Source organism: Dromiciops gliroides, chromosome 5 (assembly GCF_019393635.1).
Source record: "Dromiciops gliroides isolate mDroGli1 chromosome 5, mDroGli1.pri, whole genome shotgun sequence".
NCBI lineage: Eukaryota > Metazoa > Chordata > Mammalia > Microbiotheria > Microbiotheriidae > Dromiciops > Dromiciops gliroides.
The window spans coordinates 223514366-223586454 of record NC_057865.1 but is presented as its reverse complement, the minus strand read 5'-3'; the positions used below and the strand labels follow the sequence as shown (position 1 = coordinate 223586454).

The 72089-nt window shown below is 36.1% G+C and overlaps 2 protein-coding genes and 1 pseudogene across 2 annotated transcripts in view; 1 reads left to right on the top strand and 2 right to left on the bottom strand.

Moving 5' to 3' along the window:
• The window catches only part of LOC122729347 (olfactory receptor 6C1-like), a 948-nt gene extending 508 nt beyond the window's left edge, over nt 1-440 (bottom strand). The window contains exon 1 of the mRNA XM_043968188.1: nt 1-440. This exon is cut by the window's left edge and continues 508 nt beyond it. Within this exon, the coding sequence (XP_043824123.1) occupies nt 1-437 (437 nt within the window). The 5' untranslated portion in view covers nt 438-440.
• Nucleotides 441-34680: 34240 nt separating this feature from the next.
• On the bottom strand, nt 34681-36613 carry LOC122728576 (annotated as a pseudogene).
• Nucleotides 36614-63604: 26991 nt separating this feature from the next.
• Nucleotides 63605-64372, top strand: LOC122729583 (olfactory receptor 6C1-like). Its single transcript, XM_043968541.1, has one exon. It carries the CDS (start codon nt 63605-63607, stop codon nt 64370-64372), a length of 768 nt encoding a protein of 255 aa, XP_043824476.1.
• The last annotated feature ends 7717 nt before the right edge of the window (nt 64373-72089 follow it).

Here is a 72089-nt window from a genome sequence, read left to right as displayed (position 1 = left end):
GAGCAGAACACAAGCATTGTGCAGACTCTGGGGCTCATGATGGTCATGTAATGCAGGGGTTTGCAGATGGCCACATAGCGGTCATAGGACATGGCTGCTAGAAGGTAAAATTCAGTTGCTCCAAAGAGAATGATAAAAAACAACTGAACCATACAGCCATTATAGGAAATGGTCTTGTCCTCGGTGATAATGGTGCCCAAGAATTTGGGAACACTGGCAGTTGTGAATGAAATTTCTAAGATTGAGAAATTTCGGAGGAAGAAATACATTGGGGTCTGGAGGTGAGAATCCAGCAGGGTGAGGATAATGATAGTCACATTGCCAGCAATGCTGAGTATGTAGGCCAGTAACAGAAAGAAGAAAATGACCATTTGAAGCTCTGGATCATCTGACAATCCCAGGAGGATGAACTCTGTCACCTGTGTGTGATTTTTCATGTTTGTTTTCTCTCCTTTCTAGTAGATCTACAATGAAAACAAAAGGAAACAGAACAAAAAGAAAAGAAAAGAAAGTAATAGAAAATTTATGTATAGGCTATACTTGAAATGGAGCAGGAACAAAACATTAGAAATAATCCATTCAATTTCATACATGTATTAAATCCCTTTTATTTTAAGTAATAAGTAAATATGCTTTTAAGGAGTTTAACAAATTTGGGAAGATACGTACCCAAATAAAATACAGGTTAGAATGTGGCTAAGTACCATTTGCTTCCAAATGAAATAAGAACCTCTTTTGTTCCTTAACCTATCATTTAAGGTCATCTGTAATTTTCCACCAATCTACTTTTTGAGGCTCATAATATCATCTTTTATTTGTTACACTCTCTAGCCAACCTAGAGTACCTTACCATATGCTTCAGTATATGTTTCAAATTTTGCACTTTGTTCACATTCCTCCTTTTTTACATCTGACATATCTTATTCTCCCTTCCCTAATACATTCCAAGCTATTTCAAAGTGTCCAATTCATATCTGCTTCAGTTTCCCTATCTACAAAATGGGAATAATTACACTATTCTAGTTAGTAATAAATTTCTCTACCTATAACCTAAGAGCATTTTGTGTATCTTTGATGCTTATATCACGTATCATTGAATTTTACACTTGCACATGTAGCATACAACTCTATAAGACTGTAGCCATGAAGTTAAGCACATGCTTTTTTGTCATTTACACTTTTTTTTTTTTGGGTGAGGCATTTGTGGTTAAGTGACTTGCTCAGGGTCACACAGCTAGTAATTGTTAAGTGTCTGAGGCCGGATTTGAACTCAGGTACTCCTGAATCCAGGGGTGGTGCTCTATCCACTGCACCACCTTGCTGCCCCTTCATTTACACTCTTAATCTCTTGTTATTATAATCTATCCTATATTTCTACGAATGGTGTAAAAAAAGAGAGTTTAGAAAACCAAAAGAAAAAAATCTGGCTTAACTCTTGGAAGCCTAGTAAAGATATGTATAAAGCAAAGTTGAGACTATTTATTAGAACCTTGGTAGAATGTCCTGAAGCTTATATTGGGAACATATTTCTTGACTTACAGTAATTTTTATCACTTTCCCCTATGTCACTTACTTCTTTTAATGCAAAACAATTTGAGCATAGGAACCTTTTGCTAAAACAACAAGCACACCAGCTAAGTTTACTATAATCTGAATTTCTGTAAAGAGTTTATTTTTCCAACAATTTATAATGAAAAAAAATCACAATTTCATTTCTTTGTGAGGGAGGGGAGGAAAGAAGGAAAGACAAACTCTTAATAGTTTCCATTAGAATTCTATATAAAGGGTTTTAAAATATTAGCTAGTGTAGAGTATTAGGCAATTAAGCTTAAAATTGGAATGGACATTATAGAGCATCTGATGTTACTCTTCATTTTACAAATGAGAAAACTAAGCAGAGAAGTGAAGAGATCTGCCAAAACTCAAAATGATAATAAGGAGCAGAACTAGATGAAAACAGCTCTTTTGAAGCCAAATCCAAGGATTTTTCTACTATAATGCATGTCTTTTGTATAGATTGGCCAACAATAGGTCTGAACCCAGGCTTCATTGGCCATTTTTTGGCTTCTAAATGGATCAGAGTGAGTATAAATAGCAATTGTTTCCATTTTGTTTAGAAACCTTGAAGGTCTTCCTTCCTTCCTTCCTTCCTTCCTTCCTTCCTTCCTTCCTTCCTTCCTTCCTTCCTTCCTTCCTTCCTTCCTTCCTTCCTTCCTTCCTTCCTTCCTTCCTTCCTTCCTTCTTTGCTGGTACTGTATACAATATTCTCTTGGTTCTGTTAATTTCACTCTTCATTATTTCTTGCAAGTCTTTCCATGTTTTTCTAAGGTCATTGAGCTCATCATCTCTTATAGCATAGCAGTACTCCATCACAATAATATACTATAACTTGTTCAGCCATGCCTCAATTGGTGGTGTTATGCAAAATTTAATAATCTAGATACAAACAAGATGGTTGATGAGTATTTCAACCACCTGGAGTTGATGGAGCTGCCTTATTATCCAAAATAATTTTATTAAACCTTTGATTAATGAGAACAATTGTCCTACAACTGAACTCAAAATTGAATGCAGATAGCTAGCAGATAAACCCTATTTATTGACTTATTTCCCCAGGATAATAATTATATTTTGTGGCTCTCCAACTACCCTTGTAAAAACACCTAAGCAACCTTGTCCTTGACAAAACCCTTTTTGAATCATATAATCTTACCATAGTATTTGCTTTACTTTGAACTATCAAATTTATTGGTATTTACTACATTCTTGTTATAATTGAATTATCAAACTGATTTGCATTACATACATTCTTGTTATAGTTATCTGCTTTTAAGTTGGTTTGTATCATGCTAATGAAACTGATAACACCCTCTAAGCAGTGAACAAAGAAAGTTTATATACCTCCACAAAAAAAGGAGTCTTTGAACTATTTCTTTCCAGAGTCCCCACATGTTGTTTGCTTGTTTTTGAGACAAATAAATCAGTGTTTAGTTACTTACTTCATTTTTTTGTAGGAGACCAAGTATGAAAACTAATTTTGCCAATGGGCATCTCTGCCATTTCCAGTTCTTTGCCAACACAAAGAGCTGCTATAACCATTTTAGAACATATAGATGTTGTTGTTTTTTTCTTCTTTCATTTTTCTCTAATCATCTTTGGAAATAGACCTAGTTGTGATATTGCTGGATCAAAAGACATAGGAAGTTTAATTACTCATTGGGCATAACTTCATATTGTTCTACAAAATTCCACCAATTACGGTGTCCCAATTTTCTAGATCACTTCCAACCATGTCACTTTTCCCTTCAATCATTTTAGCCAATCAGGTAGGTGTAAAATGATATCTGAATGTTGTTTTCATCTCCATTTCTCTAATTTATACCATTTTTTCATATTACTAAAAATTATTTTGACTTCTTTATTAAAAATTGCTTGTTCATATCTTTTGACATTCTATTGATTAGAAAATGACTCATATTCTTATATATTTGACAAAGTTCTTTATATATTTTAGATATAAGACCTTTGATGTATTATATATAAAAATTTCCCCAAAATTTTCTGTTTTCCTTCTGACCTTGACTACATTTATTTAATTTATACAAATTTAATTTAATTTAATTATCCATTTCATGCCTAACTTTGCTCTCTATCTCTCATTCATTCATAAATTCAACTATCCATATGTCTGATCAATAATATACTCTATGTTCTTCTAATGTTTTGGTAATAACTCTCTTTACATCTAGGTCATGCATTCATTTTAATCTTATTTTGGTAAATGTTGTAAGATGTTGGTCTATGCCCAGTTTCTGCCATACTGCTTTCCAGTTTTCCCAATAATATTTTACCAAATAACTCTTTACTTATCTTAAGTCTTTATACTTGCCAAATACGAGGTTATTATATTTATTTATTGTATAAATTTTGTCTATTCTGTTGCATTTATCTACCTATTCCATTTCTTTCATTGATTATCTATCTGTCCATTTATCTATCTCTCCATCTGTCTGTCTGTCTGTCTCTCCTTATCTATCTACTTAACTATCATTTTTCAGTAAGTATTTATTAAGTATTTCCTCTGTTCTAGGCACTGTGATATGTGCTAAGGACACAAAGAAAGTAAAAAACAAAAGAAAAACAAAACCCCTCAGATCTTGTCTTCAAGAAGCTCACATTCTGGGGCAGCTAGGTGGTGTAGTGGATAGAGCAGCGGCCCTGGAGTCAGGAGTACCTGAGTTCAAATCTGGCCTCAGACACTTAACACTTACTAGCTGTGTGACCCTGGGCAAGTCACTTAACCCCAATTGCCTCACCAAAAAAAAAAAAAGAAGAAGAAGAAGCTCACATTCTAATGAGGATGATAACATGGAGGCAACACTGAAACATTTCTAATACCCTCCTTCCCTCTGCCAATTAGTCTCTGGGACATACACCTAAGCATTCCTTTACTCCACACTTTTAATTTCAGGAACTGATGGCTATACCTTTCCCTAGAGTAGGTCACTCTACTTTCTTTCTTGTCACTCTCTAAGTAGCAGTTGGTGGAGCAGTAGATAGAGCAATGGGTCAGGGATCAGTAAAACCTTCATTCAAATCCTACCTTTGACATTTACTATCTGTGTAATCCTAGGAAAGACACTTAATCTCAGTGTCCTCAGCTGTAAAATGGTGACAATAATAATATTTCCCTTGCAGGGTTGTTGTGAGTCTCAAAAGAGAAAATACTGCTAACAAGTGCTCAACACGGTGCCTAATATGTAGAAAATATTATATCAAAGCTTATTCTTTTCCTTTCTTTGTTTTGCGTGTATCTTTATTGAGGCTACTGGACCTGGCCTACAACATCATACAAACTCTATTTCAGCTTGGAAATCTTTTATGTTTAAGGACTTCAAGTTATATTAAATAATATTTTCTACTTTGTCACAGATAGTAGTACTTTGGTAATTATAAAGCACCAGATACATATATAAAGGTATTCCTCAAATGTCCTAACTAAATCATCTTAAATCCCATGGCCTACTCTTCTCTTTCATCTTGGTTGTACATGGCCCAGTTTTTAACACTTTTACTACCCCTGTTGAGGAGCAGGCAATTAGGAATGTAGGGCAAAGGCTCAAGGGATTTGAGAGTAAAGACAGAATGGAGTTGAATTAGTTATTTATAGGATTAAGATTGTAAAGAGAAGAAAATTAAGTTAGAGCAGAAACAAAGGTGTAAGAAAGTGTTGAGGGGTGGAGTATTGACAGCCACAGCCTTGGTGATGAGTTTTCTTTCTCCAACCCTCCAAAACTCCCAGAGAAAGAGTCTGAAGGAACATACACTCTCTGGAAGCCCATTTCTATGATAAAAAAATACTAGTATTTCTCCATCTGATCAGAACTTCCCTTTTTCTAACTGAGGACTTGAAATGGTGCAATGAGTAGAACTCTGGACCTAGAGTCCAATATTGTCTCAGAGACTTCCTAGCTCTGTGACCATGGTCAACATACTTACTTAATCACTGGACATGTCTGTCTCAGAATCCCCATCTATAAAATAGGAATAATAGGGGCAGCTAGATGGCGCAGTGGATAGAGCACTGGCCTTGGAGTCAGGAGTACCTGAGTTCAAATCCAGTCTCAGACACTTAACACTTACTAGCTGTGTGACCCTGGGCAAGTCACTTAACCCCAATTGCCTCACTAAAAAAAAAAACAACAAAAAAAAAACAACAAAAAAATAGGAATAATAAAAGCACCTGGCTCCCAGAATTGTGAAGAACATGAGTAAATACTCTCCAAAAAATAAAACTATATATAAATCCTTGTTGTTATTATTATTTCCATTTCAGTATATGCCTTATTCCTCCAAAACCTCTTATTTCTCATCATGATTCCAATCTTTCCACCCGTCAGCACTTTCTTAAGCCATTACCTATGAATTAAATTCATTTTCTCCTCTTTACAACCTAGATCCTAGAGTTAACTAATTCAACTCCATCCTGTCTTTTCCTCTCATGTCACTTGGGTCTTTGCCCTACATTTCTACTTGCCTATTGATGAACAGTTATTGGAAGTCCTGAAAATGAGCTGACTAGGTCTATGACAAATTTATATTATCTAATTTTTGGTAGTAGTTTCTAACTAACACTGGTCCCCTTTTTTACTTCTTCATTGATTCAACTTCAACTCCCTAGAAAGGCTATTCTAAACCTTCCCTTTTATTCCCTTTCTCCCAGTTTGAGGTGTTTGCTTCATTCTTTACTAAGAACATTGTGATAATCCACAAGGAGTTCCATCTTCCCACCTCTTTTTATTTCAAAATCATTTGAAATTATGTTGAATTATGTTTAATATGCTTTTTCTGAAGGTTTATCATGCTTCATAATTAGAAGCATTATGTTAGAGTTGAAAGAATGCTGTCTTGGGCACCAAGAGACTTTTGTCTAAATCTTGCCTTTGTCACTTACTACTTGTTTGACTTAGGAAAGTCATTCAACCTCTCTGGTTCTCAGTTTTCTCAACTAAACAATTAGGAGGATAACCTTGATCTCTGAGGGCCTTCCAGCATTAAGTTGATGATCTGATAGATTGCAGGACAAAAAATTAAAATTTCTAACACTATTCCTAGATAGAATAAAACTAATGAATAAGCTATTGAGAATAAAATTACAAATTAGAGAATATAATTGATTTTTATTTTATGATTTCCTTGAATAAAATTGCCCTTGTGAGAAAATACAATATGTGTTCATATTTAAGAAGGAACACCCACAGAGACACCACAAATATACACAACCAAAGACAGTTTTGTTATACCAATGGAATGAAAAAAAATACTTACTTTTTTTGCAATCCTTGATAACTTACTGTTGAAAATTTAATGAAAATGTCTTCTACAGTTTGACTAAAAACTGAGAAATAATGAATTAATGCTGACCATATGGTCAGGCTTGCCCACTACCTCTCACACAAGGACATGGTCCCTCTGACAGTCTCTGAAACTCCTGCTCCCTTTTCAATGGGGACAAATATGGGACCATTTTCTACCTATCCATTAAAATATGAGCTTGCCTTTCAGGTTCTGAGACATTCTACTAATTTTAACTCCTGGAAATATCCCACTCAACTCTATAGAGAATATAAGGCTTCTCAAAACTCTCAATGCTGATTATACCTTTCTAGAAATAGAGAATATTTCTTATCTACTATGAGTGTTACCTGCTCAGGTATATGAATTCACTGAACAAGGTCAAAGTGTCATGGAGAGGCAGGTTCAGAAAGCACTTAGTAATATACAACCTAATCAACTTTAGCCCTAGTTGGAAATAGTGGCTTAGGGGGCAGTACCCAAAGAGACAAAAAAAAAAAATCCTTGCAAGCTAAATACCTAAGGATAGAGAATGCAGATGGTCAAATGGGAATCTGTAGGTTTTTTTTTTTCCTTCCAAAACTCTACATGTAATTAATAGTCTAATCTTATGGGATAATATCCCTGTCTTGAATTCTCTGGAGCTTCTTAACTAATTGCTTATCACCTCCTTCTGGTTTCTCCTTATCACCAGAAATGTTGTAAATTCACATGAATCTCATTTCCTACTTCCCATATTGCTCAATACCCATAAAACTGCTTTCTTGTGGCAAATACAAAAGTCTTTGGAGTCTAGTTCCTAAGGAAAGCTCCACAAATCCTGTGTGTTTGTTTTATCCATTGTTTTATTTCTCTCTTGTTTTACTTTAGTGAGTACAGTCAAAAATCTCTTAGCAATGAGTAAGTTCTCAAAGTTCAAAAATTATTTGCCTTGCAATATGGAATTGTTCTAGAGGAGTGTTTAACTAGAGATAAATAAAACAAAATCAATGTGTTAATAATGTTGTTAGTCCTTCATTTTTCAAAGAGAACTAAAGACATCACAGGGTGATGTCTTGACTTCTATGTGAATTGTATTTAAGTTGTACAGAGCTACAGAATTTGATCACCCTCATTCTCTCTTTCAAGGTCATCAATGTCCCATGGAAAGACAAATATTAAGGGACTAGTGATTGGCCAGGATGCAGTGGGTGACCTTGGAATCTTTCATGTTTGATCAAGCTCTAGAGTGTTCCAAAGCAACTGCTTCAGCTACCTTGAGGACCATTGGACAAATTATTCTTATCTGCCTAATCTTCCATGGAAAATCTTCACATGTTTGGGGTAGACATCCCTCTAACTCATAGATGGGTTTGAGCCCTATCAGTTACTGTATTGAGTATAACCCATCATTTCTCTTTTTAAAATTCAATTTTACTATATTGTAAAATTAATAAGCACTTTTCTCCCCATTCCACTTTCTTCCCACCCAATGAAGAATAAGAAAAAAGAAAAGAAAAACTTTTAAAATAAATATGCATAGACAAGCAATGCAAAGCCTTTCATTAGCCATGTCTAAAAATATGTGTTTCATTTTGTATTTTGAATCTATCACTTCTTTGTCAAGAGGTGCTTAATCTGCAATCCTCTAGAATTATGGTCTTGTCTATCAGGCAATAAGTTTTTATTAAACACTTAGTATGTGCCACACAGTATTCTAATCACTGGGGATACAATGAAAGGCAAAAGACAGCCTCTACTCTCAAGGAACTCACAATCAAACAAGAGAGACAACATGCAAAAATCACAAGCAAGATATGTACAAAATAAATAGGAAGTAATAAACAGACATAAGACACTAGAATTAAGAAGTGTTGGGAAGAATTCTGGTAGAAGGCAGAAATTTAACTAAGATGTAAAGGAAGCCAATGAAGCCAGGAGGCAAAGAGTTGGTGAGGGAGAATATTCCATGCAATAGGGACACACAGGAAAACTGAGTAGAGATGGAAGATGAAATATCTTGTTCAAGAAATAGTAAGGAAGAACAAAAGAAAGAAACAAAGAAACAAAGAAATAGTAAGGAAGGAAAAACAACACTGGGTGGAGCCAAGATGGCAGAGGAAAGGCAGTGAGCTCTCGAACTCAAGACACGATCACTCCAAAAACATCCAAATAATGCCATAGGACAGTTTCTGGAGTGGCAAAATCCACAGAAGAACATGCTGAGATAATTTTCCAACCAAAGACAGCTTACAAGGTCAGAAGGAGGGAGCTTCTGTGCTGAGACAAGAGTGGAGTCCAACCCCACAGTCATGCTGACACAGATCCAGTCCCAGGAAGGCCTCACCAGAGAAAGAGACCCCCAGAGCCTCTGAAAAAGAGCACCTGTGGATTGTACATATATAACCTATATCAGATTGGTTGCTGTTTTGTGGAGGGGGGAGGAAAGTGAGGGAGAAAAATTTGGAACTCTAAATCTTATGAAGATGAATGTTGAAAACTACCTTTACATGTAACTTCCAGACAGCAAAACTTTGTGTGCTGTGGTTGTTAGCTCCAATTAGCCTGGGCCACCTGGGCCACTGGTACTCGAGCCTACCTCCTGGTTCTCAGCTGGGTGAAAATCCCAAGTTCCACCTTAGCACTAGCAGAGACCTCTGTAATCTCTCCTCTGCCAAGGGCTCAGTCCTCTCACCAGACCGTGAGCTTAGTTCCAGATGACACTGGCACTGCAGCTGATTCAGAGCCTCTGGGGAATCTCTTTCTCTAGGGAAGCCTTCCTGGGACTAGATCTGTGTCAGCATGACTGTCGGGTTGGTCTCTACTCCTGTCTCAGCACAGCAGCTCCCTCCTTCTGACCTTCTAAGCTGTCTTTGGTTGGAAAATGATCTCAGCACATGCTTCTGAAGGAGCACAACAAAGTCCTTTATGATACCCATGGTTAGAGAGAGAGAGAGACCCTAAAGAAGATACACCAAAAGGGACTAAGAAGGAATTATTGGGTAAGAATAGAACCAAAAGATCAGTGTCCTGAAAATCTAAACAGAAGATAATATCAAGAACAGGGTGATTGACAGTGTCAAAACCTTTAGGGAGATAGAGAAGGATGAGGATTGAGAAAAAGCCACTAGATTTGACAATTAAAAGATCCCTGGTAACTTTAAAGAAAGAAATTCCAGTTATATAGTGAGGTCAGAAGCCATACTGTAGAAAGGTAACAGTGAGAGGAGAGGAAATAAAGCACCTATTGTAGATAGCCTTCTCAAGGTATTTAAAGCTTCTTTTTTTTTTCAGGACAATGAGGGTTAAGTGACTTGCCCAGGGTCATACAGCTAGTAAGTGTCGAGTGTCTGAGGCTGTATTTGAACTCAGGTCCTCCTGAATCCAGAGCCAGTGCTTTATTCACTGTTCCACCTAGCTGCCCTTTCTCAAGGTATTTAACCACAAAAGGAAGGAGAGATGGGAAAATGGAGAAGGATAATTGAAGTATGAGTGTTTTGGGGATGAAGGAGACATGGACATGTTTGAAATCAGTAGGGATGCAGTCAGTTGATAGGTAGATATTGACGATGAGAGAGTGGGGTTGATAGAAGAGGAAATATACTAGAGGAGATGGGACAGGGTTTCATCAGTTGTACATATAAAGGGATTGACCTTGCAAAGGACAAGGGCTACCTCATCTTGTGAAACAGGGGTGAAGAAGGAGACAGTAGGAGAAGGCATCTGAGTGATATGAGATGAGGAGAAGGGAAGAAGGTGCTTTAGGCAAATGGTCTCATTGTTTCAGTATAATGAGACAAAATTATCAGATGAGATGCTAGGTGGAGGAGGAGCTATGAGATGTTAGAGGAAAGATGGAAAGATTTGCAAAAGTTACTATGGAGAGTGTGTTAGTGAATTGATAAGGCAGGTATTGAAGGATTGTCTAGTAGCTGTGAGGGCCTTGTTTTGGTTGTGTAACATAAATCTGTAGTGTTTCCAGTAAGAATGGTAATTTGATTTTCTCCATCTTCAGTAGCTGTTAAGGGCTAAAATTCTAGCTAAACTGTCTAAAATATCTAATGAGTGGTCGCCAATAAATTATAAACTTTAGCAAGAGTTAGACTTTTAAGCATTTATTAAGGAGAATAAGAATTTGGTAAAGAGAGAGAAAAAGGCCTAGATTCCTATCTATTAAAGGGAGAGCACATTTCTAGCTCCGCTCTCCACCAGAGTCCAGAGGAAAGAGAGCGAGACTGAGCGCCAGTCTCTTCCTTCCTCCTCCCACTAGTCCGCGTCACTTCCTGACTCCTGGTCTTGCCCTCAAAGACCTTCCCTTCATGGGCAGAACTCTTCTACAGTAAGTATCCAGCAGGTGGCGTTATTCCAATCGTTACAGTCCCCCCTGTTGTTCCTCAAGAAACAAAATGTTTCCTTGACGGAACAGTAAAAAGAATATAATAACTATTGCTAACTAATAATATGTGAACAACAATATAGAAAAGGAAGAGAAGAAAGTTTTGTCCAGAGGGGCGATTTTTTTTTTGTCCTCATGAACCGACGCTTTGACATTAGTCTTGCAAAGGGAGGGCCTCTGCAGAGAATACATGTTACAGATGGTGTATATTATAACAGAAAGAGAAAAAAAACAACAAAAACAACAAATCAAAACTGTTCATTTAAAGTCTCTGAAAGTCTTTTCTCAGATGTCCTCTAGGTGTAGTCGTGGAATGGAAGTCTTTTCAGGGGTTGATGTGTGGATGCTGGTAATCAGCCAGGAAAATTTCCTACAAAATTGAGCTTAACACAACTTTAAAATAGCTTTGTCAATAATCAAATCAAACAATGAAAGTTCTCAAAAACATGTCTAAGGGAATTCAGAATCTTAGTTGTTACACATGAAACATATAATAAAACAAAAATTGAAACATTCTTTAAAATTATAATATTACTATAGTCCCCCCTTATGGAGGGTAATTGAGAAGATAATTGCTGCAATATTAATTATTAAAAATAATTTTATCTGTTTCATCACTTTTTGCATCATCTGCCTAATTATCCTCATGCCATTATGAGAAATTTTAAAATCTAATATAATTAGTAACAGATGTCAAGGCCAAATTCAACACTGTTATTTATCATGACACCTGAGATAATTATGGGGGTTACCATAAAAGAACAGAGAAATGATGGGATATGAGCATTCCCACACTTGAGCAATATGTACTGCCCATACAGTATGCCAGGCTTAAAATAGGTGGATGGAATATATGTCCAAGCCACCGAACATATTGGAAGAAACTGAGTCAGACTTAATCAGATGCATGGGATTGAGATGTCCATGGCATCAGGCATATAGGAGGGAGCATAGAAGCCAGGTGTAGAAGTGAGATGGGTGGGATGAATACTTCCAGCCATCTGTACAATATTGTGGGGAAAAATAAAATAAAATATTAAACCAAGAGAATCCAACCTCAACATTTGTCAAAAGCCGTTCCCTCGGCCATACCTTAACTTCGTGCATGTCTCCCCTCATGTAACAGTTCAATGTCTGCTCTTTGCATGTATTCCTCTTGTGATTGGATGGCATCTTGGCCAACTGGCATCTGATAACTCAGAATAAAGGCAATTAATGTCTTAAATGATAAATTCCCATAATCCAAGTCTCATATGGATTTAAAAATTGAGGATAATAAATGATTGCAAAAAATGTGAATACATCTTGACTCAGAACACAATATATAATTATGCAACAATTTCAAATAATACCCCTTTTTTGCACTTAGTATACAATTACTTTTGTGAAAAATCAGAACATATTTAAATACAAGTTAAAGCACAACAGAATATCAAAGAAAACTTTTTTCTGAAAAAAGAAAACTTTTACAAATGTTCCCCTCTTTTTTTTTTTTTTTTTGGAATATGCTTATCAAAAATAATACTTCTAGAATCAATTTACGCTTGCCATGGCAAACAATTTGCCAGGGAAATGCTTTAAAGAGTTTGATCAAATAATCAGTTGAGAAAAAATAACAAAAACAAACAACTCAGAATATGGGAGCACAATACTCCTAGAATTAACACTGTATTATGAAATCAAAACCATCTTGCAATTTTTTCAAAATTAGATAAATGAATAGAAGAAAATACACATGGAACAATAAAAGACAGTGAAATTCAAACTAAGGAAATCTAAATGAACATGAACTTAAAGAGTATTATAAAATATAAACTTGATCACATGACTAAAAAGCTTTTACAAATATTCTCCTTGTTTTAAAAACTAAGTATAAGACACAATCTCAAAAGCATGAAAATCTCTATGAAAATAAACCCATACCATTAATTTCAAAATGTATATATAATAGCATAGAAATCCTATGTAACCTCTGAACTGATACTGTTAATAATCTGAGTGAATTCAGAACACTCTTGATTCCGATATCTAAAATCCCCAATACTCATATCAATACCTTGCTGCTTACTTCTACATTTCTGTAAAATATATACCCTTCCATGGCAAAAGCAGAGTCTTGAACTATGTTGATGATTGTCATTCTTATTCAGCTTAAGTTTTTCTTCTTTAACCCCTCTATATTGTCTGTCAGTCTTTTCACCATACAAATGCTTTATAAGATTACTAATTAAAGACAAAAGCAGGTTAGCAAAATTATGAACAAAACAAGCATATCTGGAATTTAAAGAGTTTTCTAAGATTGTCTCAAAAGCACAGCCAGGCCGGGGAAGGGCTGAGCCTGAAGCTGCAAATGCAGGTAGAAAAAGTTGAGCATGCGCATCAGATCTCTGGACTTCCCAGGCAGGGGAAGCTATGGGCTTGGCCATAGGAGGAGTAGAGGGTGGGGTCTGGGGAGGAGGGGAGGGACCAGAGCAATTTGAATCAGACTTGATTTTGAACTCAGGCCTGGATTCCTCTTCCCCCACTTTGCCTCCAGGTGCTAGGGGATTAAAAGCTTCTAGAGGGTGGGTCATTGCCTCCAGGCATGCAAAATTAGAGCAACAATTAGTGTTGGAACTGGGAAAAGCAGCAGGAATCTCTTCAGGTTTCTCTGAAAAAGCATGGTTGGGAGAGGGAGAGATATTTCCTTGTGTGAGTAAGTTACTGGCTCTTTTAACAAAAATAAAAAGAAAAATAGAAAATCCACAAAAACAAAGCATTAACATGATCTTATCTCCCATTTGTCTGGTTAAACAGACTAAAATCAAAAATAGGATAATTAGGGAGTTTAAAAGGTCCATTTGAAAAAATTTAAAGGAAAACACAGCCAGTACACCAGTACTTAGCAGTTAAAGGGAAAGGGAGGGGAAATTTCTTACCCAACCAGAAGATCAGAAGAAGACTGAAGTTTAGCTTTCCTCTTCGTGGTCAGCCATCTGTTAAGGGCTAAAATTCTAGCTAAACTGTCTAAAATATCTAATGAGTGGTCGCCAATAAATTATAAACTTTAGCAAGAGTTAGACTTTTAAGCATTTATTAAGGAGAATAAGAATTTGGTAAAGAGAGAGAAAAAGGCCTAGATTCCTATCTATTAAAGGGAGAGCACATTTCTAGCTCCGCTCTCCACCAGAGTCCAGAGGAAAGAGAGCGAGACTGAGCGCCAGTCTCTTCCTTCCTCCTCCCACTAGTCCGCGTCACTTCCTGACTCCTGGTCTTGCCCTCAAAGACCTTCCCTTCATGGGCAGAACTCTTCTACAGTAAGTATCCAGCAGGTGGCGTTATTCCAATCGTTACATAGCATATGTGTAGGAGTGAAGACAATTGATGGTGAGAGTTACCCAAGGTTGAGGCTTGGCAAGGCACAATTGGTATTATGAGGGATTAAAAAGGGGCAAGAACAAAGAAGTACAGTGTAGAGTAGAATCAGATGACCAAAGGGTCATGTTGGCAAAAGGAGGAGAGTGTAGCTAGTGTAGCAGGGAAAACCTGGGAGAGAATTTCATGGTCATAGGAGTATTAAAAGCATGGTTTGGTGTTGGAAAGCAGACAGGGGATGTGGAATGTCAATACATTGTAACCAGATAAAGGAATTTCAGGGTTTATGTATAAGGAAGTGGTACATTTATAGGAATTAGCAAGATCAAGGGTATGATCATCTTTGGTATTGGTTCAGGAGTAAGTCATGGGAAATGACTTAGGATAAAGAATTGAAAGGTTAGGATGTTTCAGGGGGTATTAATATATATTTTGAAATCCCCTTGGGGGCAGCTAGGTGGTACATAGGGTAAAGCACCAGCCCTGGATTCAGGAGGACCTGAGTTCAAATCTGGCCTCAAACACTTGACACTTACTAGCTGTGTGACCCTTGGCAAGTCACTTAACCTTCATTGTCCTGCAAAAAAAAAAGAAAGAAAGAAAGAAGGAAGGAAGGAAGGAAAGAAAGAAAGAAAAAGAAATCCCCTGGTATAAGGGCAGAGTTGGTGAGGAGAGAAAGATTATGAGCCAGTTAATGAATTCATTGAAAAAGTAAGGAGAGTATACTGGAGGTCTTTAACAAAAAAAATAAGATTTCTGATTGGGTAGTAAATACAGATTTCATGAATTTCAAAGGATGAGAGGTTATTTAATGATGGTGATAGGTAGAGAACCTGGAAGTGCCAGTGGGGAACAAGGAATATTTCAACTCCCTAAACTTGAATAGTGAATTGTGGGATATTATTGAAATTATAGCTAGTGCTCAATTGGGTGGCCAAGAGAAGTTATGACATTAGGAAAAATTTAGATCTCAGTGGGATCCAGAAAATAGGAATAGGAAAGAAAAAAGAATTGAAGATGAAAGCAATTATGTTGCCTATGGATCAGGCATTTTATATTGTATACAGTTATTTTAAATGGAATTTCTTTTTCTATCTTTTGCTGATGGACTTTGTTGGTAATATATAGAAATGATGATGATTTATGTGGGTTTATTTTATATCCTGCAACTTTGCTAAAGTAGTTAATAATTTCAAGTAGTTTTTTAGTTAATTCTCTAGGATTTTCTAAGTATAACAACATATCTGCAAGGAGTGATGGTTTTGTTTCCTCATTGCCTATTCTAATTCCTCCAATGTGTTTTTCTTCTCTTGTTGCTATAGCTAACATTTCTAGTGTAGTATTAAACAAAAGAGATGATAATAGGCATCCTTGTTTCACCCCAGTTTGTATTGTGAAGGCTTCTTGTTTATCTCTATTACAGATAATGATGCTTGTTGTTGATTTTAGATAAATCTTACCATTTTAAGGAAAACTTCATTTATTCCTATGCTCTCTGGTGTTTTTAATAGGAATGGTTGCTTCATTACATTATAGACCATAATTTGTTTACTCATTCCCTAATAGTTAAGCACCCATTTATTTTCCAGTTCTTTGCTACTTATAAATGTTTATGTTATATGTATGTCATTTCCCTCTTTTTTTTCCTCTTTTTGGGGTATAACCCTAGTCATGGTATAGTTGGATCAAAAGGTATGAATAGTTTAGTGTTGTTTTGGACTCGGTATCAAACTGGTTTTCAAAATGGATGAACCAATTCATGGTTCCTCTAACAGTGCAAAGAGTTCAATTCCCCTAATAGAGTTTATTTTCCCATAGCACTTCCACTTTTTGTCATTTTTCTTCCTTCATTATTTTTGACAATCTAATAAATATCTAATGAGAATTACTTTAATTTGAAATTTGCAATTATTGGTTATTTGAAGAAGTTTTATATGATTACTGATAATTTGAATTTCTTTCCTTGGGAACTGCCTTTGACCACTCATTTGAAGAATGACTCTTATTCTATTTAAATAAATTACTTATATATCTTGGGTAAGAAATATTTATGAGAAACTTACTGTTAATATTTTCCCCTGGAATCTGTTTCCATTATAATTTTAAATTATTGGTTTTGTTTATATAAAAATTGAAATTTGTTACCATTAAAATTGTCCCACTTCACTTTCTGTGATCCTTGTATTGTTATGAATTCTTCCATGAGGCATAGATTTATAAAGTAATGTATTTCTTGCTCTTCTAGTTTGCTTATTATGTAACCTTTTATGTTTAAGTTATATATCTAATTGTAGTATATCCTGTGTGAGTGAGACTTTCCCCAACCCTTAGAGTTAAGTGATTCAACTTCAGATAAATCAGTTCTTTGACAAAAAAAAGTGAGTTAATGTGCTTTACCTATTTCTTTAGTAGCTGAAATTAATAGTAATGCAACAAATAGGAGTACATATTATGTAATATGTTCTTATGTATTGTGAACTTGTCCCTTGACCATCATAACAAGTCCATTTGTAATATCATTAAATGACCAATGAGGTACTAAGAATAGTATCTCTAAGCTGAAAAAACCAATCAGCATCAGAGGTTTGATTTTAGGAACTTGCCACAAATATTTTACATTTGGCTGACTGCCAGCTATGATGGGGCACCCCTAAGCCCACGTTCATGATTTTTTAGATGATAACCATTTGTCAATGCTCATGTTCTGTATCTTTTGAAATAGGCTGTGAAGATAATATAGGAGGAGTTGTGTCTAAAATTAGGAGGGTATATAAGCATTTAAGCTTTGTAGGAGTACAAATGCCAGTCTCTGGCTCTGCTCAGGGTCTTTGCAGGCTTACCCCTGCCAGAGACCAGCTTTATTGTGAGATAGGCCCTCTTTCTGTAAACCTATTTTCTATGGCTTGGAGACTGTTTTTCTTTCCTTTGTTGGACTTAGAAATTTTCACAACACCTGGTATACAGCATGAGATGTTGGTCTATAACTAATTTCTGCCATTCCACTCTCCCATTTTTCTAACAGTTTTCATCAAGTAATGAAACTTTATTTTAGTAACTGAGGTCTCTAAATTTATCAAACACTGTGTTCGTTTGCTTCTGTATATTGTGCAATCTGTTTTATTAATTGACCTCTCTATTTTTGAGTCATTTCCAAATCATTTAGATAATTATTGTGGGTACTATGCTTTGAAATCTACCACTGCTAGGCCCCTTTACTTGCAAACATTTTTGCTACTTCCTTTTATGTTCTTGAACTTTGTTCATACAAATGAATTTTATTCTTTTTCTAGTTTGTAAAACAATCATTTAATAAATGAATTGGCATAATACTCAATGACTAAATTAATTTAGATAGTATTGCCATTATTTTTTGCAGGGCATTGGGGGTTAAGTGACTTGCCCAGGGTCACACAGCTAGTAAGTGTCAAGTGTCTGAGGCCAGATTTGAACTCAGGTACTCCTGAATCCAGGGCCAGTGCTCCATCCACTGCACCACGTAGCTGCCCTGTATTGCCATTTTTATTATATTAGCAGGACCTACCCATGAGCAATGAAAATTTCTCTTAATATTTAAGTCTACCTATTTCTATAGTATGCTTACTAGTTACATTCATATACTTAATACATATGCTTTGATAGATATTTTATACATCTGTAATTATGTTGAATGGAGTCTCTCTTTCAAACCCTTCTTGTTTTTTTGTTTTTGCTTTTCTGAGGCATTGAGGGTTAAGTGACTTGCCCAGGGTCACACAGCTAGTGTTAAGGCTAAAATTCTAGCTAAACTGTCTAAAATATCTAATGGGTGGTCACCCATAAATTATAAGCTTTAGCAAGAGTTAGGCTTTTAAGCTTTTATTAAGGAGAATAAGAATTTGGTAAAGAGAGAGAGAAAGACCTACATTCATCTATCTATTAAAGGGAGAGCACATTTCTAGCTCCGCTCTCCACCAGAGTCCCCAGGAAAGAGCCTGAGTCAGAGTGCCAGGCTCCCCCCTTCTTCCTCCCACAAGCAAACATCACTTCCTGACGCCAAAGAAAAGACTCCTGGTCTTGCCCTCAAAGACCTTCACTTCATGGTGGAGCTTTTCTACGGTAAGTGTCCAGCAGGTGGCATCATTCTAATCATTACACTAGTAAGTGTCAAGTGTCTGACGCTGGATTTGAACTCAGGTCCTTGTGAATCTAGGGCTGGTGCTTTATCCACTGTGCCACATAGCAGCCCCTCTTGTTGGGTTTTGTTAGGTACAGGAAGGTTGATGATTTATGTGGATTTATTTTATATCCCATAATTCTGCTGAGCATATTGTTTCATTCAATTTTAGTTGAATCAGTAGGGTTTTCTAGATAGACTATTATATTATCTGCAAAAGCTAGAATGTTGATATTTATATACCTATGTTTAGTCTCTCAGTTTCTTTTTCTTATCTTATCATTATACCTAACATCAATAATATTATTAATGATAATAATGAGTATCCTTGATTTTCACCTGTTCTTATTGGCAAGGCCTCTAACTTTTCTCCATTATATATAATATTTAATTTTGGTCTTAGATAAATATTATTTTCTTTACTAAGTAAAAATCCATTGATTGCTATAGTATTTTTTAATGGAAATGGAAGATATTTTATCATACTTCTTAATATTTATCATATTAAAATAGTTTACTAATCTCATGGTACTGTTGCATGTTTGCTATTTCATTTTAAAATCCTATATCAGTGTTTATATGAATATTGGTCTACAGTTTTCTTTCTCTCTTTTTCTATTCTTGATTAAGTATCAATACAATAATTATAATAAATAAGGAAATTGGAAGGATACCTTCTTTTCCTAGTTTTGTTAATAGTTTATATACTATTATAACTAATTATTCTTTGAATGATAGAGTTCAATTTTAATCCATTTCTTCTGGGAGTTTTTTCTTTGAGAGTTCATTTATGGATTGTTAAATTTATTTTTTCCAATATCAAGAAATTTAAATAGTCTTTTATTAATTTGGGTCTTTCATATTTTTGGAAGTATTGATAAATTTCATCTAAGTCACTGATTTTATTGACATATACATTGGCAAAAGACTTTCTGATAGATTCCTTTGTCTTCAGTTGTGAATTTATTTTCATTTCTGATACTTGTGATTTCATCTTCCTCTTTCTTTTTAAAAACAAATTAGGGGCAGCTAGGTGGCGCAGTGGTTAAAGCACCGGCCCTGGATTCAGGAGTACCTGAGTTCAAATCCGGCCTCAGACACTTGACACTTACTAGCTGTGTGACCCTGGGCAAGTCACTTAACCCCCATTGCCTAAAAAAACAAAACAAAACAAAACAAAACAAAACAAAACAAAACAAATTAATCTAGGGGGTAGCTAGGTGGCAAAAGGAGAAAGCACCAGCCTTGGATTCAGGAGGGCCTGATTTCAAATCTGGTCTCAGACACTTGACACTTACTATCTGTGTGAGCCCGGGCAAGTCACTTAACTCTCATTGCCACACACACACACACACACACACACACACACACACACACACACACTATTTTGGGGGGGGGGTTGTTGTTGGTTAAATAACTACTTCTATCAATTGACTCTTCTTTGGTTTTGACAATTTTTATTTTGTCGTTTAGTTGGGAGATTGAATTTGTTGTTATTGTAGGGTTTTTTGATTTTGTTTTAGCTGTGTATCTAATTCATTGATTTGTTCTTTCTTTTATTGAAGAAAATATTTAGAGATAAAATTTCATTCTATTTTAAAATGATGTCTTATTATTTGTTATTTATATGATTTATTCTTTGAGCCAACAGTTCATTAGTTTTAAATTATTTAGTCTCAAACTATTTTCATTCTTTCTTCAATTGCTTTTTATTGAATATAATTTATTGCATCATGATCATTAAACATGTATGTAATATTTGTACTTTTTGCATTTTTGGCGCGACTTTTATGAAGTTCATGATTAATTTTTGCAAAAGTATAATGCAAGAATGAGGGGTATGAAAATTTATTTCTGTTCTCATTCAGAAATCATCAGAGAACGATAATCTCTAATGTTTCTAAAATTCTATTCAGGTCCTTCATTCTTATTTATATTTTTGTTAGATTTGTTTAGGTATGAGGTATATTAAGGTCCCCATATTATTCCTTCCAATTTAACACTAGTCTATGTTTCTCATGACACCTGTATTTTCATTTCAAAATGTTTATTAATTCTGATCTTTTCATCCACAGTCTTTCAAAATACTGTTACATTAAATGATTATCTCCTTCCATATTGTTATATTTACTTTTGCTGGATAGGTTATTCTTGGTTGTCCTTATCTTCTGCCATTTGGAATATTATATTCTAAGATCTCTTCCCCTTTATTGTGAAATTTACCAAGTCTTGTGATTGTGACTCCTTGCCATTTGAACTATTTCTTTTTTGCTGAATGTAAAAAATAATCTATTCCTATGATGTTCCTGGGCATTTATTTTTTAGTTTCTTTTAAAGTCATATTGTTTCTATTTTCTCTTTTGCCTCTGGTTCTAAGAAATGTGTGCAATTTTCATTTATGAATTCTTGAAATATGATATTAAATATTTTTTGATTTTTTGTTTTTGCTTTCTTTTTTTAAAATGATTTTCAAATATTATGATGAATTTTACATAATCTCTCCTCTTTGTGGAAATTTCTTTTTATGGATTTGATCCTTTGATATTTCTGTGTTATGTCTGGATTGGGGTGGAGTGGGGGGAGGGAAAGGTTGCTCATTATCACCAGTCTCGATGTCTGGATTGAAAACTTGGGCTTGTGTAAAAATTTTTTTAGGGAGTAAAGGAAACTAGAAAGTAGAGTTAATGAGGGATAGCATTCCAGATGTGGGACACAGACAGTGAAAAGGTTTGAAGTCAAGAGATAGAGTATCCTGCGTGAAGAATAGAAAGCCCACTAGTGTCACCAGATCACAGATTATATGGTAGAGAGTAAAGCATAAGAGTCCTGAAAATGTAGGAAGGAGTCAGGTTGTGATGAGTTTTAAAAACCAGAACAATGATTTTGCATTTTATCCTGGGGGCAATGGGGACCAGTAGAATTTACAGGGTGTGTGTGGCATGGTCAGACCTTTGTTTTAGTAAGGTCATTTGAGTGAAGGATGGATGAGAATGAGGAGATTTGAGTCAGGGAGACCTACAGAAGGTTAGTGTAGGTGGGAGACAAAAGTCTATCAGGTCTTACTGTGTCCTTATATGTTTTCAAGTATAATCTCCCTGCAACTGATCATATAAAGTTATGGACCATAAGGTTTAGCTGCTGCAATATCTTTTTTTTTTTTTTTTTTGGTGAGGCAATTGGGGTTAAGTGACTTGCCCAGGGCACACAGCTAGTAAGTGTTAAGTGTCTGAGGTCAGATCTGAACTCAGGTCCTCCTGAATTCAGGGCTGGTGCTCTATCCATTGTGCCACCTAGCTGCCCCTGCAATATCTTTTTAATAGTTACTGAAATGTGATCTTAAAGAGCTACAACTTTTGCATGTTTCCTTGGGAGATAATAACCATTTTTATGATAGTATTTTATTTTATTTTTTCCAATTACATGTGAAGATAGTTTTCAACATTCATTTTTGTAAGATTTCGAGTTCCAAACTATTCTCCCTCTCCCCTCTCAAGCCAGAAAACAATTTGATATAGGTTATACATTTAAATTGTGTTCAACATATTTCCACATTTTTCATGTTGTGAAAGAAGAATCATAACAAAAAGGGAAAAACACAAGAAAGAAGAAACAAAAACAAGCAACAAAAAGTGATCTATTCAAACTCCATAGTTCTTTTTTTGGGTGTGGAGAATGTGTTCCGTCATGAGTCTTTTGGCATGAGAAGAATGAAGTCTATCACAACTGATCATCTTACAGTGTTTCTTTTACTGTGTACAATGTTCTTTTGGTTCTGCTCACTTTACTCAGCATCAGTTCATATAAGTCTTTCCAAGTTTTTTCCAAAATCTGCCTGCTCATAATTTTTTACAGCACAATAATATCCCATTACATTCATATACCACAACTTGTTTAGCCATTCCCCAATTGATGACCATCTCCAAAATTTCCAATTCTTTCCCACCACAAAGAGAGCAGCTTTAAATATATTTGTACATGTGGGTCCCTTTCCCCATTTTTATTATCTCTTTGGGATATATACCTAGTAGTCTAGTGGGTCAAAGTGTATGTATAGCTTTATACCTCTTTGGGCACCAGTCCAAATTGCTCTCCAGAATGATTGGATCAGTTTACAACTCCACCAACAATGTATTAATGGTACAACTTTCTCATATCTCCAACATTTATCATTTTCCTTTTTTTGTCATATTAGCCAATCTGATAGTTGTGAAGTGGTACCTCAAAGTTGTTTTAATTTGCATTTCTCTAATCAATAGTAATAGAGAACATTGTTTTCATATGGCTGTAGAGAGCTTTAATTTCTTTGTCTGAAAACTATTCATATCTTTTGACCATTTTTCAATTGGGGAAAAACTAATTACAGCCATTGTTAAAAAAACCCAAAAATTAAAACATAACATAAAAGAACAATAAAGCACTTATGAATGGCAATAGACACAGTACTCATCTGACCAAGAACTAATTAAAAGTGGAGAAACTAACTCAATTCAGTATCCTCTAATCAAGGTCAACCATCTTAGTGTTAATAATCATTATTGTTGGGGCAGGTAGGTGGCGCAGTGGATAGAGCACTGGTCCTGGAGTCAGGAGTACCTGAGTTCAAATCCGGCCTCAGACACTTAACACTTACTAGCTGTGTGACCCTGGGCAAGTCACTTAACCCCAATTGCCTCACTTAAGAAAAAAAGATAAATAATCATTATTGTCACAAAATAAAAGTATATCAAAATTGTGCTTGTCCTAAATAATTAACACACCACTGTAGTCTTTAGGATTTTAGAAAATACAGTCAAAGGTATAACTGAGGATTACTAGTAGTTGTTGATTCTTGGCAGTTCCTTGTTGGCCACATAACAATAATAGGAATGTTTTTTGTGTTCCTAAGACATTTATCTTAGCATTTCAGAGAACCTCTCAGGACTTGATGAAAATCCATTATGCACTTCTGGTTACTCATGTGACACAATTGAAACTTCCAGAAAGAACCTAATAAGCATTAGCAAAGACTACCAAATATTTCAGCCACAAACCTAAGACCATATAGATACAGGTTGCATTTCCCTTATTGAATGTAAGGCATGCAAAAGAGAAAAAATATTTGGGAAGTACACAACTAGCTTAAGAAGATAATGTCTGAGAAGGAAATCTGAACTTTTGGACTATGTTTTGAAATAAAGTCATGACAGATTTCTGGTCGAGGATACCTCCCCATAGCTGGTAAAAATGTGTCTTTTTGTGTCTTGAAAACCTAATTGAAAGGATTTAAAATTTTTTTTTAATGTAAAAAAAAAGAGGAAAAATCTGTCTATGTATAACCTGTAGAAGAGTGTTACACAGGGAAGAAAAAGGACAACTCTACACTGAGACCTGAAAAACAGATTAAACTTTTCCTGAAGAAGAGGGTACTCTATGCTCTTATAAATAGAAGATTGCTTGTTCTCCAAAGAATGAGAGAGAGTGAAAGAACAAAATGAAAGACTATCCAATAATGGTCAGAGGACAAATCAAAGAGTAGTGATGATTGGAGGTTCTTTTCTCAGAGGTCCTGACATCTATTTGTCAACCTAAGGACAAAAATGAAGAAGTCTGATGACTTCTTAGTGCCTGTATCTGAGACATTACATTCTATTAAAATCTCAATAAATCAATCAACAAATATTTGTGCACATTTATGTGCCAGGCATTATGCTAAGTTGTAGGGATACATGGAGCCAGAATGAAACAATGCCTGTTTGTAATGAGCTTATATTTTAATGGGATCGACAAGTACAAATAAAAATATGTACAGCATAAAGTTAATAAATGCAAACCTACAAAACCAATTAATTAGAAGCTGGTTTGGGAACAAGGGCAAATGAAATTGGGGAGATTTTAAAGCTTCATAAGAAGACTACCATCTATTTCTGGTTGCTAAATATTATGAAGATTTGGGCAAGAAACACACAAGTGGTATTTTCTTCCTTGCTCATTGAAGGCAAGAGACACAGAAGACACAAAATGATTTGATAAGAGAGTATCTGGGTATCTGAGTGTTTGGAATGGGATTTGAACATCTGTACCATGCTTTAAAATATAGGAATGATAGATTCCTGGTCAGTGATAGAATACACTTACCAGAAGCTATTAAGAAGTCATTTGTCAAGGGCATTACAAATGTAATGAAAACTATCTAAATAACAAAAAAGATGAGAGAGGGGAGAAAATAGCCTACCTATATAATAATAATAATAATAATAATAATAATAATAAGTATCATATATGTGGTGCTTATCATTTGCAAAGCACTTTACAAATATCATTTTATTCTCACAATAACCTTTAACCTTAGGCTGTTGCTATCTCTATTTACAAATTAGGAAATTGATGCAAATAGATAATAAAGAACTTTCCCAGGGTAACCCATCTAGTAAGTATATTAGGTGGGATTTCTAAATAAGAACTTCCTGACTCCAAGCCCAACACTTGATCCACTATTCACCAAGCTGCTCAATAGTATACCCACCAACTTAGATCAAATATGGAATAGTCACAATAAAAGACTAGTAGGTGAAAAACACAGGAGACAAAATCCAAGAAAGGAGCCAGTAGTGAAACAATTGACCTCAAATGTCTATATACAAATCCCTAAAGTTTAGAAAACTGGAGGCCCTAAAAATACCTATATTGTAGGTATAACTGAAGCTTTGTGGGATGAAATGTATGGCTTGAATATTACTCTGTATAGATATTACTTATTCCAAAGAATAAGACTAGGTAAAGGGCAAGAGAATATGGGAATACCATCGTATATTAATAAGGTATATGCATATGAGGAAATTCTACAACTGGAGTCAGAAAGCATGGCAGAGAGCAATTGGGTGAAGATCAATGGAGAGAGAAACAGAAGTGATTTTTGTCATTGGATTACACTATATAAAGCCCATGGATGGAAAAAAGAAATAAATGAGGAGTTTGGGAAACAGCTCAAAACCCTGGCACAGGGGCATAATTTAGTAATGAAAGAAGATTTCAACCATTCAGATATCTGTTAGAGCTCTCAGTCTGCCAAACATAGAACAGGTAATAAAGTCTAGGTTTGTCTTAGTCACAATTTCACTTTTTCCAAAGGTAGAGGAACCAAAAAGAGGGACTTCTGTCATGGAAATGATACTCACTAACAAGAAGGGACTGGTTACTGGCATGGAACTGATAGAAGCCCTAGGGGTGTGTGTGTTAGGGGCGGGGGACACCAACATTCATTCCTGTATTATTTAACAAAGAAAGAGGAAATGTGATCATACATCTTAAATTTGGGGAATACATATTTCAAGGAGTTTAGAGAAAGAATAGGGAGGATCCCATGACCTGAAATTCCACAAGGCAAGTCATCTCAGAAGGGACATGAAACCTTTAAGAATGAAATTCTGATGATATAAGAGGAAACGCTTCAAAAGGAAGAAAATTGTGCTTCATCTGAAGAGACCAGTATAAGTGGGCAAGGAACTCTCTCATCAGTTTAGATTTTTTTTTCCTTTGGTGCACAGGAGATAGCAGCAAGGGCAAATAAAAGATGAATTATAAAAGTATACCAAGAAATTATAAGCATTTAGAGATATAAAATTTCCCCTAAGCACTGCTTTAGCTGCATTCCATGGGTTTTGGTATGTTGTCTCATTATTGTCATTCTCTTGGAGGAACTTATTGATTATTTCTATGATTTGTTGTGTGAACCACTCATTTTTTAGGATGAGATTATTTAGTTTCCAATTAATTTTCAGTCTACCTTTCCTTAGTTCTTTATAACATGTAATTTTTTATTGCATCATGACCTGAGAAGGATGCATTTACTATTTCTAGCAAGAAATTATAAAATAGTGTCAGGGGGAGCAAAGCTTGGAATCTATCTATCAATCAATAAACATGTAAGTGTCTACCATGTGCCAGTTACTGTGCTAAGCATTGGAAATGGGCTGAAGGTGTTGAGGAAAGTTAAACATAATAAGGAGATATTTTAAGCTAAAATGAGAGAATAGGAATGTCAAAGAAGGGACAGGACCTTTGCTTAGGATTGATGTGCCAATGATAACTGATAACAGGGAATAAACTAAGCTGCTAATTTCATATTTTGGTTCTTTTTTTCCTGCCAGGTAAAATACCTTTGTGATAAAAAATATAGAACAAAACAATTTTTAACAGAACTGATAAGCAAATTAAGTAAGGAGGTAAAAAAGGAGAACCTCATTCATATGATTATATATTTCGAGCTGGAAGGGACCTTGAAAGTAGTCCAACTCTCTTATTTTAGAAATAAGGTGACCAAGGCCAAGAGATGTTGGATGACTTTCCTAGCACAAGAAGTCAGTGGCAGACCCACAATTTGATCCCAGGTCCTATGATTACAAATCCATCCTATTTTTCCTTTACCATTCAGCCTCCACTTTTTTTTCTTTTCTTTTCTTTTCTTTTTTTTTTCATGAGCTAATTAGGGTTAAGTGACTTGCCCAAGGTCACACAGCCAGTAAGTGTTAAGTGTCTGAGACCAGATTTGAACTCAGGTACTCCTGACTCCAGGGCCAGTGCTCTATCCACTGCACCACTTAGCTGCCCCACCAGCCTCCCCTTTTGATGAACTTAAGTCATCTGGCCCTAATAAACCTTATTGTAGGATACTGGAAGTATTAATGATGTGATTGCTGCACCATTAACAACTGAAATGAGTCAATAATAACCTAAATAACCTGGAAAAATGAAAAAGGTATTCCAGAACTCAAAAAAGGAAGGAAAGAAGGAAATAAACATTGACAAATGACTCCTCCTATGTGCCAGAGAAACTGCTCGGTCCTTACACATATCCCATTTGATCCTCAAAACAATCATGAGTTGTAGGTGCTATTATTAGTAAAGGCATATATTGTTCTATTTTTTTTAAAGGTGAGTCTACAAACTTCAGGCCAATGAATTTGATTTCAAGTGTTGGAGAAAGTTCTAAAGCAAATCATTAAAGAGATGTTTTGGGAATATCCAAAAAGTAATATCACAAAAACCCAATATGACTTCATCAAGAACAGGTCCTGAGGGGCAGCTAGGTGGTGCAGTGGATAGAGCACTGGCCCTGGAGTCAGGAGTACTTGAGTTCAAATCCAGCCTCAGACACTTAACACTTAGTAGCTGTGTGACCCTGGGAAAGTCACTTAACCTCAATTGCCTCACTTAAAAAAAAAACAGGTCCTGTTGATAGGATAGCTAAATTGGTGAATGATTGGTATATCTCTTATATAGTTTAACTAGATTTTAACAAAACATTTCATAAATCATTAAATACAATTCTCATGGAAAAGGTAGAAAGGTGTGCATTAAATAATCATACAATTAAGTAGATTTGGTTTAGATGTTTGGACTTCAAGGACAATAATTAGTGTTCAGTGTCAAGATGATAAGAGATCTCTTGTGGAATATGCTGTGCTTAACCCTGTGAGACTGTCATTTTTATTTCTGACCTAGATAAAGGCAGATATGGCATCTATTTCAAATTTGAAGATGACATAAGACTCAGAGGGACAGCTAATAGACTAAATGATAGGATTCAAACATATATATCTAGGTTAGAGAACTGAACTGAATTTATTCTGCAGCAATATGTGAGCTTTATTTGGGTAGGAAAAACCCAGCTTCACAAGTATAAGGAATGGGAAGTTATACAGCACTCATTCTGAAAAAAACATTTGGGGGTTTTAGTGGACTAATAAATTCATTATGAGTTAGCACTGTAAGGTGAAAGCCAACAATGCTATTAAAACTATTTTGTCGTCAGTAAGAGAAAAATTATTTCCAGAAAAAAGAAGGTGATACTTTCTCTGTACTAAGACTAAGTCAAATTTCATCTGAAGTATTGTGCCTCATTGTGGTACCAGAGTTTAAGGATACGGCTAAGTTATATGATTTTCATAGGAGGACATAGGAGGAAGGTGAAGGATCTTGAGTCTATGTCATCTGAAGACCTGTTGAAACAACTGGAGATGTTTGGCCAAAAGAAAAGAACATTCATGGGATACATGATGGTTGTCATTTGGAGGAGAGATTAGAATTGTTCTTTCTGACCGCAGAGTAGAGAACCAGTTGTAGAAGTTGAAAGATGCAAATTTAGTCTTAATGTCTGGAGGAGTTTCCCAATAATGTGGGCTGTCCAAAAATGAAATAATGGACTACCTAGAGAGGAGGCAAGTTCTCTCTCCTTAGAAGTCTTCAAACAGGGGCAGCTAGGTGGTGCAGTGGACAGAGCACTGGCCCTGGATTCAGGAAGATCTGAGTTCAAATCTAGCCTCAGACACTTGACACTTAACTAGCTGTGTGACCTTAGGCAAGTTACTTAACCCCAATTGCCTCACCAAAAGAAGAAGAAGAAGAAGAAGAAGAAGAAGAAGAAGAAGAAGAAGAAGAAGAAGAAGAAGAAGAAGAAGAAGAAGAAGAAGTCTTCAAACAGACCCCTATTAACAGTGTTAGAGTAGGGTCAGATAAATAATCAAATATGGAGTCTTATCTTAATAAAAAGTTAAAGCTAGTGAGTCAGCTTTGATACTCTCATTTCTTCTATGGCCCTATTCACTACATTAACCTTTTTGGGTGCTGCAATACCTACAAACTGAGTGTTAACCATTTTCCCATGAGCTAATCTGAAACTACAGGCCTCTGTGCTGGCCAGATAGATGGAGCAAACTCAACTCTAGACAAAGGCCTGAAGAATCACATCAACTTGGTTTCCATCTTTCACAAGCCTTCTACTGCAGATAAACATCCTTCAATAAACCTCATCAAATTTCAGAAATTCTTTGTGCAAACTATTCTTTCCTTTCTATTATCCCAGCTAGCTTCTCCCTCCCTCCCCACTCTCCTCTCCTCTCTCTCTCTCTCTCTCTCTCTCTCTCTCTCTCTCTCTCTCTCTCTCTCTCTCTCGCTTACTCGCTCGCTTGCTCTCTCGCTCTCATACACACACACACACACACACATACACACACACACACACAGTTACAGAGTCTCTAATTTTATTCCTAAAAATCTTCTAGTCAAGTTAGATTAGAATGATACTAAGAGAGATATTAAGAACCCCCTCCCCTTTTGCTATCCTACTAAAACTCAAGCATCTCTAATATGAAAACTTATAAACATTTAATATCAAAGGAGACATTAATAGTCATACCGCATCTTGAATTTATTTTTTGGCTTTTTATATAAACATTTCTTTTATTTTCTTAAGAAAATATGAGTGCATTGATGGTTTAATTTCATTGCATTCAATTGCATACACTTTAGTTCAATAATTTGAACAAATGCTGATTAGAAAGCAGGATCTTAGTATATGGCTAGAGAGATGGTCTTGAATCAGAAGAAGCTGAGTTCAAATCCTAGCTCTCATATTACCTTTATTAGCATGGGTACATCATTAAGTTCTGTGTTTCAGTTTCTTCAATTCTATTTTAATTCTCTCTTAAGTCAATATTTTGTTTGTTCAATGAACTTTCTGATAAATATATTGATGTTACTCTATTCCCAGAGGCTTGCTCTATCTTCCCCTTCTACCTTCTCCGTCTCAAGTTTTTTGATTTGCTTAAATTATCACTAGTTTTCTGTTATGAAAATTTCTATTTCATTTATTCCCTTCTGTTAATAATATTAATTGATTAATTAAAATTTTTCTCTCCCTTTTTCACCCTAACCTTTTTCTTTTTCTTTTTTCTTTTTCTTTTCTTTTCTTTTTCCTTTTTACCTTTTCTTTTTTCTTTTTTTTCCCCTTTTTTGCAGGGCAATGACAATTAATGACAGTTAAGTGACTTCCCCAGGTCATACAGTTAGTGTCAAGTATCCAAGGCCGGATTTGAACTCAGATCCTTCTGAATCCAGGGATGGTGCTTTATCCACTGTGCCACCTAGCTGCCCCCCACCTCCAACCTTTTTTTAAAAATTATTTTTCCTGTGTCCCTTTCCAAGATGTTTCTCTCTTATTCATTCTTATCACTATATCTTTTCCTTTCCAGTTTATTCTATTTGTTCTTTCATTATTCCTTCTTTGTTCTCATGAGATTAAAGTTTCTGAAGTATCTCATTTCTCCTCCCTTTAATATATGATTTCTATATTATTTCCTTTGTAGATATTGCCCCATCTTTGTATTTTCCCATTATACATCATTAATAGAAATATCAATTCATGAAGGAAGCCATAGCGGGGAGGGAGGTAAACAGTATTATATGGTGTAAGTTACCTTTATTTTTCAATCATGAAACTCATCCCTACTCTCCACCCCGACTATGTTCAGTTTCCTTCCCAAAGGTTTTTTTTTTGTTTGTTTGCAAGGCAGTGAGGGTTAAGTGACTTGCCCAGGGTCACACAGCTAGTAAGTATCAAGTATCTGAGGCCAGATTTGAACTCAGGTCTTCTTGAATCCAAGGCTGATGCTTTATCTGCTGCACCAGTACTGCTTGTCCTTAAGAATATTCATAGCCCTTCTCCTGGAGTGGCATACTTCCTATGAAGGCAAAATTCAGAGAATTTGCTATCCTGATGTGCAAAGTTCCCTTAAATAATGGTAAAAGTGTATTAATGGTAGATCTGTGACTTGCTCTAAATTGTACCTTTAACTGAGTAATAGTGCCACTAGGCCTATACACCAAAGAAATTAAAGAATACAAGGACCAGGGGCAGCTAGGTGGTGCAGTGGATAGAGCACCGGCCCTGGATTCAGGGGGACCTGAGTTCAAATCCGGCCTCAGACACTTGACACTTACTAGCTGTGTGACCCTGGGCAAGTCACTTAACCCTAATTGCCTCACCAAAAAAAAAAAAAAAAAGAATACAAGGACCTGCAGGGACAAAAATACTTAGTCATTCTTTTTCTAGTGTCAAAGAACTGGAAAGTAAGGGGTAACCATAAATTTAGGAATAAGTGAGCAAATTATAGCATATAAATGTAATGAAATACTATTATGGTATAAGAAATTATGAAAATGACAATTCCCAAGAAACCTGGGAAGCTCTATACAAAGTAATGCCAAGTGAAGTGTGTAGACAATTGATAAAGTAACAATAGCATTGCAAAGATAAGTTATTTTGAAAAACTTAAGATCTCTTATCAATAAAATGACCAACTATGATTCCAGAGGCCTGATGATGAACCATTCTATCTACCTCCTGACAGAAAGGCATTGGATTTAAGATACCAATTAGGACACATTTTTAGACAAAGCCATTTTTTTTTTTTGCTTCACTATACATATGAGTTACAAGTGAGGTTTTTTATGTTGTTGTTTTTTTTTGGAGGGTCAATGAGGATTAAGTGACTTTCCCAGGCTCATACAGCCAGTAAGTGTCAAGTGTCTGAGACTGGATTTGAACTCAAGTCCTTCTCAATCCAGAGCCGGGGCGATATTCACTGTGCCACCTACCTTCCCCAAGAGTTTTGTTTTTCTTTTTTATTCTCATTGGGGGAATGTCAGAGGAATAAATAATTTTTGTAAAGTGAATACATTTTTTAAAATAATTCTTTTTATTCTAATGAAGGCAAGCTTTGATTTTTTATGAATGAAGAATGATACCATTTTGTTCACATGCCAGAAAGCAAATTTGTCAAGAGGTAGATAGCACAGTTCATCATCACTTATCTGGAATCATGGTTGATCATTTCATTGATCAGAGATCCTAAGTTTTTCAATGTTGTTTATATTTACAATGTTATTGTTACTATATAAGGGTCTTTCATATGCAATTCATATTTGAATTTCTTTCTCCTCTTTATTGAAAAAATTGGTTTATTGTCACTGAAACAAATTGTAGGAGATATTATAAGATTGATTTCTCTGATATGCTTATTATGTTTTTTTGTAAGAGACAGGCAAATAAAAACTATATTTAATTTTCAAAACACTATCTATTGATTTCTTCCTCTGCCTTCCCCTTCTACTTTTGCCTTCAATCTTTTCTGACATCAGGGTGTTTTCCAATGAGTTCTATCTCTCATTATGTGGCCTAAGTATTGTCTGCCACATAGTAAATATCTAATAAATGCTTTCTAATTGATTACTGACTGATTCATAACCTGGGAGATCAGGAAAGGTGAAATATAGGTGGCATCAGAGCTATGATATAAAGAAAGCTAGAAATTCTTTAAGGTAAAATTCTGGAGAGAGTGGGTTCCAGGTATGGGAGAATATCTGTGCAAAGGCATTAAGTGAAGGGACGGAATATTGTGTTGGGGAATAGCTAGTAGAATGGAGAACAATATGAAATAAAACTGAAAAGATACTATAAATAGGCATCAAATCAGAAATTTGTATTTTATTTTAGAAGCAATAGAAAGCCAAGGAGAATTCTTAAGTCATATTGCCAGAAGTGTTTTGTGAAGATATCAGCTTAAAAGCTTTATGGAGATGAATTGGAGAAGTGAGAGAATGGAGGTAGGGAAACCATTTAAGAAGTTATTACAGGGGGCAGCTAGGTGGCACAGTGGATAAAGCACCAGCCCTGAATTCAGGAGGACCTGAGTTCAAATCTGGCCTCAGACACTTGACACTTACTACCTGTGTGACCCTGGGCAAGTCACTTAACCCTCATTGTCCCGCAAAAAAACAAAAACAAAAAGGTATTACAATAGTCCAAGTAAGAAATAAGGAAATCTGAACTAGGGTAGAGACTAAATAATTGGAAATGAGGAAATGGATATATGGAAAATATTCATTATTAATTGCTTAGAATTATAAATAATGATGTTTATTAATTGTTTACAAACCAGTAAGGCATTATGCTAAATCCTAAAGGGGGAGAGAGTCAGATCCTGTTCTCAAGTAGTTTATAGCCTAATGTTTCTAAAATGAAAGAAAGTAGAAAGTTAGGAGAGGCAATGGATAGAGCACGGTATTTAGAGTCAGAAAGAAGTTTGAATCCTTGCCTCACACACTAATTAGTTTTCTGACTTTGGACAGACTCAGTGTCTTCATCTGTAAAATGAAGATTTTTTAGCCCCTCTCTTCCAGGGTGGTGGTGAGGATTAACTAAACAAATGCATATAAAATTGCTTTCCCTATTTTAAAGTATCATATGTGATATTTATCATTATTACTATTATTGCTACTCTTCAACAGGAACACCAAAGTATTTCTTTTTCATTTTGATGAAAAAGTAATTTATACATGAATCCATACATTAAAATACATAGCATGGGGGCAGCTAGGTGGCACAGTGGATAGAGCACCCGCCCTGGAGTCAGGAGTACCTGAGTTCAAATCCGGCCTCAGAAACTTAACATTTACTAGCTATGTGACCCTGGGCAAGTCACTTAACCCCAATTGCCTCACTAAAAAAACCAACCAACCAAAAAAAATAAAACATAGTTGAGTAAACTTCACATAGAATCTTCAATCAAAGGCTATGATTTTCATGTGTGGACAAAGTTCAAACCCTAATTTCACTTCAACCTCCATGAGACAGATAAGTGAGATTTGGGGAGTGAGCTTTCATTGTTGCTATGAACAGTTTTTTTCATGGAATACAGAATGGGAAAATACGTAGTAGTGGAAATGTGAGGAAGAAAATGGAAAATATTAAATCAACTGTAATGAGGGAAAATATCGCTCTGCAAGAGATGATTCACATGAGGGTACTTCCTGATGACATTTCAGCATTTTGGTTTTGTTTGTCCTTTTGTTCTCAAAGAAGAACATGCCATAAGAGTGATGTTATGATTTGCAGTGAATAGGATTTAAGTGAGGGAGGGGTGTGCAAAACCTCCTCCAAAGCCACCTGGGTCCAGTGGCAAGATATGTATCAGGAAGACTAGAGATGGCCCTGGATATTTTAAGTCAATTGAGGTTAAGTGACTTGCCAAAGGTCACACAGCTATTAAGTGTTAGGTGAGATTTTAACTGAGATCCTCCCAACTTCAGGGCCAGTGCTGTATCCACTGCACCACCTAACTGTATTTTACCTTCTTGAGAAAAGCACTACTCTTTGAACAACATCCTTGAAGGCTTGTTTAACTTGCTGGTTCCTTAGGGTATAAATGAAAGGGTTCAGCATGGGAGCAACTGAAGTATTGAGAATAGCTACCCCTTTGGTCAGTGATGCTCTTTCTTTTGCTGAGGGGTTCACATACATAAAAATGCAGCTCCCATAGGAGATAGAAATGACAATCATGTGAGAGGAACAAGTGGAAAAGGCTTTTTTCCTCTGGCTAGCAGATGGGATTCTCAAAATGGTCCTAATGATATACATATAGGACAGAATCACTAGTGCCAAAGTAAATAGCAGAGTCACCAAAGCAAAATAAAAAGCAACCACTTCTAAGAACTGTGTGTCTGAGCAAGAGAGCTGTAAGAGAGGGAAAAAATCACAGGAAAAGTGATCAATGATATTCGAGTCACAATAATCAAGCTGCAGAAGAAGCATAAGTGGTGGGAAAATGGTCAGGAATCCTCCTAACCAAGAACAGAGAACAAGCAAGATACAGACTTTGTTGCTCATGATGGTCGTATAATGTAGGGGCTTGCAGATAGCAACATAGCGATCATAGGACATGGCTGTAAGTAGGTAAAATTCAGTTACCCCCATAAAAATGAAAAAGAATAACTGGGCTGCACAATTGTCAAAGGAAATAGTTTTGTTTTTAGTAACAATGGTGCTCAGGAATCGAGGAATGCAAACAGTAGTGAATGAGACTTCTAAGAAGGCAAAATTCCGGAGGAAAAAATACATGGGTGTCTGCAGGTGGGAATCCAGCAGCGTGAGGGTGATGATGGTCAGGTTCCCAGTAATACTTAAGATGTAGGTGATAAACAGAAAGAGAAAAATCACAACCTGCAGTTTGGGGTCATCTGAAAGTCCCAGGAGGATGAACTCTGTGATCACTGTGTGGTTTTTTTTCATCCTCCAAGTACAAAACCTACTGGTGAAAATAAGAAGGCAGAATGAGGAACAATGGAAAAGAAAGCTTTAGTAACAACACAATCACTTATAACAACACAGAATTTAAAAAAAATTCTTTGAGTTAGAAGCGGGACCACATGAGGAACTGTCCATGTGACAGTTCCTCAAATACTTGAAGATTACGATCTTCCCCCCACTCTGCTCTAAGTCTGCTGTTATTGACACTAAATGCACCCATTTCCTTCAACCAATATTCATATGGCATGACTTTGAAGCCCTTCACCATCCTGATCACACTCCTCTGGGTATGCGACTCAGTCACCAGTTGGTGAATGTTAAAGTGGGGCACCCAGAACTAAACACAATAATCCAAATGTGATCTAAACAGCACAGAGTACAGTTGCTTTACAATCTCCCTAGTCCTGGATTATATGCCACTCTTAATAAAACCCAAACCAATATGAACTTTTCTTGGCTGCCATATCCCAGTATTATCACAAGGTGAGTTTGCAGTTCTCTATCCCATAGCCACCACACCACCATTATTTTCAGAAAAACACTTGTCTGTCACACATTCTCTATTTTGAACTTCTGGAGTTGAATTTTGAAAAGTGCTCAGCATAACATAGAGTAGGCAATGTTTATTCCCTTCTCAAGTATAAAACTTTAACTTAATCCCCATTAAATTTTTCTTTTATAAGGATTGTTCCCAGAATTCCCACTTGTCTAATTCAAGGTTTTCTTCATCTTTTTTACATTGTGTCAATGTAAAGTGCAAAGACTTTTTCTATAACAACTTTTTGAGTTGAGTTGTTGTTGGTTTTTTTCTTCTTCTTTTTTTGTTGAGGCAATGAAGGTTAAGTGACTTGCCCAGGGTCACACAGCTAGTCAGTGTCATGTGTCTGAGGCTGGATTTCAACTCAAGTCCTCTTGAATACAGGGCCAATGCTTTATCCACTCTGCCACCTAGCTGCCCCTATTTGTCCTTCATTCTGGAAGAGAACCATAATATCAAGAGGGGATGTCATGACTTGCACTGAATTCAATTTGATTGAAGGAGGGCTGTGCAAGGTCACTAACCTCACTCTCTCCTCCAGAGCCATCTGGGTCCAGTGGCAGGATATTTAGATAGATAGATAAACAGATAAATAGATAGATGATAGATAGATAGATAGAGAGATAGAGATAGAGATAGAGATAGATAGATATAGATATATCACAAGATGACTGGAGATGGCCACAGATGTTTAAGGCAATTGTGGTTAAGTGCCTTCCCTAGGGACACACAAGTAGTAAGTATCTGAGGTGAGATTTGAACTCAAGTCCTTAACTCCAGGGTCAATGCTTTATCTACTGGGCCACCTAGCTGCCCCTTAAGTTGGGTAGTCCAAATGTCATTAGCCTCATTTTTCTGGTGAGGAAACTGAGGCTTGCAGAGTTAAGTAAAATGGTAAGGATCACAAAGCTAGGGTTAAAAAGAGCCCAGGACTCAAAGGTCATATATTTTCATAAATTTATGAATAAGTTTATATTGAATATTTATTAATATATATACATGTGTATATATACAGATACACACATATATACATATGTACAAAAATATACATGCAAATATATCTGTGATTATTTTTATAAGTGAAAAAATTTTCCTATATAAACTGTAATAAGAATCTATTGTACTTTATATCTATAAATATAAAGAGAACAATGCTTATCTTGAAATTTACCAATTTCATTTGGCCAAGTCACAGAAAAAATCATATACAAATTATAAAAGATCATGATGGTGAAGTGAGAAACAATTCTTGAAGATTTGCCAGACTGTTGATTTAACATTTAAAGCTGGGGCTTGAAAATTCCTCTACTTTCTCAAATAAACTGCAAAAGTGAAAAAAAAAATCTCTAATTCCCATAATTTTTGTAAGCACATATACCTTCACTTCAACCTTACACTCTTTATTTGAAATGGAACATTAACAATGTTATATTTCTCCTTCAGACTGTGAATGCTCCTTGATTTGTAATTAGTTGAAAAGCTGAAACCAAGTTAAATATTGCACTTGAATGAAATGTGTATTTGTTATTGGAGAACTATTCTTCACCTATGTGAAAGGAATGTCTGTCTAAATGTATTGGTACTTATATTAATACTAATGTTGCAGAATACAACTTGTTATTTTAATTCTAATAATATTTTAACTATGAACAGTACCAATACCAACCAGTTTTTTTTTAATTTTAATATTTAACTTCAAGATAGATAACATTTATGCTTAAAATGTAGTACTCTCATTTACAGGTACCCAAATTAACCATTGGTCAAACCTTAATTATCCTGAATCCTGTTTCCCAATGTTGCTCAAGAATTTCTTGTGTGGGGGCAGCTAGATGGTGCAGTGCATAGAGCACCAGCCCTGGATTCAGGAGGACCTGAGTTCAAATCTGGACTCAGACATTTAACACTTACTGGCTGTGTGACCCTGGGCAAGTCACAACTCCAATTGCCTCACCAAAAAAAAAAAAATAAAAAGAATTTCTTATGTGAATATGACTGGTACTTTCCTTGAATAACTCAATAAATGATGATAGAAACTAAAGATGGCCACATGGGCATCAGGTTTCCTTCCCCCTACTATTTACTTCTTCTTCTTTTGGCAAACATTATTCCTCTTTTTCTCATAATGTCTCTTAAAAATGCAAGACTCCATTTGTTCCTGTGTTTTAGTCAATGATAACTCCAGGTATTGTTCTAACTAAAATTAATTTTCTGGCCCTGATTAGTTTTTTTATATTAATGATTTTAATTTGGTTGATTTAAAATTTTCTTTCTCAAAAAAATCTAGAAGAGAACTTCAGCTAAATCTAGAGAAATATCCCTCTCTTCCCCAAATCAGCAGTATTAACCATTCTTTAGGCTTTACAGATAGAATCACTTAAGAAAGGAACTGCAACATAATCTTTCCTAATCACCTAATTGGTTGAAAGTCTCAGATAATGCAGGACCACATCACAAATAACCACATATCCTCTCAAAGGGTAGTGAAGCTCGAGAATCAGAATAATAGCTATGGTCTTACAGTTGTTTCTCACATTGTACTTAATATGCGAGTTTGAAAAAGGATGGGTCTGAAAATCCATGAATCAGATACATTAAGAAAAGACAGTAATTTTTTAAAAAGTTAATGAAACATCAAACAAATAAAAGTGCAATAGCAATTATCACTGGCAAATATTACTCACTTTTTGATAGCTTATGATGATTTCAGTCAAAAGTTGAATCCTGAATATCCTGTATGATTTACTTTAAAACTGAGATAAAATCCAATACTCCATAGTAAGAGCAGGCATTTTTTTCTTTTTTTTTTTTTTTACCATCACTTAACTTAGTTCTTTGTCATCTTTCCCCGAGGGGTCAATTGTATACATAGACATTTTAACATCAAATAAAGAATTCTCTCTCTTATCTCCATCCCTTGAGAAACAAAGAAGTATTTCAAGTCCATTTTGCTGTGATCTTTCTAAAGACTATTCTAGATTTCAAATTCTATTAAATTTTACTCACTAAAACTACGAGTTATAGTCTATGAATTTCTAGGTGTATTTCTAAAAGAAAATTTCTCTAAAGAAATAGAATGTAAATTGCTTCCATTTTGGGAGAAATGAACAAGTCACGTTTTTGGAAATTTCATTTTAATCTATTCTATTTGCTAAGGGCTCTGAAGAATTCATTCAGAAAATTAGCAAAGTGTGTCAAAGAGAGACATACACTTTAGGTTATGCTCCTATTATTATTATTATTATTATTAATATATTTCGATTAGAAATGTTAAAGGACAGAAATCACAGAAACAACTGAGAAAGACCTTATAAAAGCATGAAAATATCAGTCAGGGTGATTAATCAAGAAGCTAGCTTTCCAATGTGGGTTCTCTCCCATATTCTTTGAATAATATTTTTTCTGAACTCAAGGGAGATTGTGAACTGAAATCACTGGAGACAGGCCACATCCAGGAGAGAACTCTACTATTTTACACCATGGGGAGATATTGGAATGCCCTTTTGTCTCCCTGCATCTCATTTCCTATTTTCTATATTGGATCTTTCTGTCATTAGATTGTGAACGAGGAGAAATCTCAGATACAATTCTTATTTTAAAATCCTTTCCTCATGTTTTGCACAGATGCTTCTTACACACTTGTTTAAGCCTTGTACATGACCGTTCTTGCATTGCTTTTTTAATGGTCTTTCCTGCAAGTTGCAGATTTTAAAATGGCATTATCTCTTATGTTATGAAATAGAAATAATAAGATTGGATTACAGTAGCAATCATTTGCTCTTTCATTATTCTTGACCCTCACTGTAGCCTTCTTATTCAACATGTATTTTCAAGCCACTGTACGAGGAATAGGGAAGAGCAGGACAGGAAAGAAGGAAGGAAAGAAGAAAAGAAAGAAGGAAGGAAGGAACACCTTTTCCTGGTGATGCTTGCATATTATTTTAACATGTATTAAGTTATAATATTTATTCAAATTCATTAATGGGAAGAGAAATAAATCTGATACTTCTTACATGATCTTTTGGAATGTATTTTGGTAATATTTGGATAAATATGCATCTAACATTCTTGGATTTACCTAAAGTGATGAAATGAAACTATATGACAAAATTTAGGAGCAGCTGTGAATTTTTCTAATTCCATCATTCTGTCCCTTGTTTGACTCCATGTTGGAAATCATAGGGGGTAGGTAGGTGATGCAGTGGATAAAGCACTGAACCTGGATTCAGGAGTACCTGACTTAAAATCTGGCCTCAAACACTTGATACTTACTAACTGTGTGACCCTGGGCAAGTCACTTAACCCTCATTGACCCACAAAAAAAAAAAAAAGGAAATCATAATAGTCCTGTAGAATAGTGAAAGATCAGCTGATTTTTTAGCCTTACTTTGAAGATAGTTTAAGTGTTTGTATCTCAAAGGCTATTGTTCTTCCCTAAAAAGTATATGTGTATACGCGCACACAGCATTAGGGAACATATATAGTTCTTATTGTGACTGCAATAAATTGCAAAACTTTTACACAAAATAAATTAAGACAAGTATATCCAGGTAAGCTGTAAACTAGGTAAGCTATTACTTGGGAAGGGAGGAGTTGGATTTAATTTACATGGTTGAGTGTTTCAGGCATACTATGAGCTAGAACTAAAATAAATACCAATTGTATTCTTTTATAAATTTTGGTTTGCAGCAGATTCAATAACTATTTTTTTTCAATAACTCTTAAAAACTAGGATTTTCACCACTCTTGCAAGGTATCTTAATGAAGTCCAATGCATATATTCTGCTTATAGAAAAGTGAAAGTTACAAAATAATTTCAAATAATGCTTTTTGAAAACATTTAGCATAATGGAAAAATGTTCTAAAAAGTTATCTGTATTGAATTTAGAAGACATTTCCTCACAGAAATAATAGGAAAAAATCTCAGGCTAGAGAAAATGAAAAGTCTATATAAATCCTAATATAGCTGAAATAAAACACTAAATAAATGTTTCTTGATTAATTGATTGATAGTGCTATGTTTGCACTCCACTCAGTATTCCTTTCCAATTTAAACTCCTCTCTTCCGTAGCACATAGACTTAGAAAGGACTTCAAAGGTCATCTAAACTTATCTGAGACATAACCAACATGTTACAATCTATCCTCTGCTTGAAAGCATCCAGTGTTGGTGCATTTCCCATACCCAAGTCATTCTATTCTACTACTCCTAATTTGTTCATTCTAGGGATAAAGCAGGATAAGTCTTTATTCTATATAAAAGTGCTTCAAATATTTACGGATAGTTGTCATGTCTCCTCTAAGTCATTTTATCTGAACATATTTTGAAGGCTTATCACCATTCTGGTTACCTTTCTCTGAATATCCTTCAGGACAAAACTTCCTTTACCGTCTAAAGTGACAAATTGATATGAAAAACTAAATTCTATTAGTCTGTCAAGGAGGTATCATTGACATTCTTTCCAAGTGAAAAATTGGCATCCAAAGAGCTTTATAAATTTCTTAACAAATATTTTCTCATTGTATCCTTACAATACCATTGGGAGGTAAACCAAGGACAAGGATAAAAATGACATGTCTTTTCAAGGGACTTTTCTCTTTCTCCTCCCTGGAGTTGGTGTTGAAAAGTCTGGACAAATCTTTTTCTCAAAGCACCAATGAAGGGGCAGACAGGTGGCACAGTGGATAGAGCACTGGCCCTGGAGTCAGGAGGACCAGAGCTCAAATTCGGCCTCAGACACATAACACTTACTGGCTGTGTGACCTTGGGCAAGTCACTTAACCCCAATTGCCTCACCAAAAAAAAAAAAAAAAGTACCAATGAAGAAAGTGTCTCTTCTCCAAAGCTGTCACAGCAATTCTGTCTCCTATGCAGGCTCACAGTGAGTCATCATTATTTCCACCAATCTAGAAACACACCAAAGCAGCACCATGCAAAAAGACAGGCTTAAAAACTGGTTTACATTGTGAGAAAATAATGGGTTTTGAGGGTCCCAGAGCCCCCCCCCACTTGAGGGAGCCTTGCCTGACCTCTTTTAAGGCCAGCTCAGTGTCAGGAGAATTGCAAAAGAAATATAGATTGACCTTCCTGACTAACTAAAGGAAGTTAACTCACCTGGTCAACCCTCCAAGTTATGTCAACCAATGGACTGGCCAATTAACTTGGATCAATGTGCAGTGACCCACATCTGCCGGAGAGAGGATAAAAGCCCTTGGGGCAAGGGGGGGGTGTCAGTCTCTTCTCTCCCCTGCTCTTCTCACTGAGCCTCTACCCATCCTGGGATTTTATGCTGGGCCTGGGATGCTGGAGGAGACAGCCATGTGGCCCCCACTCTCTCGCTTTTCTATCTAGGTATGTAGGGCTTCTGAACTCTAATTCTGAGCAATGTTTTCCCTCTCTTTACTAACACTTAATGTGCTTTAACAAATGCTTAATGCCAAAGATGGTGTAGTAGCTTCTAATTTATAAGTACCAATATATTTGAAACCCCAGCTAAGTTCCCTAAAACCTAGAACAGAGACAGGTACCCCCATATATTTTCAAATGACACAACATATATTATTAGGGTATTGAACTTCCAGTTCAAAATATATGATCCTATGGATTAAAAGACAAAGAATAATAATTCCTATCACCAATACACACAGGGAAGAGTTCATAAATATGTAGTTCTGGAGAAAATGGCAAGTAAGAAAGCACTGTTCATTCTTATTCAGTGGTTTCCATGAATGAAATTAACTTAATTTCTAACTGGGAAAAGGACATGATAATATTTGTGGTCACATGTAAGAAGGAATTGAGAGAGAGTTCTACTATGTAATGAATGAAATGATGAAAAAAATGAATATGAGAAATAAGAAACATACTTTGCTGCCCAAATCTTGATAGCTTACTGCTGAAGATTTAACTCATGTATCCCACCTGGTTTGCTAAGAAGTTGACTGTTCTAAGTTAGTGCTGGCCATGGGACAACTCATATTTCTCCAACGCCTTTCTGCTTCTCACACAAGCATACACTCAAATATTTTCTGAAGCTCTTTTCCAAGTCAGTTGAAGGGGTAAGTCTGGAACCATTTTCCACATATTGATCCAAATGTAGTCCTGATTTTTTTTTATACTGAGACATTCTCTTGACTTTACCCCTGGAAAATATTCCTTTGAAGCATATAGAGAAATCAGAGTTCAGAAATATAACTTACAACCATCATATCTGGTCATCTCAAAATGGAATGGGAATAATGAGAAAAGAGTGAACTTTCTATCCCTAGCGATATTCATACAGAGACTAAATGAATATTTTATGAATGTTGCTCAAAATAATCCTGCTCTGATCCTTTGCCTTCCATAATATAATATTCTTTTTTAAAATCATAAAAGTATTTTATTATTTTCCAGTTATATAGATAGTTTTCAACATTTATTTACGTAAGATTTTTAATTCCAAATTTTTCTCCCTCCCTCCCTTCCCTCCACTGTCCCCAAGACAGAAATCAATCTGATATAGGTTATATATGTACAATCACATCAAACATATTTCTGCATTAGTAATGTTATGAAAGAAGATTCAGAACAAAAGGGAAAAATGTCAAAAAAGAAAAATAACAACCAAAAAGTAGAAACAGTATGGTTCAATCTGCATTTAGAATCCACCATTCTTTTTTCTGGATGTGGAGAACATTTTCCATCATGAGTTCTTTGGAATTGTCTTGGATCATTGCACTGCTGAGAAGAGCCAAGTTTATCACAGTTGATCATCACACAATGTTGCTGTTACTCTGTACAATGTTCTCCTGGTTCTGCTCAGCATCAGTCTACTTAAGTCTTTCCAGGTTTTTCTGAAATGTGCCTGCTCATCATTTCTTACAGCACAATAGTATTCAGTTACATTCATATACCACAACTTGTTCAGCCATGGAATATAATATTCTAAACCCTCTATTATTTTAATGTGGAAGCTGCTAAATCCTGTGTAATTCTTACCATGGCTCCATGATATTTGAATGGGTTCTTTCTAGTTGCTTGCACTAGTTGCATTTTCTTCTTCACCTGGAAGCTCTGGAATATGACTATAACATTCTTGGGAGTTTTCATTTTGAGATCTCTTTCAGGAGGTGATCACTGAAACTTCAGTTTCCATTTTACCCTTTGGATCTAACATATCAGGGCAGTTTTCCTTGATAATTTCTAGAATTAGAATGTCTAGGCTAATCTTTTTTATCATAGCTTTCAGATAGTCCTATAATTCTTAAATTATCTCTCCTCAATCTATTTTCCAGGTCAATCATTTATGCTGTGAGATATTTCACATTTTCTTGATGTCTTAAGGAATCATTGGCTCACAGTTGCTAATTTTTTCTTTTTTTTTCTTTCTTTTTTTTTTTTTGCAGGGCAATGAGGGTTAAGTGACTTGCCCAGGGTCACACAGCTAGTAAGTGTCAAGTGTCTGAGGCTGGCTTTGAACTCAGGTCCTCCTGAATCCAGGGCCAGTGCTTTATCCACTGCGCCACCTAGCTGCCCCCACAGTTGCTAATTTTTAAAGAATTTTCTTCAGTAACCTTTGGCACCTTATTTTCCATTTGGTCAATTTTGCTTTTTAAGAAATTCTTCAGGGACTTTTTGCATCTCATTTTCTATTTGAACTCTTCTGCCCCTTAAGGAGTTCTTTTCTCCAATGGAATTTTGTTTCTCTTTTTTCCATTGGGCAATTCTGTTTTTTTAAGGTGGTAGGTTTGTTAGCATTTTGGTTTTTTGGTACCAAGTTGTTAATTCTCTTTTCATAATGTAATTGCATCAGTATCATTTTTTTTCTCATTTTTTCCTCTATCATTCTTATCTCTTTCTTTAATTCTTCCAGGAATTTAGCTTATTTTCTGAGGAAAAATCAGGCTGTTTTGTTGCAATAGTTTGTTAGTTCTTAGCAATGATTTTCAGCTTCCACTTCATTTTTTTTTGCACATCAGTATACCTATCCCAATGTAATTATGGAGTTACAGTCACTGCCAGATGTCTCCAATCCTCTTTTAAAAATAATAATTGTGATTGAGTGCTCTTTTAAGAGTCACAACTTTTATATGTTTCCTTGGAATAGTAGGTATTCTTCAAAACACAACAAAAAGATCAACAAAATAGGTGGGAGAATCAATATGTTCAGCACTCATCTGATAGAAGATTCACTGAAGAAGAAATCTATTGTCCTCTCAAGGTATATATTTGAGATATGACAGAGAATATACTTATTAATTAATCAATCAATCAGCTAATACTTATGAAGTGCTTACTATGTGCTAAGCACTGGTTTTGGAATATAAGTAGAAAGAATGAAACAGTCTTTTCAGAATGAGTTTATGTTTTAATAGAGAAGTGAAAGAAAAGCAAAAATATACATATAGTATATATAATAAATATAGTTAACAACCACAAAAATTAAAAAAAATAAATATGAACTATTTTGAAAGGGAAGGTACTAGCAGTTGGATTTATCAGGCAGCACTTCATACAGAAGATTACTATTTATTTCTGGGGATGGACACTAATGATACTGCCAAAAGAAATGTTGCAAAACATCATATTGAAGATTTTGAAGTCTTAGGTAAGAGCCACAATACCACTTGTACACCTAACTTAACCCCAATTGCCTGAGGGGAAAAAATGGTAAAAAGGCATTTGTCAAGGGACTTGCAAATGTAAATTTTTTTTTTCAGGGCAGTGAGGGTTAAGTGACTTGCCCAGGGTCACACAGCTAGTAAGTGTCAAGTGTCTGAAGCCGGATTTGAACTCAGGTCCTCCTGAATCCAAGGCCGGTGCTTTATCCACTGCACCACCTAGCTGCCCCAATGTATTTTTTTTTAAAAGGGTTTAAACAAAAAATTATGATGTGGAAGAAGAAAACAAAATAGCTATTCACATGGACCAATCTAGATAACAGAGAGAATAGCCACAATGAAGGAAGAATTTCAGATGAAATACCCATTAATTCACAGGAGACAAAAATCTAAGAGGAGAGTGAGTAATAAAATTTCTTTACACAAATGCCTAAATACTAGGCAACAAAGAAAAAGGAACTAGAAGCTCTAACACAAGGAAGCGAATATCACCTCATGCTACAAGTATCATTCACACTTGATTGGACAAAAGCCATAGCTGAAATATTTTTTCTGAATGGATATACTTTATATTTAAGAAATGAGATAGGTATGAGGAAGATATAGGAAGGAAGAAGGTAGTGTTACATATTAAGAAGACACATTCAAGTGAGGAAATTCAAGACCCATAGTGGAGGAGGAGGTGGAGCCAGATAATGGAGAGAAGCCAGTAAGCTGCCTGAGCTGTCCCAAATTTCCCTTAAAAACAACATTAAATCAAGCCTCTAAACAGATTCTGTTTTGTTGTTGTTGTTGTTTGTTTTTTAAGTTTGTTTCTGTTTTTTTTTTTCAGGGCAATGAAGGTTAAGTGCCTTTCCCAGCGTCACACAGTTACCAAGTGTCAAGTGTCTGAGGCTGGATTTGAACTCAGGTCCTCCTGAATCCAGGGCTGGTGCTTTATCCACTACACTATCTAGCTGCCTCTAAACAGATTTTGAACATCATATGAAGACCTCCAAAAAAACTATTACATACAGGGAAATAAGGGAGGGGGAAACATTGTTTCAACCTTACTCTCACTAGATTTGATTCAAAGAGGGAATAACATATAGGTTCATTTGGATAAAGAAACTGAGCATATTCTTCAGGAAAGTAAAAGAGAAAGGGGAAAAGGGGGGGCTAAGAGAAGCGAGGGCAGAAGAAGGGGAGAAAAGGGTAAAGAAAAGGGAGGGGGCCTGATAAAAGGGAGGGCACACTGGGGGAGGCAGGGGTAAGAAGCAAAACATTGATGAGGAGGAATAGGATAAAAGAAGTGGGGGAAAGTACAAAGAGGGTAAATAGAATTTAGGGAAATAGACAGCTAGTAATAATAACTGTGAATGTGAATGGAATGAACTCTGCCATACAATGGAAACAAATAGCAGAGTGGATTAAAAACCAGAATCCACAATAAGTTGTTTGCGAGAAACACATTTGAGGCATAGAGATACACACAGAGTAAAGGTAAAAGGTTGGAGCAGAATATATTATGCTCCAGCTGAAGTAAAAGAAGCAGGGGTAGGGGCAGCCAGGTGGTGCAGTGGATAGAGCACCAGACCTGGATTCAGGAGGACCTGAGTTCAAATCCAACCTCAGACACTTAACACTTACTAGTTGTATGACCCTGGGCAAGCCACTTAACCCCAATTGCTTCACCAAAAAACCAACAATAACAACAACAAAAACCAAACAAACAAACAAAAAAAGCAAGGGTAGCAATCCTTATCTCAGACAAAACAAATGCACAAAGAGATCTAATTAAAAGAGATAAGGAAGGAAACTACATCTTGCTAAAATGTAGTATAGAAAATGAAGAAATATCAATACTAAACATCCATGCGTCAAGTGGTATAGCATCCAAACTCTTAGAGGAGAAGTTAAATGAGTTACAAGAGGAAATAGCAAAACTATACTAGTGGGGGATCTGAATCTTCCCCTCTCAGAATTAGATAAATCTAGCCACAAAATAAATAAGAAAGAAGTGAAAGAGGTGAATAGAATCTTAGAAAAGTTAGATATGATAGATGTCAGGAGAAAAGTGAATGGGTATAGAAAGGAATATACCTTTTTCTCAGCAGTACATGCCACATTTTAAAAAACTGACCATGTATTAGGGCACAAAAGCCTCATAGTTAAATGTAGAAAGGCAGAAATAATAAATGCATCCTTCTCAGATCATGATGCAATAAAAATTACATTGAATAAAGAGCCATGGAAAGGTAGACTGAAACTTAATTGGAAACATAATCATTTCATTCTAAAGAATGAGTGGGTCAAACAACAAATCATAAAAACACTCAATAACTTCATCCAAGACAATGACAATAATGAGACAACATACCAAAATCTATGGGATGCAGCCAAAGCAGTGCTTAGGGAAATTCTTATATCTCTAACTGCTAACATCAATAAAAAAGAGAAAGAGGAAACCAATAAATTGGGCATGCAACTTAAAAAACTAGTAAAAGAACAAATTAAAAATCCCCAATTAAATACTACATTAGAGGGTGCAGAGCCAAGATGGTGGAGAGAAGCTAAGAATGTTCCTGAGCTTTCTCGTATTTCCCTCAAAAACAACAATAAACCAAGCCTCTAAACAGATTCTGGAACTACAGAACCTACAAAAAGAGAGACAAAATCTTGCTACATGAGAAAATTTAGAAGACTTCAGAAAAGGTCTGTCTCACCTGGGGTAAAAGGGGAGGGTGGCTCACCTCAGTAAAGCTCAGCTCAGTGTGGCTTAGCACCACTCATCTCAGCTGGCAGATTACCTCAGCAAAGTTCCACTCAGTGGCAGCTCAACACTGTTGTAACTTGACACAGCTGAGAGTGGGGCAGCTGAGAGAAGTAAGAAACTTGCAACTGTGAACCCTGTGCCCCAGGAGCAGACTTCAACTTGATAAGTTTAAAAATAGCCTACAACATGAGCAAGAAACAAAAAAGGACCCTTAGCATTGACAACTTCTATGGTGAAAGGGAAGACCAAAATTCAAACACAGATGAGTTAGTCAAAACACCCACAAGTGAAGACTCAAGAGGGAAGATGATCTTGTCTCAAGACCAAAAAGCCATCTTTGAAGTGCTCAAAAAGGCTTTTAAAAATCAAATAAGAGAGGTAGAAGAAAAATGGAAAAAGAAATAAGAGACATGAGTTACACTGCAAAAAGAAGCACAAAAAAAAAATGACTGAGGAAAACAATTCCTTAAAAAATACAATTGGCCAAATGAGAGAAAAAAATTAGCCAAACAGAAAAAGAAGTGCAAAAGTTTACTGTGGAAAATAAGGCCTTAAAAATTAAAATTGAGCAGATGGAAGCGTATAACTCCATGAGACAACAAGAATCTGACGAGCAGACTCAAAAGACTGAAAAAATAGAAGAAAATGTCAAATACCTCATTGGAAAAACGACTGACCTGGAAAATAGGTCCAGGAGAGATAATCTGAGAATTATTGGACTACCTGAAAGCCATGATCAAGAAAAGAGTCTAGACAGCATATTCCAGGAAATTATTATAGAGAACTGCCTTGAAATTGTAGAATCAGAGGATAAAATTATCATTGAAAGAATACACCGAACACCTCCTGAAAGAGACCCCAAAAGGAATACTTCAAGGAATATAGTAGCCAAACTCCAGAATTATCAGGTGAAGGAGAAAATATTCCAAGCAGCCAGAAAGAAACCATTTAAGTACCATGGAGCCACAGTCAGGATTACACAGGACCTGGCAGCTTCAACATTAAAGGATCGCAGGGCTTGGAATATGATATACAGGAAGGCAAAGGAGCTTGGATTACAACCCAGGATCAACTACCCAGCAAAACTGATCATTCTCTTTCAGAGGAAAAGATGGACATTCAATGAACTAGAATATTTCCAAGGCTTCCTGAGAAAAAGACCAGAAATGAACAGAAAATTTGATCTCAAAATACAAGACTCTAGAGAAATATAAAGAGGTAAACAAGGAGGAGAAAAGGGTTGTTCAATGATGTTAAACTGCTTGAGTCCATATGAGGGAGGATAATACTTTTAACTCTTGGGATCTGTATTTCTGTAAAGGTACTGTTATTAAATCAACTTTGATGTGATGATAATAAAGAAACTTAAGGGACAAAATAAAAGAAGACTAGGGGGAGGAGAGGAAGGGAAAGGTGGAATGGGGTTAATTATATCAAAGGAGGAGGCACAAAAAGAACCCATTACAACAGAGGGAAAGAAGGGAGGGGTGGGCATTGTGGCAACCTTACTCTCATCAGACTTGGTTCAGGGAGGGAATAAAATACACTCCCATTTGTATAAAGAAATTTAGCTTACTCTTTAAGGAAACAAAAGGGGAAGGAGAAAAGGGGTGGTATTGATAGAAGGGGGGCACAAGTGGGGGAAAAGGGGCAAGTAAAAGAAGGGCAGCTGATAAAAGGGAGGACAGATTGAGGGAGGCTGTGGTCAGAAGCAAAACACTGGTCAAGTGGAATAGGGGGAAAGAAGAGGGGGGGAAAGAGTACAAAGGGGAAAAGAAGATGGAGGGAAATAAACAGTTAATAATTTTAACTGTGAATGTGAATGGGATGAACTCTCCCATAAAACAGAAGTGAATTGCAGAGTGGATTAAAAACCAGAATTCTACAATATGCTATTTACAAGAAATACATTTGAAGCAGAGAGTTACACACAGAGTAAAGGTAAAAGGCTGGAGCAGAATATATTATGCATCAGCTAAACTCAAAAAAGCAGGGGTAGAAATCCTTATCACAGACAAAGCAAAGGAAAAAATAGATCTAATTAAAAGAGATAAGGAAGGAAATTACATCTTACTTAAAGGTACTATAGATAATGAAGCAATATCAATATTAAACATGTATGCACCAAGTGGTATAGCATCCAAATTCTTAGAGGAGAAGTTAAATGAATTACAAGAGGAAATAGACAGTAACACTATACTCGTGGGGGAACTGAATCTTCCTCTCTCAGAATTAGATAAATCTAGCCACAAAATAAATAAGAAAGAAGTGAAAGAAGTGAATAGAATACTAGAAAAGTTAGACATGATAGATGTCTGGAGAAAACTGAATGGGGATAGAAAGGAATATACCTTTTTCACAGCAGTACATGACACATTTTCAAAAATTGACCATGTATTAGGGCACAAAAACATCATAGTCAAATGTAGAAAGGCAGAAATAATGAATTCATCCTTCTCAGATCATGATGCAATAAAAATTACATGTAATAAAGAGCCATGGAAAGGCAGATGAAAAATCAATTGGAAACTAAATAGTTTCATTCTAAAGAATGAATGGGTCAAACAACAAATCATAGAAACAATCAATAACTTTAGCCAAGAGAATGACAATAATGAGACAACATACCAAAATCTATGGGATGCAGCCAAAGCAGTGCTTAGGGGACATTTTATAGTTCTAACTGCTTACATGAATTAAAAAAGAGAACGAGGAGATCAATGAATTGGGCATGCAACTTAAAAAGCTAGAAAAAGAACAAATTAGAAATCCCCAATTAAACACTAAATTAGAAATCCTGAAAATTAAAGGATAAATTAATAAAATTGAAAGCAAGAAAACTATAGAATTAATCAATAAAATGAAGAGCTGGTTCTATGAAAAAAACAATAAAATAGATAAACCACTGGTTAATTTGATTAAAAAAAAGGAAGAAGAAAACCAAATTACCAGTATCAAAAATGAAAAGGGTGATCTTACCACCAATGAAGTGGAAATTAAAGCAATAATTAGGAACTATTTTGCCCAACTGTATGCCAATAAATTTAACAATCTAATTGAAATGGATAAATATTTACAAAAATACAAACTGCCCAGGTTAACTGAAGAGGAAATAAATTCCTTAAATAAGCCCATATTAGAAAAAGAAATTGAACAAGCCATTAATGAACTCCCTAAGAAAAAATTCCCAGGGCCAGATGGGTTTACAGGTGAATTCTACCAAACATTTAAAGAATAATTAATTCCAATATTATACAAAGTATTCAGAAAAATAGGTGAAGAAGGAGTTCTACCAAATTCGTTTTATGACACAAATATGATGGTGATACCAAAACCAGGCAGAGCCAAAACAGAGAAAGAAAATTATAGACCAATTTCCCTAATGAATATTGATGCTAAAATCTTAAATAATGTATTAGCAAGGAGATTACAGCAAGCGATCACCAGGATAACACACTATGACCAGGTGGGATTTATACCAGGAATGCAGGGCTGGTTCAACATTAGGAAAACTATTGACATAATCAACCATATCAAAAAGAAAACTAGCCAAAATCATATGATTATCTCAATAGATGCAGAGAAAGCTTTTGACAAAATACAGCACCCATTCCTAATAAAAACACTAGGTGGAGCTTTCCTTCAAATAATAAGCAGTACTTACCTAAAACCATCAGCAAGCATTATATGTAATGGAGATAAGATAGAGGCCTTCCCAATAAGATCAGGTGTGAAACAGGGATGTCCATTATCACCTCTATTATTTAATAGTGTACTAGAAATGTTAGCTTTAGCAATCAGAAAAGTAAAAGGAATTAAAGGAATTAGAATAGGCAAGGAGGAAACAAAACTAGCACTCTTTGCAGATGATATTATCGTATACTTAGAGAATAATAGAGAATCAACTAAAAATTACTTGAAATAATTAACAACTTTAGCAAAGTAGTGGGATATAAAATAAATGCACATAAATCATCAGCATTTCTATACATGACCATCAAAGTCCAGCAGCAAGAGATAGAAAGAGACATTCCATTTAAAGCAATGGTAGACAATATAAAATACTTGGGAGTCTACTTGCCAAAACAATTCCAGGAACTCTATGAACACAATTAGAAAACACTTTTGACACAAATCAAATCAGATCTAAATAATTGGAAAAATATCAATTGCTCATGGATAGGCTGAGCTAATATAATTAAAAATGACAATTCTACCTAAATTAATTTATTTATTCAGTGTCATAACAATCAGACTACCTAACAATTATTTTTATTATTTTATTTATTTTTTTTTCTTGAGGCATTTGGGGTTAAGTGACTTGTCCAGGGTCACACAGCTAGTAAGTGTTAAGTGTCTGAGGTCAGATTTGAACTCAGGTCCTCCTGAATCCAGGGCCAGTGCTCCATCCACTGCGCCACCTAGCTACCCCCAACAATTATTTTATAGAGCTAGAAAAATAATAACAAAATTCATCTGGAAAAACAAAAGGTCAAGAATATAAAGGGAAATAATGAAAAAAAAATGCACAGGAAGGTGGGCTAGCTGTACCAAATTTGAAGCTTTACTATAAAGTGGCAGTCATCAAAACTATTTGGTACTGGCTAAGAAATAGAGTACTGGATCAATGGAATAGGATAGGCACAGGAGACAGTAATAAATGACACTAGTAATGTAGTGTTTGATAAACTCAAAGACTCCAGCCTCTGGGATAGGAACTCAGTATTTGACAAAAACTCCTGGGAAAACTGGAAGATAGTATGGCAGAAATTAGGCATAGACCAACATCTTACACCTTATACTAATGTTAGGGGCTAACGAAGTCCCCCTTTCATTGTTTGAGCAAAGATCACAGACAGCCCCCCACCCCCCTTCCAGAAAATATGCACTGATTAGTTAGCCCTTAATAAGAGGGCTGTAAACCACAATGATCCTTTCTGGATACCGATGCATTTGCTTAGCACCAAGTAAACTTCAAAGGACAGAAACATGCTTCTCATCATAGATAAGGCCAACATAGCCCAAAGTCTACGAACTAATCCCCTCATCCTATATTTTTGGCATGAACTTCACACAAAGACCTTCCTTTTGCTTACCTCAAGTATAAATATGTCATACTGTCCAAATAAACTTTGCCTTTACCTCCACCCGAGTGCATGGGGCCCTTCCAATCCCATCCTATGTCTCTGTGTCTTTTTTCCTTAACATCTTACCTGTAGCAGTGCCAAACCTGTTCTAGCAGCCCCCCAGATCTGAAACTGTCATACTAAAATAAGATAAAAATGGGCAGATGATTTAGATATAAAAGGTGATACCATATGTAAATTAGGAGAGGAAGGAATAGTTTACCTTTCAGATCTTTAGAAAGGAGAACAGTTTATGACCAAACCAGAGATAGAGAATATTATGAAATACAAAATGGATGGCTTTGATTACATTAAATTAAAATGTTTTTGTACAAACAGAAGCAATGCATCCAAAATTAGAAAGGATACAGAAAGTTGGGAAACAATTTTTATAACCAGTACTTCTGATAAAGGCTTCATTTCTAAAATATATCAGGAACTAAATCAAATTTATAAGAACCCAAGTCATTCCCCAATTGAGAAATGGTTAAAGGATATGAACAGGCAGTTTTCTGATGAAGAAACCAAAGCTATCTATTCCCATATGAAAAAATGCTCTGGGCAGCTAGGTGGCACAGTGGATAGAGCACCGGCCCTGGAGTCAGGAGTACCTGAGTTCAAATCCGGCCTCAGACACTTAACACTTACTAGCTGTGTGACCCTGGACAAGTCACTTAACCCCAATTGCCTCACTAAAAAAAAAATGCTCTAAATATGTAATGATTAGAGAGATGCAAATTAAAAGAACTCTGAGGTACCACCTGACACCTATCAGATTGGCTAATATGACAAAAAAGGAAAATAATAAATGTTGGAGAAGCTGTGGAAAAATTGGAACACTAATGCATTGTTGGTGGAGCTGTGAACTGATCCAATCATTCTGGAGAGCAATTTGGAATTATGCCCAAAGGGCTATAAAGCTGTGCATACCCTTTGACCCAGCAATACCACTTTTGGGTCTTTTTCCCAAAGAGATCATAAAAAAGGGAAAAGGCCCCACATGTAAAAAAATGTTTATAGCTGATCTTTTTGTGGTGGCAAGGAATTGGAAATTGAGGGGTTGCCCATTGATTGGGGAATGGCTGAACAAGTTGTGGTATATGAATGTAATGGAATTCTATTTTGCTATAAGAAACAATGAGCAGGCAGATTTCAGAGAAACCTGGAAGGATTTGCATGAACTGATGATGAGTGAGATGAACAGAACCAGGAGAACATTGTGCACAGTATCATCAACATTGTGAGTTGATCAACTGTAGTGAACTTGATTCTTCTCAGCAATGCAATGGCACAGGATGATTCCAAGGGACTCATGATGGGGAAGGCTCTCCAAATCCAGAAAAAAAAAAGGAACTGTAGAATATTGATGCAGATTGAATCATACTATTTCTTTTGTTTTTAGTGCTGTTGTTTTTCTTTTTTGAGGTTTTTCCTTTTTACTCTGATTCTTCTCTTATAACATGACTGATGCAGAAATGTGTTTAATGTTATTGTACATATATAGCCTATATCATATTTCTTGCTGTCTTGGGGAGGGGGGAGGGAGAGGATGGAGGGAGAGAGAATTTGAAGTTGGAAATCTTGTAGAAGCAGATGTTGAAGACTATCTGTATATGTAACTGGAAAATAACAAAATACTTTCACAGTTTAAAAAAAAGACCCATAGTGGAACAGTTGGGAAAGCATGCAGAGGGCATTTGGGTAAAGGTCAATAGAGGGAAAAATAAAAGTGATTTTGTCATCGGGGTACACTACAGAAAACACTTGCACAAGAAGTGCAAATAAATGAGTAATTTGGAGGAAAGACCAAAAGTCTGAGGGTTTCAGTTATCAAGATATCTATTGGAAGTATCAATCTGTCAAAAGTAGAGCTGGTAGTAACTTCTAGATTTATCTTAATAACAGTTCCATCTTTCAAAATGTATAGGAACCAGCCAGAGGATTTGCTATTATTATATATTATTATATAGTTACAGTGGAAATTCACCAACAAAATTAGGTTTTTTAAAAATGCAGAAGCAAGGTCAGATAGCAGAAAATGCATTTTTTTCATTTTTTTAGAGTTTTATTATTCCCCAAATTACACATAACAACAATTTTTACATCAATTTCTAAAACTTTGTGTTCTAAAATCCCTCCCTCCCTATCCACACTCCCTAAAGAATGTAAGCAATTCAATATAATCTATACATGTGTAGTTATGCAAAACATTTCCACATTATTCAGGTTATAAAAGAAAATGTACAAACAAACTTTTAAAATAGGAACTAAAAATAAATAGCTTCAATCTGTATTCAGACCCCATCAGTTCTTTCTATGGAGTTGGACTCCATTTTTCATAAGTCCTTCAGAGTTGTCTTAGATCATTGTATTGCTGAAAATAGCTAAGTCATTCACAACTTACAATATTGCTGTTACTTTGTATGTAGTACATTTCACTTTTCATTAGCTTGTGTAATTCATTCAAGGTTTTTCTGATAGCATTCTCCTCATCATTTCTTATAGGAAAATAATGTTCCATCATAATCTCATCCCACAATCTGTTCAGCCATTCCCCAATTGATGGGCATCTCCTCAATTCAAAATTCAACTTTTTGGTTTTTATGTCTTTTTGGATACCCGACCTAGTAGTGGTATTACTAGGTCAAACACCATGCCTGGTTTTATAGCCCTTTGGTCATAGTTCGAAAATGCTTTACAGAATGCTTGAATCAGTTTGCAACTTTACCAAGACTGCATTAATGTCTCATTTTCCCCATATCCTTTACAATATTTGTCATTTTCCTCTGTTGTCCTATTATCTAATCCAATAAGTATGAGGTAGCATCTCAGAATTGTTTCAACCTGCATTTCTCCAATCAATAGTGAATTAGAGCATATTTTTTTCTTATGGCTATAGGTAGCTTCGATTATTTCATCTGAAAATCTCATATCTTTTCATAACCTATCAATTGGGGAATGGGTCTTATTTTAACAAATTTCACTTATTTCTCTATGTGTTTGAGAAATGAGGCTTGTCAGACAGACTTGCTTCAAATTTTTTCACAATTACTATTGCAACCTGTATTTCCCTCCATCCCTTGACATTTACTCTATTTTCTATCTTCTTTCACCCTGTCTCTCCTCAAAAGTGTTTTGCTTCTGACTGCCCCTCCCCCAATGTGCCCTCCCTTCTATCACCTTATCTCCTTCCCTTCTGATTTTACTGCAGAGTAAGATGGATTATTATACCCAATTGAGTGTGTATGCTATTCTCTCTTTGAGCCAATTATGATAAGAGTAAGGTTCACTCACTCTCAAGCACCTCCATGGTATAAGCTTTTTCTTGCTTCTTTTATGTGATACTTCACCCCATTACACCTCTCCCTTTCCTTTTCTCCCAGTGAATTCCTCTAACTCTTAATTTTATTTTTTTAAAGATAACATCCCTTCATATTCAACTTACATCTGTGCCCTCTGTCTAAATATACTCCATCCAGCTGCCCTGATAATGAGAAATTTCTTATGAGTTGCAAGTATCATCTTCCCATATAGGAATGTAAACAGTTTGGCCTTTTAATATCCCTTATAATTTCTTTTTCCTGTTTACCTTTTTATGCTTCTCTAAGGTCTTGAATTTGAAAGTCAAATTTTCTACTCAGCTCAGGTATTTTCATCAAGAATACCTGAAAGTCTTCTCTTCCATTGAATTCCCATTTTCACCCTGAAGGATCATACTAAGTTTTGCTGGGTAAATTATTCTTCATTATGATCCCAGTTCCTTTACCCTCTGGAATATCATATTCCAAGCCCTCTAATCCTTTAAGGTAGAAGCTGCTAGATCTTGTGTTATCCTGACTGGCTCCACAGTGCTTGAATTATTTCTCTCTGGCTGCTTGCAATATTTTCTCCTTGATCTGAGAACCCTGGACTTTGGCTATAATATTGCAGAAAGTTTTCATTTTGGGATTTATTTCAGGAATTGATTGGTGAATTCTTTCAGTTTCTATTTTACCTTATGATTCTACAATATCAGGGCAATTCCCCCTGACAATTTTTGGGAAGATGATGTCTAGCCTCTTTTTTGATCATGGCCTTCAGGTAGTCCATTAATTTTTTAGTTATTTCTCCTGGATATATTTTCCAAGTCAGTTGTTTTCCCAATGAGATATTTCACATTCCCTTCTATTTTTTCATTCTTTTGTTTTTGCTTTATTGTTTCTTGATTTCACATAAAGTCATTAGCTTCTATTTGCTCAATCTTAATCTTTTTGGAATTATTTTCTTCAGGGAGCTTTTGTACCTCCTTTTCCATTTGGCCAATTTGCCTTTTCAAGGCAAATAACACACACAGGTGTTATTTTGTTCAGTATTGTGTGTGTGTGTGTGTGTGTGTGTGTGTTTCCTTTACCAAGCTGTTGACTTGTTTTCATGATTTTCTTGCATCACTTCTCATTTTTTCTTCTATCTTTCTTACTTTATTTTAAAGTCCTTTTTGAGCACTTCTATGGCCTAAGACCAATTAATATTTTTCTTAGAAGCTTTGGATGTAGGAGCTTTGACTTTGTTATCTTCTTCTAAGGCTATATTTTGATCTCCCTTGTCACCATAGAAACTTTCTAGCATCAGAATTTTTTTTTTCTGTTTGTTCATTTTCCCAGCCTCTTCCTTTGCTTTTACCTATTTTTTTAAAGTGGGGCACTGCTTCCAGGATAGAGTGCACACTGTCCCAAGATTCAGGGTGTTTTAGCAGCTGTTCTCTGAGATAGTTCTAGGAATTTGTGAGTCCTTAGTTCTTCCAAGGTTGTATATTTTAAGGAGAGATATGTTCAACACTCTCCTTGCCTGTGCTCTAGTCTTCAAGCAACCACAGGCCTGCTTTTCTGCCCTGGAAGTACAGAGTCCTGCTCCACTGTGGCTTCAAGATCTAGTGTGTTTGTGCTCCTCTCCCACTTGGGGTTGCCACCCAAGACTGTGATCTGGATTGGGGTATGGGCAAAACAACAGTCCTGCCTTGGTGCTAGCAAATAGATCCCTGTAATCTCCTTCTGGTCTGTGGGCTGAGTTCCAGAAGTTGCATATGATGATTCAGAAGCTACCCAGGCCTGTTCCTATTCCTCTGGGTCTGGGTCTTCGCTGGGGTTGGGTCTGTGCTGGCATAGCTTGTGCTGGGCTGCACTTCACTCTCACCTTGGTAATTTATTTACTGCCAAGTTTCTCAGTTGTCTTTGGATAGAAAATGATTTCAACCTCTCTTTTTGGGGGTTCTGATGCTCCAGGAATTGTCTTAGGGCATTATTTGAAGGCATTTGGAGGGATTTGGGGGAGAGCTCAGGAAAGTCACTGGCTTTCTTCTGCCATCTTGGCTTCCCCCAGAAAAGGGATATTAATGTGGAGTGATGGCTTTATAATAGTGGCAGGAGTGCTGATACTCCATTAACTGTGGGTAAGAAGGAAGGTAAGAATAACAAGAAGATATAAGTTTAGAAATTGGGAGGAAATGAACATCAAAAAAGGATAAGAACTTTTCCTGGAATGGATGGAATGGTGATAACTATAAACAAAAAGGAGGCAGAGCTTCTCATTTCTTATTTTGATTTTATTTTCTCTGCCAGTTAGAATATATTTGTTTTGGAAAACGCAAGCGAAAAAAAATGCTGAAGTTGATAAGTAACATAAGCAAGGAGATAACAAAAAAGACATCTGATTCTTAGGATTATAGGTATAAAGTTAGAAGGAACCTTAGAAGTAATCTAGTCCAGCCTTCTCATTTTGCAGATGAAGAAATTAATGCCTGGAAGATCTGAATGACTTTCCCAAGATCACACAGGTTGTATGAGGCAGAGCTGGGGTTTGAATCCAGAGCCTGAGGGCTATACATCCATCTCCCTTAATACTATATCATATAGTCTTCCTATTCTAAATGAATTCAGTTTGTCTGACCCCATGAATTGGCATCTTGGCCAACTGCCATCTGATAACTCAGAATGAAGGCAATTAATGTCTTAAATGGTAAGTTCCCATAATCCAAGTCTCATATGGATTTAAAAATTGAGGATAATAAATGATGGCAAAAAATGTGAATACATCTTAACTCAGAATATAATATATAATTATGCAACAATTTCAAATAATACCCACCTTTTTTACTAAGTATACAATTAGTTTTGTGAAAAATTGGAACATGTTTAAATACAAGTTAAAGCACAACACAATCTCAAAGAAAACTTTTTTTTTGAAAAAAGAAAACTTTTAAAAATGTTTGCCCCCATTTTTTTTTTGGAATAGGCTTATCAAAAATAACAATTCTAGAATCAATTTACACTTGCCATGGCAACCAATTTGCCAGGGAAATGCTCTATAGAGTTTAATCAAATAATCAGTTGAGAGAAAAAAATAACAAAAACAAAAAACTCAGAATATGGGAGCACAATACTCCTAGAATTAACATTGTATTATGAAATCAAAAAGATCTTTCAATGTTTCAAAATTAGATAGATGAATGAATAGAAGAAAATATACATGGAACAATAAAAGACAATGAAATTCAAACTAGGGAAATCTAAATGAATATGAACTTAATATTAATAAGAGTATTATAAAATATAAACTTCATCACACGACTATAAAAAGCTTTTACCAATATTCTCCTTGTTTTGAAAACTAAGTATAAAACACAATCTCAAAATCATGAAAATCTCTATGAAAATAAACCCATACCATTAATTTCAAAATGTAGATGTAATAGCATAGAAGTCCTATGTAACCTCTGAACTGACATTATTGCTCTGAATGAATTTAGAACCCTTTTGATTCTGATGGCTAAAATCCCCAATACTCATATCAATACCTTTCTGCTTACTTCTACATTTCTGAAAAATATGTACCCTTCCATGGCAAAAGAAGTGGAGTCTTGAACTATGATGATGATTGTCATTTTTATTCAGATTAAGTTTTATTCCTTTAACCCCTCTATATTGTCTGTTGGTCCTTTCATAACACAAATGCTTTAGAAGTTTACTAATTAAAGACAAAAGCAGATTGGCAAAATTATGAACAAAGTGAGCATATCTGGAATTTAAAGAGTTTTCTAAGGTCCTCTCAGAATCACAGTTCAGCTGGGGCAGGGCTGCAAATGCAGGTAGAGAAAGCAGCACATGCGCATTAGATCTCTGGACTTCCCTGGCAGGGGAATCAAGGGGCTTGGCCAAGGGAGGGGTAGAAGGTGGGGTCTGGAGAGGAGGGGAGGGACCAGGGCAATTTGAATCAGACTTGATTTTGAACTCAGGCCTGGGTTCCCCTTCCCCCACTGCTAGGGGATTAAAAGCTTCTAGAGGTTGGGTTGTAGCCTCTAGGCATGCAAAATTAGAACAACAATTAGTGTTAGAACTTGGAAAAACTGCAGGAATCAGAGGTTTCTCTGAAAAGGCATGGTTGGGACAGAGGGGGATATTTATATTCCCTAGTGTGAGTACCTTGCTGGCTCTTTTAACAAAAATTTAAAAAAAATAGAAAATCCACAAAAATAAAGCATTAACATGATCTTATCTCTCATTTGTCTGGTTAAACAGACTAAAATAAAAAATAGGGTAATTAGGGAGTTTAAAAGGTCCATTTGAAAATTTAAAGGTACTTAGCAGTTTAAAGGGACAGGGTAGGGGAAATTTCTTACCCAACTGGAAGATCAAAAGATTGAGGTTCAGCTTTCCTCTTGGTGGTCAGCCATCTGTAAGGGCTAAAATTCTAGCTAAACTATCTAAAATCTAAGGAGTGGTTGCCAATAAATTATAAGCTTTAGCAAGAGTATTTAAATGTTTAAGTATTTATTAAAGAACATTAGGATCAGAGAGAAAGGTAAACATCTAACTATTTCTAAGAGACCCCGTCATCCTACCCACTATGACAAGGTCAGGAACCAAAAAGAGACAGAACCCCTCCGCCAGCGTCTGCTTCCTATTTCATGTCCTCCTGCCAGAAGTGGGAGGCTCCTCAAGTTGATTGCCTGGTAGCCTTGATAGACAGTACCTATGAGCAAACGCCACTTCCTGATGCAAAGGACCTTGACCACATGACTTGCCCTCAGAGACCTTCTCCTCATGGTGGAGCTTTTCTACAGTAAGTCTCCAGCAGGTGGCATCATTCCAATCATTACAGGGGAGGGGGAAGAGGAGAGATTGTCTAGTGGTAGTTCATATGAAGGAAACAAGAAAAAAGCTTATGGAGGGGAGGGGAATTGGGGAGTGAGTGAACCTTAATATCATCATAATTGGCTCAAAGAAGGACTAACATACATACTCAAGTAGGTATAGTAATATATTTTTGCCCTGAGGGAGGGGAAGGAGATGAGGGGGGAAGGGGAAGGAGGGAAGGGAAGATTGGGGGAGAGAGAGCAGTAAAAAGCAAAGCACTTTCAAGGAAGGTGAAGATGTTCTGCATTACTGCACAAGTATGACATATTGAATTGCTTGATTGCATAGGGAGAGTTGAGGAGCGAAGGAAGAAGAAAATTTAGAACACTGAATTAGCTCAAAGACCTTAATCTCATCAGGGTGAGTGAAAGTCAAGAAGGCTGTTCCTAATACAAGCTTCAGGGCATTCTGCCAAGGGTCCAACAAAAAGTCTCAACTTTGCTTCACACTTAGCTTTACTAGGCTTCCTAGAGCTTAGCCAGATTTTATTTTTTAGTTTTCTTAACTTCTTTACACCATTCCTAGAAATATAGGATAGATGATGATAAGATTGACAATTGAGATAACAGGAGATCAACAGTGTAAATGATAAGAGATATGTCATTAACTTCATGGTTATAGTTTAGTAGAGGTATTTGGTAAATATACAGCTATAAAATGCAATAATACATGATAAGCACACCAAAGGTGCAAAAACTGCTCTTAGCCTAGAGACAGAGAAGTTTGTTACTAACTAGAGGAATGTTATTCCCATTTTATAGACAAATAAGCAGAGGCAGACATAAAATGGACATTGTGATATGGGTCAGGATGGAGGAGTGAGAGAAGAATAGAATATGTCATAGATAAAGGCGGGGGATTGTGAGCAAAGTGCAAAGTTTGTGGGATATGCTGAAGTATATGGTAAATTATTCTAGGTTGGCTAGAGAGCATAATGAATTAAATGATTGGTGGACAATTACAGGTGACCTTAAATAATAGCTTAAAAAGAAAAAGGAAGTTCTCATTTCATTTGGAGGCATATGGTATTTAGCCATATTCTACCCTGTACTTTATTTGGGTACATATGTTCCCAACTCCGTTAAGCTACTTAGAACCATCTATAATGTCTTACTTAATGTATAAAAGACAGCATTATAAGATAAGCCTAAAAAAAGTAGATTCATGGGCAATTACAGATGACCTTAAATCATAACTTAAGGAAAAAAAGGAATTTCTCATTTCATTTGGAGGCATATGGTACTTAACTACATTGTATCATGTATTTTATATGGGTACATATGTTCTCAACTCTGCTAAGCTCCTTAAAACCATCAATCATGTCTTACTTGTCTTTGAGATCTACCATACTAACATAAATCTGTTAATATGTATTAAATGATTTGTCCAATTTATTTGTGAAATTATTTAGTATTTATACAGCATTTTATTATTTACCAAACTTTAAATCATGTGTATTAAATTTATTTATTAAATAATTTGTTAAATTAACAAATATCTGAATGATTGAATGAATTAATTCTATTGCTTTGTCCCGGCTCCTTTTCAAGTATAGCCCATACATACCTTTTCTCTTCCTTTTATTTTTAAATTCTGTTTCCTTTGATTTTATTATTATTTTTTTGTAGATCTACTAGAGAAAAGAGAAAACAAACATTAAAAATCACACGCAAGTGACAGAGTTCATCCTCCTGGGATTGACAGAAGACCCACAGCTTCAAATACTCCTTTTTTTCTTTCTCTTGCTGGCCTACCTACTCAGTGTTGCTGGGAATATGACTATCGTTATCCTCACCCTGCTGGATTCTCACCTCCAGACCCCAATGTATTTCTTCCTCCAAAATTTCTCCATCTTAGAAATTTCATTTACAACTGTCAGTGTTCCCAAATTCTTGGGCACCATTATCACTGAGGACAGGACCATTTCCTATAATGGCTGTATGGCTCAGTTGTTTTTTATCATTCTCTTTGGAGCAAATGAATTTTACCTTCTAGCAGCCATGTCCGATGACTCCTATGTGGCCATCTGCAAACCCCTGCATTACATGACCATCATGAGCCCCAGAGTCTGCACAATGCTTGTGTTCTGCTCATGGTTCATGGCACTCATGATGATCTTCCCAGCAATCCTTCCGATGCAAGAGCTTGGCTATTGTGTTGCTGTAATTGACCATTTCATCTCTGACTATTCTCCCCTTTTACAGCTATCTTGTACAGATGGACAATTCTTAGAAACAATGGGAATTTCTTGGGCTATAATAATTCTTATGTTAACACTGGCATTAATAATTCACTCCTACACTTACATCATCCAGACAATTCTGCATTTTCCCTCTGTCAGTCAGAGGAAAAAGGCCTTTTCCACTTGTTCTTCTCATATGATTGTCATCTCCATTTTTTATGGCAGCTGCATCTTCATGTATATCAAACCTTCAGCAAAGGAGAGAGCATCTTTGAGCAAGGGAGGGGCTGTGCTTAATACATCAGTAACCCCCATGTTGAATCCCTTCATTTATAGCCTAAGGAATCAGCAAGTGAAATAGGCTTTCATGGACATGATCTGCAAGATTATATTTTCTTTAAACAAAAGAAAGCATTAATTGAACTGAAAGAAAGGTGCAATATAAAATAGAAATTTTTTGACACTCTGTTCATGCCAGCTCCCTCATGCCTCCATATTTTTTATTTCTTATGTACAATATTTCAAAAGAATTCTCTTTATAAATCAAATCTAAGCAACTAATTATCTTGTATTTAATTTGTATACATGTGTATACAAAAATTCATGTGTACATGTGTGTGTACATATTTATACACACATGTATTTGTGTATATATATGTATGTGTGTATTTTTGAGTGTGTATGTGTGCATATACATGGTCTCTCTCAACATAATATATGCTCTTTGAGAAGAGGGATTATTAAATTTTCTGTCTATTTGATTGTTTATTTATTTATTTAGGATTTTATTAGTGTGGGTGCTCCCCTACACTTACCTTTTATTTTATTTATTTATTTTTTAGCAACATTTCTTTTCTTTTTTTTTCTTTTTTTTTTTTAAGTGAGGCAATTGGGATTAAGTGACTTGCCCAGGGTCACACAGCTAGTACATGTCAAGTGTCTGAGGCCAGATTTGAACTCAGGTATTCCTGACTCCAGGGCCGGTGCTCTATCCACTGCGCCACCTAGCTGCCCCTATTTTGTTTTTTCCAGTTACATGTAAGGGTAGTTTTCAACATTCATTTTCATAAGATTTAGAGTTCCAAATTTTTCTCCCTCCCTCCCTTTCCTCCCCCCTCCACAACACAGCAACCAGGTTATATATGTACATTCCACAAGTGTTCTTTTTTTATCAGTTCTTTCTATGGGGGTGGATTGTATGCTTCCTCATTAGTCCCTTGGAATTGTCTTGGATCATTGCATTGCTGAGAGGAGTTAAGTCATTCACAAATGCTCATTGAAGAATACTGCTGTCACTATGCACAATGTTCTCCCAGCTCTGCTCACTTCACTATACATTAATTTATGTGTCTTTCCAGGTTCTTCTGGTATCATCCTATTTGTCATTTCCTATAGCACAAAACCATTCCACCATAATCATATAGCACAACTTCTTCCATCATTCCTCAATTGATGCACATTCCCTTGATTCCCAATTCTTAGCCACCACAAAGAGTTGCTATAAAGATTTTTTGTACAATTTCCCCCTTTTCTTTTTCATGCTTACTATTGTTAACTGTTTCCCTTCCATCCTATTCCCTTCCCCATGATATTTATTCTATTATCCATTTTCTTTCTTCCTGTCTGTCCCCTCCCCCACTCTGCCCTTCCTTCTTTTGCCCCTCTCTCTTTATCCCCTTTCCCTCCTATTTTCCTGCAGGGTTATAGAGATTACTCCAGCCAACTGAGTGTGTACTTATTCCCTCCTTGAGCCAATTCTAATGAGATTGAGGTCTTTGAACCAATTCTGATGAGTATCAGGCTAGTTACTGCACAGATTAAATAGATTACTCCACCCAGTTGGGTGTGTGTGATAGTCCCTCCTTGAGCCAACTCTGATGAGTTTAAGGTCTTAGAGCCTTTTCTGATGAGTGCAAAATTCATTTACTGCCCTGCTCCTCTCCTATCTCTTCCCCCAAGCTATAAGCCTTTTCCTGTTTCTTTCATGTAGGATTTCAACTCTGCCAGTGTCTTTCCCCTCACCCCTCAACTTAATCCAAAAGATGTCATCATGGAGCAGTTTGGTGAGAGTGGACAAGGCATCCAACCTGGGATTAGGAGGAACCCAGCCCAAACCTGGCCACAGACCCAAGACGGTCACCCACTGCATGACCCCAGGTACATCCTCCAACTCCAGTTCTTTATGGTTCTCTAGAGTCTTGTATTTGACAGTCAAATTTGCCATTCAGTTCAGGTCTTTTCATCACAAAAACCTGAAAGTCTTCTTTTTCATTAAAGTCCCATTTTTTCCTCTGAAAGATTATACGGAGTTTTGCTGGGTAGGTGATTCTTGGTTGTAATCCCAATTCCTTTGCCCTCTGGAATATCATATTCCATGCCCCCTGGTCCTTTAATGTAGAAGCTGCTAGATCTTGTGTTATCCTGACTGGGGCTCCACAGTACTTGATTTCTTTCTTTTTGGCAGCTTGCCATATTTTCTCCTCGGCCTGAGAGCTCTGGAATTTGGCTATGATATTCCTAGGAGTTTTCCTTTTGGGATTTCTTTCTGGAGGTGATTGGTGGATTCTTTCAATTTCTATTTTAGCTTCTTCTCCTAGAATTTCAGGGCAATTTTCCCTGAGAATATCTTAGAAGATGATATCTCAGCTCTTTCCTTGATCATGGTTTTCAGGTAGACCAATAATTTTCGAATTATCTCTCCTGGACCTATTTTCCAGGTCAGCAATTTTTCCCAGAAGATATTTCACATTGCTTTCTATTTTTTCTGTTCATTTGGATTTGCTTTATTGTGTCTTGGTTTCTCATAAAGTCACTGGCTTCCATTTGTTCAATCCTAATTCTTAGGCAATTATTTTCATCAGAGAGCTTTTCCAATTGGCTTTTCAAGCTGTTGACTTTTTTCTCATATCTTTCCTGCAACACCCTCATTTCTCTTTCCATTTTTTCCTCTACCTCTCTAACTTTATCTTCAAAGTTCTTTTTGAGCACCTCTATGGCTTGAGACCAATTCGTATTTTTCTTGGAAGCTTTAGATATAGGGGCCGTGACATTGACATCTTCCTCTGAGGGTACTCCTCGATCTTCCTTGTCACTGAAGAAACTTTCTATGGTTCTCACCTTTCTCTGTCTGCTCATCTTGCTTTTCTTTTACTTGACTTTTAGCTCCTTAAACTGGGGCACTGTTTCCAGGCTGCAGTATCCCAAGCTTCAGAATTCCCAGGTGGTATGATTTAAGCAGGATCATGCTCTTCAGTTGCTTGGCCTGTTCCCTGGTCCATAGATGACCCCAGACCAACTTGCTAATCAAGCAGCTCTGTGTGTTGTGGTTGTCAGCTCTGATGAGCCTGTGCACCTTCCCAACTTGGGCCACTGCTGCTCAAGTCTACCTCCTGGTTCTCAGCAGGAGTGAAAAACCCAAGTTCAGCCTCAGCACCAGCATAGACCCCTGTAAGTCTCCCCCTTGCCAAGGGCTCAGCCCTCTCACCATTATCCAGATGACACTGGTGCTTCAGCTGATTCAGAGGCTCTGGGGATCTCCTTTTCTGGTGAGGCCTTTCTGGGACTGGGTCTGTGTCAGGGTGACTGTGGGGTTGGTCTCCACTCCTGTATCAGCACAGCAGTTCCTCCTTCTGACCTTCCATGCTGTTCTTGGTTAGATGATTTCAGCACATTCTTCTCTAGGTTTTTCCTGCTACAGGCATTGTCCTATGGCATTATTTGGATGTTTTTTGGAATGATTGTGTCATGAGTTTGAGAGTTCAGTGCCATCTTGGTTCTGCACTGGAAGTCGAATTGTCTCCCCCATTTTCTGTCTTTATGTACGCCGGCACATTGTATAGTGCTTCACAAAAAGTACATAGATTATAAACATCTAATTATATATCTAGATTTTAAGTATAAATTATAGAGTATATACTTATTATATATCAATAAATTAGGTTATTTTACTTTTCCACAGCTAATTCATGTACTAGTTAATGTAGGTTCTCAAAAAGGACTAGTCCATTTTTGCTGAGATGGGTATGATTTATGAATCAGAAATTTTTTGGGGGGAAATACAGAAACATCTCTACAGTTTTGCTATATAAAGCACATAGTGCAAAACAATGAATTGCCTGTTAGTTGTAACTGCCACTAGGCCCATGGGCCCTGGCACACAGCAACTTCTCACTCTCCATGAGGGATCCCTCTGCTCTGGACCAATGCATTCAGTGCCAGGCTGTCAACCCTAAAGAAGTGTAAAGACTTTTACTATTTTGTTTATAGAAAATTCCAAAGTTCTCTAATGCCACCTGGAATGCAAGAGGAAGATACAGCAAAAAAGCAGATCCACTCCATTTTAAAAGATCCAGTGTGTCATTGGTCTTGAATAAGACTAAAAGTAAGGAGAGAGATGAGGACTAGGGAGATGTTCAGTACAATCAACTATTTTGATTCCAGAAGACCAGTGAAACTCAAGGGGAATAATGAAAAATACATTTTCATGCATGTCCAATGGTGAAATTTATTTTTCTTGATCACTCCTATTTCTTTACAAATGGGTTTTCCTTCTCTATTTTTTTCATTTTCTATTTGACAAGAGTGGAGAGGAGACTATCAATTCAATTCAATTCAATAAACATTTATTAAGTACCTAGTTTGTGCTAGAGACCCTGATAACTCTTAAGGATGCATATAAGAAAAAGAGAAAGTACATATTCTCAAGAATCTTACAATTGATGGAAAAAGACAACATACAAAGAAGCTGAATACTGAGGGTATCAATCACAAGGAATTATCTGGGGTTGTGGGGGACATGGGCGTAAATGGTGTTCCATGGAATGAAAGCCAGGCATGTCTACTGATGGAAAATAGAGTAACCTGAAAGGTTGTGAGCACACTATAAAGGAAAGGTTTAAAAGGAGTTTAATGCTCTACCAAACAAAGGAGAGAAGTACTTGAATATTACTTGAAAAGTTATTGAGTAATATCTATCATCAAGTTTCCAAAAAAGAACAGAAAGCACATGGAATTATTAAATCTTTTTTTTTAATTTTTTCAGAAGAAAATAGATAAAAAGTAAAAAAGAAACATAGATAAAAAGGATGCTTAAGAATAAAAACATGATTCATATAATAAATTTTTGCAGTTTATTTTTTGTGAAATCATCCTTGGGATGAGCACACATATATTTATTTTATTTGGTGTTTGTTAACCTTGTCATTAAAAAATAATTGGGGGGGGGGGTACAGTAAGGTGGCACAGTGGATAAAGCATTGACCTTGGATTCAGGAAGACCTGAACTCAAATCAGGCCTCAAACACTTAACACTAGCTGTGTGACCCTGGGCAAGTCACTTAACCCTCATTTCCCTGCAAATAATAATAATAATAATAATAATTTTTAAAAAATAGAGCCAGGATGAAATCTTGGAAAATACCAATGCAAAGAGCACAGCACTTGGATGGTGATTCATAGCATTACATACAAAAGGGGCCAATAAGATTAATACAATAGGTAGAAAGAGAATCATAAAAGAGTTGTTTCAGGAAACCCCATGGAGGAGAATGAGGGTGTGAAAAGTTAGAATTTAATGCAAATGCAATATCTCATGATCTTTATGTGAACATGAATAATCCTTAAAAATGTAAACTCCCTCTAGGAATAAAGATTATGACCCACTTTTGACTTTGTAATTGAGTCCTTAGGAGTTGCCTGAGGCACAGAGATGGGGTTCTGAGTCAGACCAGGAACACCACTAATTTAGGGCAGAGACTGTCTTTGAATCCACCCATTCCTAACTCCAGTCTAATCCCTCTCTCCATGCTTTTCCTATTATTGTTTTCATGGGGTTTAGGGGCATTCAAGGAGGACTAGTACTTGTGGTGTGAGGCCTAGCCAAGCTCTTTTCAGAGGTGCTTATCCACCTTTGGTGTCCACCTTCACCTAATTCTCTCTCTCTCTCTCTCTCTCTCTCTCTCTCTCTCTCTCTCTCTCTCTCTCTCTCTCTCTCTTTCTCTCTCTCTGTTTTGTGAGGCAATTGGGGTTAAGTGACTTGCCCAGGGTCACACATCTAGTAAGTGTTATGTGTCTGAATGCCATATTTGAACTCAGGTCCTCCTGAATCCAGGGCTGGTGCTCTATCCATTGCACCACCCAGCTGCCCCTCCTTCACCTAATTCTCACCCCTGGCTCAAAGAAGTTGTAGCATGAACTGTGGCCATCTCAGCAGATGGGTTAAACTAGGATGACATGGTTCAAACCCATCTATGGCTTAGGAGGATGTCTACCCAAAGCATGTGAAGATTATACCTGACAGAATGGCCAGATCAGAATAACATGTACCAATGGCCATGAAGGTGGCTGAAGCTGGTACTGTGGAACACTTAGAGCTTTGTCAGACATAGAAGATGCAAAGGTCATCCATTGCATCCCAAGTTTTGTCAGTCCCTTCATTTTTGTCTTTCCACTCACTGGACATGATGACTCTGGAAAAGAGAGTGTGTGATACCTGTCTGTAACTCTCTATGTCACTCACTTAAATCCAATGTACACAAAAGTCAAGCCATCACCTTGTCATGTCCTTGGACCTCTTCAGAAAAATGAAGGACTTACAACATTAGTATCATTATTACCATATTGATTCTTCCATTCTGTCTTATTTGTCTCTAATTAAACAGTCCTCTAGAATAATTCCAGATGGCAAGGAAGATAAATTTTGAACTTTGATATCCTACTCATGGCTATGAGATTTTTTACTGTACTCACTAAAATAAACCAGGAAAGAAAAAAAATGGAAAAAACAAACATGTAGATTATATCAAAGGATTTACAAAGTATCCTTTAAGAACTGGAATCACAGTCTTTTGTATTTGTCACCAGAGAACAATTTTTGTGGGGAATGAGCATTATGGGAACTGGGAAATGGGATTCTTGTGAATTTACTTTATTTTTGGTGATAAGCAACAGTAGGACTTGCCTTGATAGTTAAGTAGTGCCAGAGAATTCTGAACAGGGATATTCTCCCATGAGATTAGAAAATTAGTCACAAAGATAGTTTTGGAAATAACCAGATTCCCACTTGCCTCCTTGCCTTCTCTATCTATAGGTATTTAGCTTGCCAAGGATTTTTTTTTTTTTTTGGAGTGGAAGGGACACCTTGCTCACTGTCACCTAAACTACTATTTCCAAATTGTGCTACAATGGATTAGGTTTTATAATCCTTAGTGCCTTCTGAACCTGCCTCTCTGTGACACATTGGCTTTATTAAGTGAATTAATCCTCCTGAGTAGGCATCAGTTACTGTAGATAAGTCATCTTCTCCATTTCTAGAAAGTTATAATCGGCACTGAGAATTTTGAAGAATCTTACATTCTCTGTGGAGTTCAATGAGATATTTCTGGGAGGTAAAATCAGTAGGAAGTGTCAGAATCAAAAAGACAAAGTCATACTTGAATGGATAGGTAGAAAATGGTTCCAGACTTGCCCTATGGACTGACAATAAACAAGAGTCCCAGAAAGTGTCTGAGGGAGGATACACTTTTGTTGGAGGTAGTGGGCACAGCTGGCTATATAGTCAACATAAAATCATTCCTTCTCAATTTTTAGGCAAACTATATTTAATATTTTCATTCAATTTTCAGCAGTAAGTGATCAAGGATTGCTTTAAAAGGTAAGTATTTTTGTTTTAATATCTTTTTTCTTCTTTCCATTGGTATTATACCAAAACCCAGTGTGTAAGTGTGTGTGTGTTCCTTCTTAGACATTACCACACACATTGACATATCTGCAAAAAGGCAATTTTATTCATGGAAATCACAGAATAAAAATCAATTATGATGTCCAATTTGTCATTTTATTCTCAACTGCTTATTTATTAATTCTGTCCTTTATGGGAATAGTGTTGGAAATTGTCATTCTTTGTCCTTTAATTCAAGAATCATAGGTTTAGAGCTGGAAAGCCCAAGGAAGTCATCAAGATCAATCATGTTAATTGTTTCATTGAGAAAATTTAGAACCAGAAAGGTTTTTGTTCTCTGTCCTTCATTCTGGAGGTGGTGATCTCACAACTTGCAGTGAATTGGATTTAAGTGAGGGAG

Coding starts and splice junctions, on each gene's coding strand:
- LOC122729583 (XM_043968541.1), top strand. CDS start 63,605: ATGACTATCGTTATCCTCACCCTGCTGGATTCTCACCTCCAGACCCCA.